The sequence below is a fragment of the Bombus vancouverensis genome, unplaced genomic scaffold, assembly GCF_051014615.1.
Source record: "Bombus vancouverensis nearcticus unplaced genomic scaffold, iyBomVanc1_principal scaffold0071, whole genome shotgun sequence".
Taxonomy (NCBI): Eukaryota; Metazoa; Arthropoda; class Insecta; order Hymenoptera; family Apidae; genus Bombus; species Bombus vancouverensis.
This window is the reverse complement of record NW_027468962.1, coordinates 187,137-259,225: the sequence shown is the minus strand read 5'-3', so window position 1 is coordinate 259,225 and position 72,089 is coordinate 187,137. Positions and strand designations below refer to the sequence as shown.

General features: G+C 36.5%; 3 protein-coding genes and 2 long non-coding RNA genes across 8 annotated transcripts; 2 read left to right on the top strand and 3 right to left on the bottom strand.

Moving 5' to 3' along the window:
- Positions 1-22,505: 22,505 nt before the first annotated feature.
- Positions 22,506-26,096, bottom strand: LOC143304995 (uncharacterized). 4 transcript variants are annotated; one of them, XR_013061668.1, is made up of 6 exons: positions 25,396-25,520; positions 25,088-25,183; positions 24,733-25,011; positions 24,389-24,657; positions 24,209-24,305; positions 22,507-24,046 (listed from the first exon to the last, which is right to left on the bottom strand). It is a non-coding gene; the product is annotated as an uncharacterized LOC143304995 (long non-coding RNA). The 4 variants fall into 4 exon arrangements; XR_013061669.1 differs by adding an exon at positions 26,016-26,096 and having other exon boundaries at positions 22,517-24,046; positions 25,088-25,939; XR_013061670.1 differs by having other exon boundaries at positions 22,506-24,046; positions 24,209-24,299; positions 25,088-25,966.
- On the top strand, positions 26,054-31,803 carry LOC143304994 (omega-amidase NIT2-A-like). Its single transcript, XM_076627547.1, has 4 exons — positions 26,054-26,142; positions 29,716-29,900; positions 30,293-30,461; positions 31,506-31,803. The coding sequence occupies exons 2-4, from the start codon at positions 29,817-29,819 to the stop codon at positions 31,517-31,519; spliced, it is 267 nt and encodes an 88-aa protein (XP_076483662.1). The 5' UTR covers positions 26,054-26,142; positions 29,716-29,816; the 3' UTR covers positions 31,520-31,803.
- On the bottom strand, positions 27,198-27,694 carry LOC143304993 (venom protease-like). The gene is made up of 3 exons (XM_076627546.1): positions 27,637-27,694; positions 27,447-27,542; positions 27,198-27,375 (listed from the first exon to the last, which is right to left on the bottom strand). Exons 1-3 carry the CDS (start codon positions 27,680-27,682, stop codon positions 27,206-27,208), a joined length of 312 nt encoding a protein of 103 aa, XP_076483661.1. The 5' UTR covers positions 27,683-27,694; the 3' UTR covers positions 27,198-27,205.
- Positions 31,804-41,784: 9,981 nt separating the features above from the next.
- On the bottom strand, positions 41,785-65,041 carry LOC143304999 (uncharacterized). The gene is made up of 3 exons (XR_013061675.1): positions 64,912-65,041; positions 42,535-42,755; positions 41,785-42,434 (listed from the first exon to the last, which is right to left on the bottom strand). It is a non-coding gene; the product is annotated as an uncharacterized LOC143304999 (long non-coding RNA).
- Positions 51,431-56,009, top strand: LOC143304992 (uncharacterized). Its single transcript, XM_076627545.1, has 2 exons — positions 51,431-51,809; positions 55,525-56,009. The coding sequence occupies exons 1-2, from the start codon at positions 51,431-51,433 to the stop codon at positions 55,542-55,544; spliced, it is 399 nt and encodes a 132-aa protein (XP_076483660.1). The 3' UTR covers positions 55,545-56,009.
- Positions 65,042-72,089: the final 7,048 nt, after the last annotated feature.

Below are 72,089 nucleotides of genomic sequence, written 5' to 3'. Positions count from 1 at the left end.
AATATTAAAGTATCCGAGGAACAATTTCTTTTGCCTGCAAAAGTCACTTTGAGCAGGTGAAATCGAATCCTCAAGATTTTGATTAACTTGTGATGATCCGAGATACAGTAAAACTTTGCATCGCTCTATTGAAAAATATTCGTGCGCTAGGAATAAATCTCGAGTAAATAATGAGTTTGCTATTTTAAAGATAAAACGTGTAACAGGCATTACATGTAAGAAATACGATGCGGGCAAAATAACAGCTCACTTAACACTTCTGTTAATTTCTAAATACATAGGATTTTTCACCAGATATTAGCGCTTTTATTGGAACAAACAAATGAAAATGAACAATTCCGTGTAACATATTTCGGAGCCATATTGATCTGATATGTCAAACATATACATTGATATTTCGAAAATTAAAAATTATTTTCTAGAGTTGACATGTTGTTTTTCAGGTAAGTAAAATGTTTTTTAATGTATACTATATCTAATTTATTAAGTGTAATTACTAGTTATTTGCCCCACTTTTATAATTTCCTTTGTATATTATATACATTATAATCTAAAACGTATTTGTTCAACGTATTTGTCGTCCAATACCGATGATTTAGTCATAGACCGAATTTCTTTTACCTGTAAGTTCAATATTTTGGCAACTGAGACTAAATTAGAAGGTGTCCGTTTAATTTTTCTTCTACCTTTTCCCATAGAAAAATGTTTGAAAGTCCAAAACAGAAAAGAGAGAAATGGTCAGAGGAGAACATGAATGGGGCTTCGAAGCTACTCTTCAAAAATAAAATGGCCCAAAGACAGGTCACTGAAGCTTTCAATGTTTCAAAAACGACGAATGTGAAGTCTGGGCACACGTCGAATGCGCAGATCAAGAAAATATTAAGTATTTTCCATACGATATACATAATAATCAAATTTGAATAAGAATATGTATACTGACATCTAGAGGACTTTTAAAAACATTATTAACCATTTAGAGCAAAAGATCAAATAATTAAATAATTGATCGGTACTGGACGACAATTTTTCGTTTCCTACAAATTCCGACATTACTATTCTTGCACATTGTTAATTCGTCAATTCGTATTATTGAATTTCATAAAATTAATTTTCCTACTTTTATCAAGTTCCATTTGTGCTATAAAGTCACTTTGTAAATTCTCACTTTTATCAACTCTAGCACAAGGTACCGTGCGACTCTCCCCTGCATCTTAATTTGTATGTGATTCGAAATCCAAATTATTCGATATTTTTCATACCAAACTACGATAAAGATTCTTAACAACTTCTGCAAGATTACCTATACTAGCATTTATGACGTTCCTGTCTCACAAGATCAATAACCAAGCCTTTTCCTCGATTCTTTTTCTCTGATGAAACGTTAAATAGTTTTCTTCCTTCTTTCTGTCCGGATGAATTTTATCTTTTTCGTAGGTCATTGATATCTGGTCGCTTTTTTAAATTACTTTTTCCGTAGTTTTCATGTCACAATAAAGAGATTAAAAAATGCTGGATCAAAATTCTTAATGCTTTTCTCACCCACTCCGTACTGTTATCTTTCTGTTCATGTTCAAAATAGCGAATAGAGGTACATATAGAGGCGAATACTTCTGTGTTTAGTCTATTGACACCCCCTCCCTCTCGCCCCTTGATGAGGTTGACTCGTGTTAGATTACAATATCAGTTTGCCTAACAATCAGAACTACATGGAATTTTGGGGATATACAGGCTGAGTCTTCAACAGCAAACCACCTGAATAATTCTTTCAATTTTTTGAGACGCAGGGAAATGTTTGAAACAAAAGTTGTTTGGTTTCGAGGAGGCTATTACGCGATGGAAAAAGTTTTTCTCAGATGGACGCGTTTACGAGTTTTAAAGAACACTTTAATAGGCTTCGTTTTTTTTTAAGTGTAGCCGTGTAGTTTTGAATACCTATTTGTCCCATTGTTGCTCTTTTGAAGACGGATTTAAATATCGCGGTCATTTAAGGTCACTCAAGGTCATAAAACGTAGTAAAATAGTCCAATCGAACGTAATGTTTCAATATTCCGAAACAAAGGAAAATGGATTTACCATTTTCAAGATAAGCGGCCCGTTTATAAAACACCATTAAACTAGGAGACGCAATCAATTGGAGAAAAGATAAATTTTCTGTGACTACTTATCGTACTCGAATTCGACTCTACATCTTCGTTACTTTGTCGAAATTGCTATGTATAATAATTATTAATTATGAATAACGAAAGAAATCCTTAACCGAAAAATACTTCGTTATTCAGTATTCGTTGTTTAATATAATTATAAAACACCAATCAATAATAACACAGGTACTTCACAGTGAGATATTTGAATTATTCATCTAATATAAAGAATAAGAATTTTGGAACAAAAAATTAAACGGTTAGTACAAACATTCGATAATTGCACGAAAAAGTCCTCTACGTAGTTACACAGCCGTCGTGTCCACTTTGAGAAGGACAGATTTCCCTGAGGTATCGCGGAAATTTGGCGGTCCATTGCGATCGAGCAGTGTAACATGATCCAATATTATCAGTTATCGTTGAGACAATGTATCCGAGTAATCATTCAAAACTGAAAATTGCCTTATTTTAGGCTTTTTAAAATTAAATTTCCACTAACGCATTTGTAGGATTTCCCCGACTAAAATAAGATCAAACATGATATAATATGAATAATATTTAATTATCAATTATCAAGTAAGCAAATATGTTCCAAATTTTATCGTGTTTGGTGTCATTTTAACCAGTAAAACGCGAGAAACATATTAGCAAAAATTTCATTGATCAAAAATCGCAAATAAGAATCTTTCAACTTATCGCCAGTCTTTAACGAGGCTCTCTTTCTCTTTCATTCGCGTTGTCAATTTTGAGGAATAGAGTCGTTCCTACGTCTCCATAATTGTAACGTTTCAGTCCCGATTTTTGTGCAATTATCGAATGTAATTATTAAAATTGTATACACGACATATTACAAACATTGAATCGAATCTTCTTCTGCAAAACGTTATCGAACACGAAAAAACGAACACGAATAATCGAATCGAAAATTACTAAACGATCGGCTGTTGGATAAGTGTTTACTAAGAATCTGACTAAGTACACTCTCTTAAATGCAAATGACTCATTGAACTTTTTTGATATTAACTTTTTAATGAACGGCAATCCTCGAATAAAATCTTACTCAAACTGATAACATTAACAAAATATTTAAAAAATGTCAAAATCGGCGGTATCTCCTTTTTTTGTAAATATTTACCGGCTATTGAATCCATTGATTCTCGATTGCCTTATCTGTTTGCTTGTGTATATCTTTTATATATACATAGATGGATACACAAATAAGTTTCGTCTATGGCGAGATCAATTTAGCCACCTGAGTAACCAGCTATCTTTCGAATCAACAGATACAATACCGATACAATGATACGACATGCGATGTACATACTCGAAACGTTACAGATTGAATCAATGAATTAATGAATTAATGAAGAGTAACTGCTAATCATTGGTAGGATACACGCTTGTTAAAGATCGAAGATGTCCGTGAATTAATTAGCTTTGAAATTAAAAGGTTAGGTACGTGGGAGATTTTGCGTTTGAGGAAAATTATTCGAAGATAGCAATATGGTTGATGATACGGAAGTGTAGGGGTAATAGGGTGAATGCAACGAGCAATGTATAATAAACAACTGATAATTGGTAATAATGTATAAATAATTCGTAACGATTAAGAATAGAAGCAGATAGTAATATTTAATTAGAACCCATGTTTTTTGTTTCAACTTCCAATTTATGTTCCTTTGATAGCAAAAACTAAAATAGAATTGATTATAATAAATTTTGAATATAGGAGATTGAAAATTGAAATGGTTTATCAATTGGGCTGATTTCAAACTAATCTCGTAAAAAAGTTGTAAAGAGGAGAAATATAGCTTTAAGAAATACGCAATTAGTCGAGTGTTTACGGTACGTGCCAATAACAAGACAAGCTTTTGACTTTTGGAGAAGTCGACTGTAACAAAAATATATTATATTATATTATATTATATATTATATTATATATTATAGCTATAATTTTAGCAGATACTGTTTATCTATTTCGTTTTGCGTGTATTAACTTCCTCATGGTGTATCGTATAGTAATTAATGCATCAGATTATATACATATCGGTGTTTGTAGGTAACACGTTATACAGAGTTACACAGAGAAGCAGCATCAAATTGTCACGATTGCAAAATAAAATGAGTGAACGGCTGGTGAACGAGCAAAATACTCGTACAATAACAAGTGAATGTAAAGGGAGCTCTAAATTCCAAGAAATTCCATTTTATCAGCCGAACAAAATGTATAATCTGATAACGTTTTGAGGATAGTAAGTTAGACAGGCGAAAAAAATAGGTGTTAACGATCAAGTATAACAGATACAGTAGTAAATATTCAACAATTTTTCAACCGTAATGTATTTATACACAAATCTGCGTACTTTGTATCAAAGTTTCTGTTGAAAATGACAACGTGAGTTCGTGCTCGCCATCCATATGCAGATGCGTTAGTGATAAGAAATAGTAACTAGAGGATGATGCTAGTTACAATCGATAGATTTAATCGATAGGCTTAAGATGCTTTTTTGTTTTTATCCCTAGTTTTTGTAAGCGTGTGCAATAAAGGCTTTTTTTGGCTCAGAACGGTGTAATAGATTTATCCATTCAATAAAATAATAACTACTCTGATCTTACCTCTGAGTATAGAAATAACAACAGTTTCGATACATATATTTTTATGTACAGCATTGTTACGACCGATCGCGGAGAGACGCGGTCGCTAGGAAAACGCGTCAGCGAGAGGCGTAAATTCTCGCTACGATTCGGTGAATCGACGCCGCGAAGTAGTCGTTCCCCTGTTTCGGGTAGGATAACAGAGGTGGTTGATTGAATATTACACAGTAGTAAGTTAGGTCACCGTTTATTCCACAACTTATAACGAGGATAGTTACACTGGTGCGTATGTACGAGATGAGTGAGTGACTGATCTGCGGGTGTGTATACCCGCTCGAAGGATGTTGACCGTTCGAAGGATGTGAAATCAGTGTTTTTGGGAGACGATGCTGTCTCGGTGGAAGGCGAAGGATCGGTCCCTCCAGCGCACGGGACCATCGGATTTGTTGGAGCCGATGTTATTTAGGAGAGTGAGGGAATAGGCTTCGTTTTTAATTGGTTAAACGAAGGGTCTTAACTGCCCTCTAGAGAAAGTGATTAACGGGGGAAAAGTTGCCGCGTACGTGACAAAAACCAACTTTCCCTTGTCCTGCCGAGGTAGACAATAGTGTTTAGCAACTCCTCGGGACCAGATGTTTGTTTTGTTTAAAGGACCTTTTCTAGTAAATCTATGATTTATGGACGGTGCTTAAGGATAATGAGGGTACGCCGTGCGGACGAGCGGACCTCTGGTGTCCTTCTGGCCCGCGGTGTGTGACCTGGGCCAGGCAGAGAGTCGCGCGGCGTAACAAGCATGTATAAAAAGTGTCAGGGCGTATAAGTGTCCACTAGCGTGATTTCGGAGGATCGGAGCCTCTGGATCGATTGATTCATGCAAAATTTTGTAAAAATTGACGTTTGCTGGCACCGTATGCTACTTAGCACGAGGATCAAATGGAACTTTACTGGGAAAGTATATTTGGATACCATGACGTGCAAGATATTATTCTTGTATATGTAGGATTTCTATACATTTTAATCAATTTACTTTTTTTAATCAATTTAATCCTCATTTTATCAATAAATCCAATTATTTTGCCATCTATCTCTATTACCGACTATCGAATTGTTCGTTGTTCCAAAAATGTGTTGCGCGCAATACTGGGCACTATTAAATAAATTTTCATTTAAATAATTGTTTAAATGTTAAAAGACAGAAATAAATTATTTGCAATTTCAACAAGTTTAGATATATTATTTAAAATAATGAGATTAATTGTTATTTACAAATTTTATTTTCTATTTATTCTAAAAGAAAGCTAATAAAATCAGAATCTTTGTTTGAAAGTCTTTTTTCACGCAGTAGATAATTCTGTAATAATGTGAAATCACGCTGATTGCTCCATTCTGTTTATCACGGGCTATCCCACCTGCTAACGAAAACTTGTTGTTTTCTCGTTGATGTCACATTGCTTACTTTCTACCTGACTGCGAAATATAAACTTGTTGCGAATAATCTCGATATAAGACCCAATGAAATTTCAACGTCATTTCTCCAGAAAACGGTTCAATTGCGACTCATAGCTTATTTTGAAAAGTTGGCAAGTTGGTCCTCGCGATGAGTAGACGTTTGTAAAACTGTATCATCCAGAGTTGTAGAATTAGGATGGTCCGGTCAAATAAGTGTATTTTTTATATACTCTGTACATATACAGGCTTTTCCAGAATAATTCCATACCGCCAGACAGGATAAGACGTCAAACAAGAAAAAAAACATTTTTCTTTTCTTCAGCTTATTTTTGCGCGTAAACTTTTTGTATTTAAAGCTAAAGTTTGAAATAGTTGTCGATACTCTGTCACACTGAATGTATTTGATTGTAAGCTAGCTCAAGCAGAAACAAAGCCTTATACAAGAAAACTTCATCCTCTTCCTTTGACTTACTTTTGCATACAGAAAAATCTGCAGTCTAAGTGTGCTATCCTGAGGTTCCTTGATTATACATATCTTTTCTAAATTTTTCGTTTCTGTTAACAAAACTTCCATAAATGATAAAGTGCAGGTATTCCTAAAGGAAAAAAATGTAAAGAAACTAAAATTAACGCCCAAACACCCAAAATTTCAACATTAACCCGCCATATATATATTGTTAAATATGTAAATTCGCACGTTCGTGGGGAGACGCGATCTCGAGGAAGTGCGCCAACGGGAATCGTAAATTCCCGTTACGATTGACTAATCGACGCCACGAATCGTTCAATCCCTTATTTCTTTTGGGATAATGAGGGTAGTTAACATGAAGAGAACGCTGCTATTAACAGATTATTATATATGTCGGAGATGAAAGGAAAACCGGAGCCTTCCCTTTGCAATTTTGAGGAAGCCTTCTAATGCTTTAGCCTAGATTTTATCATAACTGTAATTAAGCAATTGTCATTTGTAATTGTTTGACATTTGTGAAAGCGAAAGTGGGTTCGAGGTGACAACTGGTCGCCGAACGTAGCCACGGTCACGGGATAAACGTTTTGCCTGACGAAGGTGTGGATCGGTTGTATTGTTCTCCCTAGAAATCACATAGAATTGTACTTTGGAGATGCTGATATAATGGGACACACGTTGTATTAGGAATCAATCTCCAGACAGAAACAGGTCGTCCCATATAACGTAATACGTTATAACGTCATCCCATATAACGTAATAAGTTATAACGTCATACCATATAACATAATACGTTATACCGTCATACCATATAACGTATTACGTTATAACGTTATAACGTTATAACATATAACGTAATACGTTATAAAGTTATATCATGTAAAGTAATACGTTATAACGTTATACCATATATCGTTACATATGTCACGACCGGCATACTTCAAATCCGACGGACTGACGATAGAGATAAAGCACTCGGCGACAATGTATATCGCGGAAGTGCCTAATGAACCATCAACATCCCAACGGTCCTTCCACCGAAGGTTCTAGAAGAAAGAGCACGTGGCAACGATCGCGGACGCCTAGCAAATGCATGGACGGTGGGGATGTTGAGGGATGACAAAAGAAAGTAATCGGATCCGATCGAAAGTAAAATCATAAAAGTCAGTCTTAGAAAGTCACGCCTAGAGTTCGGAAGTAGATTGTAAAGTGTATTGATGTTAGAAAAAAAATAAAGTTTTCTTTTTTTATTTTTTACCTCAAATTCCTTTTTTATTTTGTTATTTTACGTGACACATACATCGACACTCTGTGTTACCACAGATTTTATACGAAATAGTGAAATTGGAAATTGAATACTGTATTCAGAGTTAAAATATAATGCTATATGGAAATGAAATAGCACTTCAAAGACTTGATAGATTTCGTTAATAAAATAAAGCAAAATAAATCTTTAATTCACTCACTACGAATTTATGGTATTGATTAAAATCAATGAATGTAGAGTTACTTCCGATTAAGGGTACAACTGTTATAAATTAAGAGCATAATTACATTGAATTAATGGGAAAATGTTGTTATAAATTATTGGTATAACTGTTAAGAATTAATGATGTAATTGTTTTAGATTAATGGCTTAAATGTTATAAATTAATGGCTTAGAAGGTATAAATGAATAGCTTAAATGTTATAAATTAATAGTTTAAATGTATAAAATAACAGTTTAAATGTTGTACATTATTGGCTTAGATGTTGAAAATTAATAGCTTAAATGTTATAAATTAATGGCTTAAATGTTATAAATGAATAGTTCAAATGTTATAAATTAATGGCTTAAATGTATAAAATAATAGTTCAAATATTGTAAATTAATGGCTAAGATGTTGTAAATTAATAGCCTAAATGTTATAAATTAATAACTTAAATGTATAAAATAACAGTTCAAATGTTGTAAATTAATGGCTTAGATGTTGTAAATTAATAACTTAAATGTTATAAATTAATAGCACAAATGTTGTTGAGAATTGTGGATCTTTGAAGTCGAAATAATGTTATAAGAACACTAAATTTATACTGAGGATTAATTTTAAAATAGTAATATATTTATTTCATGGACGATTTCTTATATATTCATCGATACACACTTGCACGCGTCTCAGCACTTTCTTCTATACCCGACTGTTAACCGACTGAACAGTTTACATTCATCTGTTTTCAAGACGCCGCGCACACACATACATCCACACGCTGATATTCACATACAAGTATCTCTACTACACATTTAACCCAGTCCAACACAGAAAATTATATATATCTCAACAAATGTTATAAATTAATAGTTTAGACGTTATAAATTAATTGCTTATATGTTATATATTAATGGCTTAAATGTTATAAATTAATAGCTTAAATATTATAAATTAATTTCTCAAGTATTGTAAATTAATGGCTTAGACGTTATAAATTACTAGTTACAATGTTGTTATTTGATATTTTTTTTTATTTACCTTATATTTAAATTCTTCTTGGATGTTCACTGTCCGGAATTTCAGGCACGAAAGAGCTCGCGCGCGACTTCCGCGTTCCTTATATATCTTGACAAGGTGTCGAGATGTCAATCAAACGTTAACGATCTCTTGACATAGCAAAGGACGGGTTTTCCATTATAACAAAATCAAATTGAACAATTTCTTAATTTTTATCGTAAATTGGCGCCTTCGACGATTTAATACGGTTTCTACAAACTAAGACTAAATTCACACCTCCTTGATACTAGTTTTCGACTATCAATTAGTTTGAACAAAAAGGGAAAAGAGCCTAACGGCAGTCGATGACGTTACTGTGAAATATGTTATGGTATTTAAATAATCAGCCAGATAAAATTCATATTAATCATTATATTATATTATCGATATTCGTTCATTTACTCGTGCTAATTACAAAATAAAATGTTCTCTTTTCTTGAATAACACCTACATCACCGTCTGCGATATTTAAATTTCTTATTTAATGCTTATTTAAAAGTCAGGTACCTTTTTAATTCCTCTCAAGTTAAACGAGTAAATTTACTTGTTATAGTTGTAACATAAAATGGCTATTTTCTTCAATACCACTTGCATCGCTGTACGTGATACAAATATTAATTATGTATCGAATAATATGTACCAATTGGCTGTAATCGCGGTTAGGTATTTCTTCGTTTAATCTATCAAGAGATCTATTAGGCTATTAGCGAAAGACTTATTGATTCCTCAATGATGTATCTTAACTTAAATCTTAAAGATTAACTAAATGATTATATTTGATTAGTATTCGACAGTGTCTATCATATTCAGCCATCTTCTTTTATAATTGATACTGCTCGGATCAATTATTTTATAATAAATTGCAGATTATGCCACGGTATATTATAAGATATTTGTCTATAGCTCTTTTTTTCTAATTCATTGATTTTATTATTAGTCTCGTTGGTTTTTCCTGTGAGTATCTGCTGTACGTTCATTGGAAATACATAATGGATACGTACATTATATATATATTTTAAAATATAAAAATAAAAAATTAACAATACTATTATAAATATTGCTATTATAATTAATTAATAATAATTTAATTAGATAATTAAATTAAAATAATTTATAAATATTAAACGTAATAAAATAAAATTTTTTAATAAAATTGATAAAAATTGAATTATCTTGTATATAAGTATATATTAATATATAATTATTAATTTTAAAATCTTTATACATATATTTAATTTTATAAAAAAATTAAAATATAAATATAAATATTTTAACTTTAAATTGAAAAAAATGCATTATATATAATTAAATATTTATATATAAAAATTAATATAAATTATAAATATTTTATTATCTTGAGATATATAATTAAATTATTATTAATAATAGGTAATATTAATTTATCATTATTTATTTATTTATATATATATATACGTCGCGTTTACATTAGAATTAGGGTTAGGGGCGTGAAACGAATCTTCGTTTGGGTTACACGTTGTCGTTATGCAATAGAGAAGACATTGACTAGTGCAAATACGATTACCATAGAACCGGACAAATAACCGTGGTAATTAGATACTCGAGAGACTAATGACAATGATCCTAGGTTCAATAACGAATCCGCGGGCAACGGGACGGTAGTCCTACGCACTCGCAAAAAATCTAAGTCGGATTCTGTGTTAATATTCGCTGACCGTTAGGAGTTAATCCTTTTTTGTCGATGAGACTGCAAGAGAGAGAGACTTTCCGACCCGGTGATACCCCAGAGGAAAAATATGACGGGGTGCGTCTAAGGACACGAGATCATCGGATTCGTCGGGGACATCCTACGTTCGGAAAGTAAGGGAAATTGACGTTGCTGCTAATTGGCCAATCTCCATATCGGTAGTTAAAAAGGATGCTAGCCGCCCTTGAGGGAGGGTTGCTAGTGGGAGACGTCGTTCGTGGAAAAATAGGTCTCTCCTGTCTTCCCGTAACTGGGACAAAGACTGTGTATCTGTTGAAGGATTTTAGGTAACTAGATATTAGTGTTTATGACGGTCCTCGGGCTAGCCGATCACGTACTGTGGAGACGCGTCGACATCTGGTAAACATCCTGCCCGGAGAATAGGATCTGCGTGTGGCGAGTTACGGGACAGAAACCGTTAGAATGTTTACTGCCATGTGCCGCTACAAATCTTTCTTTTAAGGAGAGCTATAGGATTACTTAATGCCTTTGTTAGATGGAGAGTTCGTCCCGTTGACCGTGTGACACCAATTACCTCTCAGAGAAAAGACATCGACTCCCGACTGTCGGACGCCAACGCCGCGACGCATCTTAGTCCCCATCAGAGATAAGGCCCCAACCCCGACTTTCGGACTCCTTGGAATCCACACCAAACCCCCCAACATCCCCAAGCCACGGTGTATATAAGCCGAGACTTCACCCAGCCCGGGGAGTTCTCGTTCTAGTTGCTGTTCTTGTACAACACCCCTTTCTCTGTTCAACGTTATTCTACTGTAAGTGCCAAAGTCATAATAAAGTTCGATAAAAGAGAATTAATAGTTGGGCTACGACTCAGCTTTCTTTTCTCTCGCAACCCAAGTATCCATTTTACGTGACATTTTGGCGATCCGTGCCAGGATCCATCAACTTCAAGAAAACAAAATTACGCATTTCGGATGCGATCGACTGCAGATCAGCTCACTTTGCGTGAAAACGACTTCTACGGAAAGCGGACTACGGTCATCACCAAAACTGAAACTGGTCACGAAAAGAAGAATATTCAGGTAAAGGACTGGATTCTTTTAAATATTATCGTACTCGTCACAATAGCTTCGCTAGTACAGACTCCAACAACAGTACAATAACCACTATGAGCAAAAAATCAGAAGACACATCTTCTGTTAGCCCTATGGCTACTGGTGTGGATCCAAGTATTCGGGCCATACTAGACGCTATGCAGAAGCAGAACGAAATCAAGTTAAGAAAACTGTTAAAGGAGACTATTAAAGCAGCGACTAGTCGGAGTTATCAGGGTAGTTTAGTTTCTAATAATTTGAACAAAAGCTTGGAGAAAACAGACGTTACTGTAGGAAATGAAGAAATGGTTTTGAAAGAATTTACAAAAGAATTGCAGTCTAATGTAGAAAATTCTTATGAAAAGAAAGTATCAATTGACACCGCTCCACAGGATTATATTTTCATTAAAACAGACTTAATGTTTGATGTCAATAGCTCGACAGAATACCAGAAAGAGTCTGTGAAACGAAGGAAAGAAGATATTGCAGTATTGTATAATGATTTGTCACCATCTTCGTCACAAGATACTCAAAATTTACAAGAATGGTTTGACAAAAAAAGTAAAAGTTTAGGAGAAGCAGAAAAAGATCATAACAAGAAGGATAATATTTCAATGAGAAATATTTTGGACGGCGATACAAATAAAGAAAACCAAATTGAAACGAAGGAATTAGAAGCAGTTAGTAAATCAACTGCTGAAAATGATACAAAATCAATAGACAACGTTGAACAAAATATATCATTAGAATCCATACAAAAAGCAAGAGATAATGCTTACAATAATGAACATTTGCTTATAGAAGAAGACCAAATGATGACAGCGAAAAATGCGTGTGACACTACAGAATCAAAAACTTCAGCAGATCTTATGTCGAGAAATTTAGATGCTAATACACAAGAGAAGTCTTTAGAGAATAAAGATGACAAGAATCCATCTCCATCTATGTTAGATAGTAGTAAACGGAACAGTCGTTATAATGTTGCTGCAAAGACTGCTACTTCGCCAAAATTTGAAGAAATTGTTTATAATCAAACCAGACAATCAAACACAAATAAAATTTTGCGAAGCGCTTTAAAGACGAAATTAATCGAAGACAAGTCTGAAATAATTAATAAACAAAAGGCATCGGAAAATGTAGAAAATAAATTTGCCAAAGAAGAAAAAAGAGGTGTTAAACAAAAATCAATTTCAGATAGTGAAAACGAAACAACTGATACTCGTCAACGAAGGGAAGTTCTTTTAACGAACACAGCTAGTGATAGCGATAGGTATAAATCTGTAGAAAATGATAATGCAGTAACGGGTGTAATAGCAACTGATGAAGCGAAACATAGAGGCAGACCTAGGAGATCGGATAAAGTCGAAGTTAAAAAAGATGAAGATACAAGGAAGATCCTACAAAATGAGAAGGGTGGATTAGAAGAACAAAGAAAACTCGAAGAAGATACAAAAGAAGAAACTGCAGAGACAGAAGTCAATTCAAAAGGTATATTAAATAATAAGTGCGATTTACTTGATACCGAAAGAGCTATTGAAATTAATGATACGGTTCAAGATATTAAATTTACTGAAGGTAGAAGCCGCACTCAAAATGATATGGAAGATGTAGTAGAAGATTCACAAGAATTATCTAATAAAACTAAGTTATCAGAAATAAGGATTGCACTTAACAAAATTGAATATACAAAAACTATTTTACGGAATAAAAAGAATTCATTAGAGAGAGAAAGAGGAGTAAGGAAAAAGAAGAAAATGTACAGACAGAAATTATTTCAAAAAATATATCAGATGATAAATGTGATTTGCTTTAGAAAAAAAAAATATTATCCACAAACTACATTAGGAATTTATCTATTTTAGTGAGGAGAAAGAGAAAGGATAGAGGAGTTGATCAATAGACTGTGGATTTTGAAGCGTTTATGAAAAACTTACAATTTTAATAAAATATTCAATGTAAAGTCTTTGTTATAATATTCAGATAGATAGATGAAAAAAAACTGAATTTGCATAATTACTCATGGCTTATTGATCAATCATGCGACTCGTTCAGAGGTAACTCGAGTTGTAAAGGCGACAATTTATTAAAAATGGTATATCCGACGTACGATGCATTTGCTCGTGTTAAACTATTTAAATAAGTATAAAAATCACGCGAAAAAAAATCTACTGAGAATAATGTTGAACTAGTTAATAATAATAAATCATATAGTGAAACACAAACCTTAAATCAAGATTTTAAGTTCAAAAAAAAAAAAGAAAAAAAAAAGAAGAAAGAAGTTGATAAAATGACAGCAACATGTAGCAGCAGGCGAGAGAAAATAAGCCAAATTTCTAAAAGAAGAAACGATGCTCAAGAACTCGAAATTTCTCGAGTGGATATGCTAAACAACGAATTTAATGAACAGTTGAAAGAACGTGAAACAGCAATAGAAGACTTACATCAAATGTTAAAGCATCAATCGGAGATTCATAAAGTTACCTTAAATGAAGCAAGTTTGAAAATAGGAGAACTCTCTGATAAAATTAAATGTTTTAAAGGAAAAGATAGCCAGATACCGAAACGTAATGAATTACTCGAAGAAGAACAGAATAAATGGAGAAATTTAGAAAAAATGATTACAGAAAAACTTGAAGAAGAAAAATCCCGTTAGGAAACAGCTGAAGACGAAGTGAGAAAGCTTTCCAAATATAACGAGCAACTTCTAAAAGATTATCAAGAAATCCATAAAAAAAAAAAAAAAAAGAGAGAAAGGAAATACGCTGAGGTTGTTCATCATAATCACAGGTAAAGAATTAAACATGTACCTCAACTGAAAGATAAAATCAATCGACAGGATTTATATGCGAAGAACATAAGAACACAATATATAGAACAGCACAAGATGATCGAAAAATTGAGAGCAAAAGGAAAACGTGTGCATAATGAAGGTAAAGAGAACACATAATGTATCTTCACCAGGGGCGCATGATCCAAAAATAAATAATAAAATAAAAGGTTTTGTTACTGAAAAGTTAGAGAGATTTCATGACAACAAAAGCATTGCCTGTGCAGAGTGCAGTGTATCAATGTGCACTAAAAATGCAAGCAACGTGACGATTACTTTTAGAACACCACAAGCACCACGAAAACACAATCAAGACCAAACAAGATCAAGTTCAAAAGTGAAGTTACGTGAGCTTATTACTGCTAACGACCAAAAATTGAATTACGATCCCGAGCATCAACTCGCTGATCTTGAAGTAGAATGTTCCGACAAAGACAGGACGACACAAGATTTCGAGAAGCACATAGAGGACATGAAGGAGGAAGTGCAAAAATTAGAATTGCAACTCGACGAGTTACAAAAAAAAAACACACACACACGCACGTAAAAAGAGTTCAATCTTTTGGAATACAAATTGAAGAACTAACAATAAAATTAGAAGAAATAACATAAGTCACAAATATGAAGTTGACTTGCTGGAACAAAAAAAAAAGGGCCAAACTTAATTCATGTGTTAGTAATTCAATGGAGGAACGTGAAGCTGGAGCTAAAGATGCAAAAGAGATAAAATGTAGTTCTTGAACCACAAGGACAAATAATCTGCCCTTCAATGTGAACTAGACGAACTAAAGGGTGAATATGAAAAAATGGGTGACTTTGGATATAAATATGAAGAAGAAACTAATAAATTGAAACTGGATTTTAGTAAAGTAAAAGATATGAACGAACAAAATAATTTTCTTAGAAAAGAACTGGAAAACGTCCAAAAACTTTCCAAAGATGTTAATAATCGCTTACTCGAGGCGAACCAAGAATTAAAAGATTCACATAGAAAACACACTCTTATTTGAAAATTGAAAAAAAAGAAAAAAAAACATCAGGAAGAATTAGGTGATATAATAAAACTTCATGATGAAGAAAAATATAAACTGATACAGCATTGGTGTTCTGTAGAATGTCAAACTGCCATAAAGGGTTACATTGATGGAAAAGTGCAGTAAATATTTAAATAACAATCCATGACTTCTTAAGTAATTGTAACAATCTTGATGTTTTACTATGGAACAACTAGATGAAGTGCACAGTGACGTTAATAAAGTAGAATCATCGATAAAAGTAGATGTATCTTCTTCATTAATATCAGAATCAACGACTGATACTATAAAGAATGCGCATGATATTCCAGATGATCAAAAAAAAAAAAAAAAAAAGTCACAGGAATGTACAGATAATACAATTCAAGATGGTTTAGTAGTAAATAAATGTGATGTAACAGATTTAAATAAAAACAAAAAAAAATTTTTTAAATAAGGAAAGTAGTGAGACAGAGAGCATAAAGAACGCTGCGATTAATGAAGTAGAACAAAAAATAATAAATAAGGACCCACAAATTGATGATCAATATAAAAAAGAAAAAAGATGAGAAATTTCAAGAAGAGCAAGCAGAGAATACAACTGAGATTGGAGATCATTCAAGATATGCAGGTGACACATCTTTAGATAAAGAAAGTACGAACGATGTTGAAATATTTAATACAAATGAGGGTGAACAAAACATTGAGAAACACAACGTTTGTACAGTGTTAAATATAGATACAGTTAGTGTTACTAATGCTCAGTGTCAAGCATTAATTAAAACACTTGGTGAAACTTTTGATGATAAAGCCCAAACATTGCATCTCACGGATACAGACACAGATTTGTCTAAACTAGTTGATAGTAGTTCAGAAGTAATGGTACTGACTGTAGAAACTATTATATATTAATGATATGAATGAAAGTACAGAAGAAAATATTGTTTTAACTGTACATGAAAAGGATGCTGTTGTAAATTCCAATGAAGAAAAAAAAATGTTTCTGCAGAACAAAGACGAATGAAGAACGCTGAAATTGTAAATGAAGAATTTAATTCGATAGGTTAAGCACGAGAAAGTGATGGAACAATTATAGAAGTAATTTCAACAGAAATTGTGGCTCAAGAAGTTTCTGAAAATTGTAGCCAGAAATACAATTATGACATATTAAATCATACAAAGACAAGAAACGATTCTATAACTCCTATTACCTCAGGAGTAATTAGTGATCTAGAAACTGCAGATGACATTGATATTAAAGAAAAGAATAACAAGAAACAACAAATGGAAATGGCAAGATTGATCTTTTGATAGTTCACATAAAATTAATGTAGAAAAGAAAATTATTCATAATAAAATTGTCGTACTTATACATGTTGCTAATACAGAAGGAAGGAATAAATCTATAAGTGAAGCAGATAAAGTGCGCATAACTAACAAAAGAAGTGTCATTCAGGATATCTTTGATGATTGGGGCATTGAAAATGCAGAAGATGACAGTCAGTCGGTATCCAAAGCTCCAGATACTGTGGAAATTGAATTGAAAAGTTTACTAAATGACACAAAAACACGAACTATAGAGGAAAGCACAGTTGTACTGGTTGAAGAAGAAATTACATGCATGGAAAAAGAACCAGTTGTAGATGCTGAAAAGGCTTTAGAAGTTGCTAAACAAAACAAAGAAATGCAAGTATCAAAGGAACAACTGGATAACAATCAAACTATAAAGAAACAACAAGATAGTATAAAACCATTACTCAAAGACCACTAACTCATTCTATATCACAGGCTGTTAGAAAGTCTACAAAAGATTCAACACGTGATACTGCGGCATTTCGTCAAACTTAGCAAATTATCCCTATTAATCGTAGTCGAAATTTAACCAGCCAACAACCTTCACAGGTTGAAATAGCAAAAGCATATACCACGACGAAGAAGAACAAGTACAAGTCGAGCCAGTCAGAGTCCAATTCCATCGCTCCATACTGAGGAAACACTAAGATTTTGGAGGACCAAAATCAATCTAAAGAGGGGGGTATGTGACATCAATCACATCTCAACCTACATCAGTGATAATACATCGACGGTCGACTTTCGAACACTTTTGGACACATCACCACCTTATCATCATAGCATACACCAAGACTGTGAGGCACCTTAGTCCACATCAGAGATAGGATATGGACCCCCGACCTTTGGACACATTTGGATACATCACCACCTTATCATCATAGCATACACCAAGGCTGTGATGCACCAAAGTCCACATCAGAGATAGGATATGGACCCCCGACCTTCGGACACTTTTCTACATCATAACCTACACCTATCCCCTCAACATCCTAAAACCAAAACGTATATAAACCGAGACTTCACCCAGCTCGGGCAGTTCTTGTTCCTCTTCTAGTTGCTGTACTCATACAACCCCTATTCTCCGGTTCGGTGTTATTTTGTAAGTGTTTATAATAAAGTTTTATAAAGGAAAATAAGTAGTTGGGTTACGACTCAGCCTTCTTACTACCACCCAAGTACCAACTTTACGTGACAGGAGCCGCCTCGGACCTAAGACTGATAATATAGGACTTGGGTTAAGTAGTAGAAAGGTAGTCGCGATACACTGTGTGGTTTTTAATAGTTCTTACACACGGTGTGTGCGCGAACCTTTCCCACCAAACTAGATTAAGAGTGGGGCCGCTCCACTGGGATACGTCGCAAGAGAGGGTAGGAGATCCGACCGGCCTTGGATACAGTGTCCGGCCGTGGGAGGGAGGAATCCGTCTTCAATGTCTCTGCCATGTACATAGCTTTGTTTCCCCCTCCTTCCATTGTGTCTAAGGCATGAGCCTGCTAGGTAAGCCTTACTGATGAGTCCACTAGCAGGCTCTGGACGAAACACACTTTTTTTCTTCTTTTTCTCCGTCTTCCTTCATATATCCGTGATAATTGTAGCCTGCTGGCTGTAGATGTCGCTTGCCGGGGTGTAGTACTGCTGTATTTCCTTCTTATTTAGATGTCGCGGAAGAAAAATCGGACTTCGGAAAAGTACGAGGCGCCGGGATTTGAATCCGGGATCCGAACGTTTGTACTCTATGGCGCTAACCACTGCGCTGCCGTCGTCCGACACTAGTTGGTTTCGAGTGGTGAGATTTGCGTTCTCGTGTGCCGCCACGAGAGGAAATCTCAGTGTGGGTGTGCTTTCTGAACGAAGAACGCGGATTCGTTGTTCACACTTTTCGTTAGGAAAGTGAGGGTGCCCATTGATTATAGCCAACGTTAATGAATGAAGATAGGAGGAGGAAGCCTCCTACCAACGTGGCTCGTGGGTGACATTGTTTATTGGAAAAATAACTACCCGCTTTCTCCGTTATTTGTAAGAGTGCGCAATAAACCTAAGCATTGTTCTAAGGACCATCCATAAACCGAAAACACTTACAGGGTTAGAGATTCCTTCAAGCTATTAAGATTACGTCAAAGGATTCAGTTTATAGGATATAGTATGTAGTAGATCAGTATATAGTATAAAGTTTCAGACGGCGCACGGACCATCGTACGCGCCGTAACAGAGAGAGTTATAAGAATATACATAAAATGTAATTAAACATCGCAAAAGTAACTTAATTAGAAATGACTAGAATTGTATAATATAATGAATTCAAATTGTCTAAAAAATATTACAAATTTATAGAGATTTTACTATAAAATGTTTTTAACAGAAGCTGATACAGTTATATAGCATTTTCAAGCATTTACGAACATTAATGTACGAATTTGAAATTAGCAATATTGAAGCGCGGTACTCGGAAAGACGAATGTACATGGATAATTGTATGCACTAATCAACGATACGGTTATAATTGCATGCTTGATAGAAAAATATCATCGTAAAATTGATATGATTTCATGGAAACGCGTCTAACTTGGTATCTCGAAAGTATCTTAAGCAAACTAATTAGCGTGCCTGTTATGTCTTTTAAAATGTAAATTAACATGTAACAAAGAAACCTTCATCAATTTGATTCGCTTCAAACTGCGCAAATAAGTAGTATAAATAATATTTGTGATAGATTTGGCATCAATTCCATGTTTCCTTTAATATTTGCCTTTAGAAAGTTCAATTCGTTTCACGATTATACAAATTACTAAAAAAATGTCTATATTAGTAATTTATTTATTTTGCATTAATCGTGACATGTTAGTTGCATTATGTTATATGTAAACTACCACAGAGGAAAAATGATAATCTTTTAGTTATTAGTTTTCTGATTTTAATGTCATTTTATGAGTACTTTAACACGAGGTACTTGTAAATGAAAACAACCAATTAGGTCTAAAAACATAAGCCTGTTACCAAGACTCTTATTAAATTGAACAAGCTTTTCAAAAATCGAACGTGTATATTAACGCGAACTTATTATTTGACTGATTTGACTGACATCCGAAATTGGTGAGATCATATGAAATTTTGCTTTTCGCGGTTCGGTGTATAAGAACGCGTCACCGATTGCTCAACTTTCGATATAAAAAGCGGATCAAGTCTACCGGATTATCCTACAGACACGCATTAATTCGTAAGAGTTAGTCATCATCTGGATAATAATTATCTGAAGAAACTTTCACCGTGAAAATATAAAATTTTCATTGATTACATATTGCGTTCGCCATAATTGAAAAAATGGTAAACCTTCGATCTCATCTTTCTAATACACATTTTCTTTACCTCGTGATAAATAAATTCTTGGAAATTTAGGAAAATTTTCAGTGATCATTTTAAGGAATTTGACAAATTTCCAACGAGACTATGTGACACCGTTAGGTAAAAGTGATTCAAATGTAGTAGCGATATTAAACGAGAAATCTATAAAGGTGTCATTAGAAATTCTAAGAATGTCTCTGCATCTTTCTCTTAGGTATCACGCCAATAGTTTTCATTACCGTGATGTAATATTTATCATGCTTATTTTGTACGTAAAACGAATCGTTGGAATATTCCCGAAGCTAACGAAGCATTTCCCAAAAGTTAAACCGAAGAAATTAACGCGAATAGTTAAGTGAAATTTTTCCATTAACTTGCTGACCAACCGGCAAATAAAAAATCATAAAAATTGTTTCAATGTGTTGAGGTCACGCATAACTTCTTTTTTCATTGACGATTACCAAACAGGTAAAATTTCGAAATTGTACGAAGGCCACGTGACCAGATCGTATTGGAATTTGAAGTGCATGGAAAAAGACAACTCGAAGTACAAACCTTGAGCTGTACTACTCGAAGTACAAACGTGAACTAATGGATGCAGAAAAGCAATTAACGCCAAACATCCGAACAGCATCTTGGAGCCCGTCATTGTTCTGAAATAAAAGAAGTGACGAATTAAAAAGACGCAGGACTAATAATAATAAAGGAAACTTAGTTCGTATTATAAATTGAATTTACATCAGAAAAGAAGCACGATCAAGCGAAACAGATCGTAGAAATGACAAATATCATCGATATACGTTTCAGTGTAATTTCACTTTTGAAAATTATTTAGTTTAATACGATCGTATTCATCGCTCTGAAACTTTCATTGTGCTGCAATTTGTGCTGCGTCTTTTTAATTTCTCTATCTTTCTGTGTTTTCGGAAAAATTACTTGAAAGATTAAGAATTGCTTGCCTTATTTTATTTTCGATTAGTTAGGATTTGATTATTCCAGGTAAGCTTTATTATTTATAACAGGTTTTATCACTTGTTTATTATTTAGGAGTTTGTTATTTTAGGATTAGTACCTTTTAGGATTTCTTATCCTTCGAGTTTCTGTTTCAGATATCTAGGTCTATTTCAAGATGTTTTATTACATCAGGATTATTTATTCGATTAAGATAATTTAAGAGTTTCACAATGTACAATGTGTTCAATACACATTGATACATGTGTACAAATACACAATGTGTTCTGATTAGTTGTGTCATTGTCTGTGACATTGAAATCACAAAAATCCATTGCAAGTGTGCTGTCATGCAATGTGGATGTAATTGGGTTTTTTGGGTATTTCCTGTATCATCTGATTTGTACAGTACTATTTTAACGCAAGGACAGGAAACTTATTATATATTTCCTGCCCATTATTTGAATCGTTGTGAAGTGTAACGAATTATATTCGATTCGAGGAGATGTTAATGAATTACCCATTTCATATGTAATTACATGGAAATAAAAATCATTGCAAAAATAATTGATCTAATGACAACGGAATTTCTAATATTTTTTTGTTTCGTCACGTCTTTTTCATAATATATCTTTTATAGGTACGTGATTTATTAATCGTTCGAATGGAAATAATTATTCGTATAATATTCAAATGATTCTAGCCATAAAATAAATTAAAACGATACCTGTCAATGATATGCAATCTGCGTATGACGTCAACCTCGATCTCTGCTTATACAAGAAATTTTATCAATCAATGACTAGATATACAATAATCAAATATTATAAAATTTCCTGAAAACCTTTAGGTGTTAATATTAAGGTGTTAATATCTTTAATATTTGCAAGTTATTGTTTAGCGCTAATTAGTTAGAATGTAACAAGTGGTGTACCAGAATTGAGATAATTAAGCCACACGAACAATCTTATTTAGATCTTTTTAATTTTTTAATTCTCTTTTGCTCTAATACTTCGTAAAATTAATCTTCATTAGCTACTACACTTCATAGAATAACAAGAGATAATTTTTCTTATATAACGTTTCATTCATAAAATCTATCATTAAAGTATATCTTCATAAAAATATCATTCCATACTAACGGTATATTTGGTGTCATACGAGATAACAGTTACCAGTGATGACATATGTAACTTTATAAAGATATCTCGTTTTATTATATATTAAAAGAATGTACTCATTGCTGCCATATTTCAAATGAAAAAAAGGAGGCAATGATTTTACAGTAAAATCGTTCGTTTACAACTGATTCATTTACATTTCATGATAATACTGTGCATTCTGAATATGCTATGATTTGGTTTAAAATAATAAATAGTCCATTCTTGCATACTATTGCTCCAGCTTTACTTGTATTTTCGATATTGGTATAAATAGAAAGACAATTAATGTCGTTCGAGTCTATTTTCGGATCATTTATATTACGTTTAATCCATATAGTTATTATATGAGACATAGTATCGTAAAATTTTAAAGAATAAAACGTTCGTACAGGAAGTACATTTTTTAAGAACTCCAACAAATCTGCGTGTGCACCTAAAATACAAACTGATAGTGATTGTTCATAAGTTTATATACATTATCTAATGTCAATCGAAGGTATCAATTCTTTCTCTCCATAAGAGTACTTTTTCATTTATGTGTGTTCAAAAATACATGTGTTCAACCGTGAAGCATATGTCACCTACAACGAAAAAGAGTTTTCCTATACTTAATATTTCCTTTATATACCTATGAAAGTCTATTCTTCGCGTAGTATGAAATTATGAATAAATCTGGAATATTGTTCAATCTGAAAAGAAAAATAACTTATTGACATCATTCATTGATACGAGATTCAGAATGTTTGTTTTGTCTTGCAGAGAAAGAAGGCAGCCCTTTCTTTTAATGTGAAATAGAAAGCGAAAATTTGAAAACAGATTTTTTGGAAATTTACTTGCAAATATCGTTTTCAATATCGTGATTTTCTTCCCAATGGTACTGTACTTTCAAATTTTCCAGTATCCCTCTAAAAACAAAAAGTCGAACCTCGTTATCATTAACATAGGCATTACAAGGAAGAGAAGTATTAGAAAGCAGCTCCTTCTTATTATGGATTTCTTTATAATCGTGTAAATAAGAAATTCCGGAAATTTTTTCCTCAAGAATTTAATTCTTGTGTTTTGATTGATAATTATTACACTGCATACTAACTTTTCGCATACTGTTCGCGTCTAACAATTTCCTAATAATAACTACTTCAAAATTACATATTTTCTTGCACGAATTCAAAAGTACGTATGATACAATTACAATTGATTCTAAAATAATAATTATTTGAAGATATTAAGATACTAATTAAACGTTTCACTATATTTCAAAATCTGGAACAACAAATTTTTATTTATAAAAAATGAAACTGTGGTTATATATTCTTTGTCATGATGCTATTTCTTATTACCATGTCGGCATTTTTTAAAATTCATTTTGTTATCTCGACGCAATATGAAAATTCATATACTGCTTAATATTTTTTACATATTATCCATCCACCGCATGATATCTCCTGAAAAATCAAAATATTAATGTTATATTATTACAATGCTTCTTAAATTTCAATTTTTGACAAATTTGAAATCCAATATATTTTGCACAATTATTATTTATCAAAAAATTCTAAGTTAGTAACTTTCTTTTCAAATGGCAAATAACATATACTTTGACTTACCTGTAACTTTTTGCTCCTAATCATCATTTCCTCTTATAGAACATCATTATTGTTCTTATAATTACTACCAGTGTCATAGATATTGTAGTGGCTACAACTGAATTAATAGAAAATGATAAATAACTGTGTATAACACTAACACATAACTGTGTATAACAATGACACATAACTTTTACTTACATATCAGTCGATAAGGGATTACTGTGATATCCTGTTGATGTTTCTTAAGGCACTTGATTAGGTGTGATACGGTATCATTCCTTATGGTATACTGTAGATAAGTATTTTAGAAAATGACAAGAATAAATCTAAATTATTCAGAGGTTCCAGTTTCGGCTTAGACATAAATACAGGACCATTTGCAAAGAAGAAAGGGTGCGTTTCTACAGCCTCGTTATAGTAACCATGAATACCAATCTCTGAATTACTGGTTAGTAAACATAAATATCCTATAAAATTTAATATATTTCTTTAATTTTTAATACATACATGAGTTAGTAGTTCTAAATTATGAATCATCCTACCTGTGATATTACACTTTTCCTTATAATATCATCACTCAAGTGAACAACATTAAGATCATGTAAACCATGTCATCCTATCTTACTGTGAAGATACTTAGTTATGTTATCTAACATTATAAAAATATCATCAAATTCAAGTCCTTTTATTCACATCACATGGCCACGACGATCTGGTTCTTCGTTATATAATGTTCTAAAATTTGTCGTACATATAGGATGTACAAACCGTGATATCAAGGTATCAGTTCTTCCTTCCCAAGGGACAGTTTCATTAAAATTCTGATAGAATTAAAAATTAATTATTAATATTCTAACAATCATATATGTTAAATACATTATAGTCAACGATATATACCTGAGCGAATGTAGGGGTGATTCCTTGATAATTATAAATGTCATCAGCCCACATCATTGTGCCACTTCTTTGTACTCCAGCCTCTAGATTAACAGCCTAAACAAACATACAAAATTTTATAGAAGCTGTACAAAATATAGTATATACGCGCAATATTGAAGCGTTCAAGGGGATATAAAGGTAATGTACATCACATACACGTGTACTCTCATGCAACAAAATACAATTAGATTTAATAGTATAAGCTCTTTTATTCATCATAATAGATTGGAAATTTAAGTGTCTTACGAGGGTGAGTAAAAAGTTACCCGCTCTGTCGGTGTAGAATTTATTTTAAGCAATTGTCAAAAAAGACATACATCATTTTTTGACATAATCACTCAATTTCTGTATACACTTTGTCCATTTGCTGAAAGACCTTCGTATTTTCTCATTAAAAAATGTTTTGGGCTGAGCTGCGAACCACGAATGCATCGTCGTCTTCACCTTTTCATCAGCTTTTTCGGCATCCATCTCGCACAAACTTTTTAAAACCCAAATCTGTCGTGCACTATTGCATAAGCAGAGCCGTGGCTGATTTGCAAATGATTTGCCACATTATCCAGCTTCACTCGTCTATTCCATAGAGCATAAGTTCATGAGCACGTTCAATGTTGTCATCATGGATGTGGACGGGTTTCCAGCTGTTTTTTCATAACACTTCTGCGATCTTCTTTGAACTTTTGTGCCCATTCAAACACACTTCGTGACAAAACACTTTCTCCATAATGTGCATTAAATCTTTGATAAATATAGGCATCAAACATAACCTCCGACCACAAGAAACGAATCACAGCATCCTGCACTGTTTTCCTGCAAATCACCATTGCAAAGCGCCATTACTCGCGCAACGGTCACAAACGAATTGACGTGACACAATGAAACCTACGCAGCAGCAATGAACAGATATTGACGTCATACGAAGAGTGCAGATGTATCAATACGGTGGATAGAAGTTTTAACTATCTGGAGTGCGGATAAATTTTTACCGAGAGTCGTATAGGAATCTATAATCTGTAAGTACACCTTTGGCTGAATGGAAATTTCTCTTACATATAGTCAAAAATGCAGAAACAGTGTATTGAATTGGAAAGTGATAAAAAATAAGTGAAGTTTCGAGGTTGCATGTGATTGCATGAGTACACAGGACGTTTTTAGCGAATAAAAAATAATTTTGAAAGACACGAGACTTATCTTGTATTTCATGTACTCTCTGTGTCCGAATTTCCAGAAGCTCTCTATCTTATGACGTGTTTTAGATTAGCCGGAAAATTTTGTATGTACATACAAGAAGTATACGATCTAAGTGGAATATTCCATTATTCTCTTGATACAACAGAAACGAAATTTACAGAACTTCTCAGAAAGTTGGTTTATTATTACCAAATTAATAGAATTAATATACGTTTATCATCTTTACATACCTAAGTCGTGGAGGTTTATCGTGCGTAAAAAATTAGTGTCGTTTCAAAGTTACATTTCGTACATTTTAAGCCTATAATTTGTAACGTACAAAACAATGTAAATTTGAGCTGTTTCTTATCTCCACAATAAGAAAATCCAACTTTACGTTTTTTACACAATGATGTTTATGGAACAGTAATATCATATTATTGCATCGCTTGGAGAATGAAGTCAAGGTACGATGTGACCCTAGTGTAAACGCTGGGATACCCAGCTGTGTCGCACTTATAAGCATAAGACACAATACCTATTAAATACGAGGTTCATTCATGTTGTATCAGCAGTGGTCCGCCGCGGTCAGCCTGAAAGGATCGTTAAATTTTTAATCAAAGATATTGAAATATATCGATCGAATTGTATTGAAATTATACTTATATACAGTAATAATCTTCTATTGATTTGTGTATTGAAATACTCCAATTTATAATGTACATGTTATATGTATTTTGAGCAAAACTAAGATTAGAAGGAAATTAGATTAAATACCATAATGAGGTGTGAGAAGTGGGCAAGACTATTAAATTGTGTTTATCTATTATTTCTAATGTTTAAGACGTCGATTTGATGTTAATTCGAATTGACGTGCCTTCAGATACCGTATAGTTTGTAGTAACTCTATAACTTAATTACCGTACAAGAATCCTCTCCACCCTGAGCATGTTCGGCGCATATTATACCATCAGTGATATCAGGTGCATTAGGAAATTTGGAATAAGCTATTTTGCATTCGGCGTTCTTAATCACTGGCATTTGTACTTCCATTAATGCATTACGTCGTGGTCGTCCTACGAAGAAAATAAGAAAGATATTTAAGACTGGAACTGTTTAATTTTATTATAAAATTGATATCACTTACTATATCTTAACGCTCTCCATCCAGCAACAAGGAGGTTATAGCCGACGAAGTTGCTCTTTCGTAGGGGCTCTTTCGTACAAATGGGATATACGTACCCTGAAAAATAAAAAAATAAATGAAAATGCAGGAAACGAATGACGAAAAGTATGAGAAAGAATTGTACACGCTTTATGACACAATATATATGTACAGTAAGAAATTTCAGGATATGATACTTCAGTAATACTCAATAGCATATATATATATATATATATATATATATATATATATATATATATATATATATATATATATATATTTGAGGAGTTACTCGAAAATGGCACCTCCTCCACCAATCTAAGAATGGCAATATTATGATTGTGTATGTTTTCTATTCCATCCATATGTGCACAATGTGCTGCGGTCAAAACATGCCTAGCCGATATCAGGGAACCTCCGCACTTCCATAGTGGTTTGTCTGGGTTTCGGGGATTACGAAAACCTAATGCAGCGATCCATGGCCAAGCGCCTAAAATGCAATAGTCATAGTTGTGAATATACATAATTTTTTCTCACATAACGAGTAACAACGATTATTATCTATTCGATATTCGATCATACAGCAGACGATAAGTACATACGTACAAATACTCTGAAATAGAGATTTGATAAAGACAGAAATTAAATTTTTATTCCAGTGGAATACAAATTATTAAATAATTCTATATAATTTCTATTTGAACTATACTGAACTATAAAGTTCAAACGTGTAATTTCTGCCCTAACAGTTTTTGATCTCTATCCATATTATTACTCCTATATCAATTTTTTATTTCAAGCAAAAAGATACTCTTCCTAACATGAAGTAAAAGAAAGAAATAATTCAAGTTAATAAGTAAAGTTACTACTGATAGAATCATAGCATTATTATTTAGTCTAATTGAAATGTACATTGATGTGCTGTTTAATGCCTTTAAAGTTCATTCTTTGCAGTAAATGGCTTATTATTAATCGGAAAGAAAGACATAAAACGTACCAAGTTCAGCTGGTTTACCATCGACCACCCTGGTATGAGAGACGTTGCTAAAACCACAGTATGGTGGTCGCCAAGCCTTATACTTATGCACAGTTTTTATTAAAATTTCTCTCTTCTCTTTGTTTCGATCGTTCGGACAGCAAACGATCGTAACATTGCCCTGGTATCTGCACACTGATCGTCTATAAAAATCGGTGGCTGTACGGTACTGTATCTGCCATATTTCTTGCAGAGGTTTACATTTTCTGTAGTCAAGGCACCTGCCTTCTTGATTGTCCGGTGTGGTACATTCTGGATCAAACAATTTTAAAACATTTATACAGTTCAAAGATGCGTAAGAAAGCGACACCGATTACTCAACTTTCGAAGTAAAAAGCCGATCAAGTCCACCGGATTGCCCTACAGACACGTATTAATCCGTAAGAGTTAGTCATCATGTTGATAATAATTATCTAAAGAAACTCACGTGAAAATATAAAATTTTAATTGTTATATTAATAATTTAATTATAATTTAATAATAATAATTTAATTTAAAATGAGTGAGGGCTAGGAGATCATCTGGATCGGTGGAGATAGGAGTTAGCGGGCGGGAATTGAGGACTGCTTCTATTTCTATGATAAGAATATTACGGTGTTAAGCTCATATGTTTCTGTTTCTCCACTCGCGCTGCGCCATAATATCCTCTGATATTTCCGATCCTCTGGTCGTACGAGGAATTGCCGATACATTTTCTCGATGTCGCCAGTGAGTACGTACTGATGAGCGCGGAATCTAATTAATATACAAAATAAATTGTGAATTGATTCGAGAATATAGGATTTCCCCATTTTCATGATTATCGTGATTTTTGTATAAATATATTTTTTAACATACTAATAATTAGGTACTTATAAATTAGTATTATCAATTATTTTGCATTTATAATTCCGCCTCTAGTATAAGTGTTAATTGAAAACTAACTTTATGTTTCAAAAAGTACTAGCAAAGTCGTTGAGTAACAAGCCACTGATGCTAACACAAATAGCATTGTCGTAATTAAATATTTCTAAATATTCATTTTTCATTTTGAACCTGTGGAAACAATTTATTATATATACTATTAGCTAAGTAATTGCATATTTAATTAAGTCGAAATATAAAACTTAGTTATTTTAATAATTTAGAAAATAAAAAACTGACAAACATTTCAATTTAATTTATGGTTGGAACAAAAGACAGTTATTTTTCATTAATTGAAATATTGCAATGCAGAGTACTTTCCAAAATACGCCGAGAGTATTCCTGATGGTGAAACGAGCGTTGCTTCATCGAACGCAGCTAAAGAAAACAACATCTATGTAGTTGGTGGTACGATGCCTGAAATAGAGGGCGATAAATTGTACAATACCTGTACTATTTGGGGTCCCGATGGAACTTTGATAGCAAAACACCGAAAGGTAAGTAATATATTCCTTTATGGCTTTGAATTTGAAAATATTGGGGTGAAGAAAGTGACTCTATCTAGGAATAATTTAGGAATATACATATGTACATACGTATACTATAACCAATTCTATAATTTACGGTTTATAAAATACGTTATGATACGGGAAACGCCCATTTTTGTTGTAATGTGTTTGTTGTTGTATAAATTTTTCACATACGAAAATACTTATTTTTTCTCCTTTTTAAACATTATTAAATGATAAGATTCTTTAATAAAAGAAAGTGATAAAAACGCTGTCAGTTATTAAATAAAAAATAATTAAAGTTTAGGAGTTGGTAACTTTGATATTAAATTACAAAAGTTGCAGCAATAGAATTAGCGACCACATTTTTATGTCATTAGGTACATCTATTCGACATCGACATTCCTAATAAGATTACTGTTCGAGAGAGTGATTCACTCAGTCCTGGTAACTCCCTAACGACGTTCGATGTGAAGGGCTGCAAAGTAGGTATTGGCATTTGCTATGATATTAGATTCGAGGAAATGGCACGCATTTATCGGAACAAAGGTACAGTAACTTAATCGATCAATACTTAACTAGCAAAAAATTAAATATCTTTCTTAAATATATTCTATATAAAATTAATATAATCTGTAACTCTGTATAAAAAGAAGCTTAATTTAAAAAACCAGTATATTTGCTGAAAATGAAACAAATAAAAGAATTAAAAGCACAATAAGAGGACTGTCCTCGCATATTCAGAAATGATGGAATGTGAACCGTGCAACTACGAAGTTAATTGGTATTCGGTGGCTTCATATTTCCTGCTTCTCTGGGTTAGGTTGCCAAATGCTGATATATCCAGCGGCATTCAAAATGACCACTGGACCATTGCACTGGTCATTACTTCAGCGTTCCAGAGCGAATGATACTCAATTATACGTTGCCTGCATATCACCGGCTCGTGTTCCTTAAGCAAGTTACGTCGCATGGGGACATACACAGTTGACCAATCCCTGGGGAAAGAATCTTTACGATTTGGAAACTCAAGAGAATATGGCAGTCACCGATATAAAAAAAAAAAAAAAAAACTGGCGAACCGTGTGTTACCACAACGAGACACGCGATACTATTTGTCGCTTTAAATTGTGCCGCAACTCGTTTTTGAGATCTTTGCCAGGGGCGCGTTAAAACATGCTGAAAATATATTTCTGGCTTTTCTAGGGTTTAACTGAAATATGACAAATAACGTTGTAAAACATATGTACTTATGACTTACAGAGTAATTGAGTGTACAAAATATATAGTATACAAAATAGCCAGCGATTTAGGGCTTTAAAAGATCAAAAGGAAAGAAAAGAAAAGAAAAGAAGAAAGATAATATGTTGTGGCAGTCTAAGTCGATCTAAGAAAATAGATAAAGGGAGGGAGGGGCAAAGCTAGTTAATCTGGAAAGAATCCAAGCGTCAATTTCAAGCATTTACAGAGAATCAAGCGAGCTGGTTAAAGTCGTGAGTTGAGCAATTATCCCGCGTTAGGTTCAATCAGGTTAGTCCCACGCGAAATTGATCCAACTATGCGAAAACGAGTGTATTCTGATTTCTGTCGCAGATACTTCTGGCTAGTGCAGTACCTACACGGTGGTTGTTGAAACAGCCGCTTCTCATCTATTTTCCGCAGCGCGGACATCATCCTTTGATCCCTTACGACTAACGAAGTTTTCGAAGATGTACGGCAGTTTGAGATTCTACTTGAAAATGATCATGATTGCGGTCTGTGTGCCGTCTGCTCTTCTTTTTGTCCTTCCGTTAAAGACTGGTAAGTTGATACTGATTAATTATGCGATCGAAACCATATATAATGGCTACAAAAATGCCGCTAATATAATATTCCTTCTTTCTTGTATCTGTCTGCCACTCAGGTCGTTTTACTAATTACAATAAGTAATTTCGACTTCTTTGCGCTCTCTTTTAACGCATTCGAGACCGAAAGAAATTCATATCAGTCAGTAGGCAAGGGTATAATATACATATTTTATATATAACTTATGTAGTAATGTATGTATCATGTTAATTTCATATTTTTTTCAATATAGAATTATTATATATGTCGGGTTTACATTAGAATTAGGGTTAGGGGCGTGAAACGAATCTTCGTTTGGGTTACACGTTGTCGTTATGCAATAGAGAAGACATTGACTAGTGCAAATACGATTATTACAGAACCGGACAAGTAACCGTGGTAGTTAGGTACTCGAGAAACTAATGACAATGATCCTAGGTTCAATAACGAATCCGCGGTCGACGGGATGATAGATGAACGTACTCACAAAATCAAAGTCGGACGCGTAATATTCACTGATCGTAAAGAGTTACTCCTTTCATCAATGAGATCGCGAGCGAGAATGCCTTTCCCGTCCCGATGATGACACAGAAGAAAACTATAATGGGGTGTGTCTAAGGATACGAGATCATCGGGTTCGTCGAGAAAAGCCTTCGTTCAGAAAGTAAGGGAAATTGCCGTTGCTGCTAATTGGTCAATCTCCATATCGGTGGTTAGAAAAAGATGCTAGCCGCCCTCGAGGGAAAGTTGCTAGTGGGAGACGCCGCTCGTTGAAAAACATGTCTCCCCTATCTTCCCGTAGTTGGGACAAAGACTGTTTGTCTGTTTGAAGGACTTTAGTTAACTAAACCTTAAGATTTATAACGGGCCCTCGGGCTAGCCGAACATGTACTGCGGAGACGCATCGACATCTGGCAATCATCTTACTCGAAGAATAGGGTCTGCGTGTGGCGAGCCACGGGACAGAAACCGTTGGAATGTTTACTGTCGCGTGTCGCCACGAATATTTCTTTTAAGGAGAGCTATAGAATTACTCCATACCTTTGTTAAACAAAGCGTTCAACCCGTAACCGCGGCTACGTTCGGCGACTGACTGTCGCCTCGAGCCCAAGCTCATTATCACAACTCTCGAACAATTACAATCGGATTGAATAACTACAATTGTTCAATTACAGACTCCGGTGTTCTTTCATCTCCGACATATATATATTTTTTACATTTGTAGTTGCGCACAGATTTTATTAAAGAAAAGTGTTAACAATGTGTTTTCATGATTTATTTCTCGCGACTGACTTCCATTAATCCCTAATATTCCTGTCGCCATACGCGTGTAAATCTAACATGGCTGCTCATAAATGTCATCAGTAAAGTTATAGTGACGGGTCTTTAGTTTTGCTTGATATCGAAGTAATTTTCCGTCTGCCGCTCGTTTTTCCTTATTCTACCGCAATTAGAACATTTATTTATTAATATTGCTTTAAAGTGACAAAAGTATTGTTCGTGTGAATATACGTATATATATATATATATATATATATATATATATATATATATATATATATATATATATATATTTATGTTGTGTGTCATTTTAATATGGCTAATGTTTTGTAATTCTTCGATTGCGTTATTTATTGTTTTGAGTAGTTTATTTTATAGAGTATTCGATAATATAAAACATACGCGCACACATACATATATATATATATATATATATATATATATATACGTATTCATATGCATATTTCTCCTGGCAGAGTAGTATTCATACGAAATGAAATGTCAACTATTTATTTATCCTTTACCGGAATGTAGGCTAGTTTTAAGTATGTATCTTAGATTATCGATTTGAATCAATAATGTAGAATGCGCATACATTAATAGTAGTTTAGTTTAGAATATAATTTATATATTTATATATAGACATGCATGTTCCGTAATATAGTTCTTATTTTATAATTCTTTACCGGAATGTAGGCTAGTTTCAAGTATGTATCTTAGATTATCGGTTTGATAGAATTCGCACACATATATATATTTCTGACAATGTAACCTTCATTTCTTTAATAATACAATATTGTATGTTTTATGTATTCGTTAAACTATTAGTTTTTGACTTCATGTATACTTATATTTCATAAATTGATAATATTGTATTTATTGCATAGTATTGGAAGCACTGTCTCTAATATTTACTAGGTTATTACATGTTCGGCATATATGTTTATACTTATATGTAACTCTCCAAATTGATTGATTGAAATATATTTATATATATATATATATATATTCCTGGCGTTTCAATTATTTTCCCCTTTTGTAGTTATTCTTATTTCCTGGTTTATTTAGAATTGTGTGTATATGTATTTTGTTTATTGGTTGGATCCGTTAATCGCCCTCGTTTTGTTAATCCTTCCTTTCGTTTCGTAGTGCCGTGTGTTCGTTTGTGCATTCAAATCCTTATTCGCGTGTTTTGTATAGAATGGTTTTCTTGTTCTTGTTACGGCGCGTGCGGAGCGCGGGACGTGACATCCCCGCCCTTGGAGTTCAAATTTCCAAAGGAAATTTGACTGATGGTATCTCTGAGTTCGCTCAAGGCGGACGTAGATGTCGTTGGTAGTTGAGTGACTACCGGTGTTATCGATATCCCTTGAGGTTGTGCTGTTTGATCATCGATATTTCGTCTTCTTTTGTGGTATAGTAGCGGGTGGGTGACTGAGCCGCATATTGCTCCTAATAGGGCGATTCCGCATTCGTAAGTTTCACGTAACTGGTATCCGTGTGCGGCTATATATATTATTGTCTTGATTAGTTTAAATATTGCGAGTATTCCAAATATTGCTGCACTGACAGTTCCAAATTCCATAAAACCAGTCCATAAGCTTGATACGGTATTTTTCGCTATTGTCGTTAATGTGTTTTGTCCATCATTCCCAGGATGTTTACTGTTCCAGGGACGATTGTTTTTCCTGTTGCTCCTCTGGCCAATGCGTTCAAGACTGCAGATTTTCTGCCGGGAACATGACGTGGTCCCGTAGTGCATCGAGGTCTTTTGGGTATACATTCCGCTCGTGGCCAACGACGATGGTGCTGAATATCGCCACGTTTGGCGCACGTCCGGGCGGAGTTCCTGTGGTGCGATTCCTTTGCCAAACGGGTAGTTCCGAGTAGCATTTTGTTGTATGTCGTACCTTTACTTGTACCGGAATGCATTTGACTATATGGACCGCTTCTCCTGCGATCAAAGCCATGTGTCCTGGGTTTTGGTTATGGTGTATGCAAATTCGTCGGGCGGTAAGTTTGCCAAGCTTAAAGCGTTCTCTATTAGTTTCTTCTGTGTGGTGTATCTTTGTGTCAGTGTATCATGGTATAATGTTTTCATTTCTCGAGTTTATCAGAAATAGGAATAACCTTTTATAGAAAAAGAAAATTTTATATTTATATATATTTGTTAAGGAAATTCGAGGATATGGGAATACAAATTATTGCCTACATTTCCCACACAACAGTTATACATCTATATTACTCTCTGAAGAACGTCTTGCACGCACGCTGGTCGCCAACCGACTATCCTAGATTCTTCTAACATCTGGCAACAGTCTTTTGTCACCACTAAGACCTTGACGCCCTCTGGCCCTTACACACACACTCAGTAAATGTACACTTACAGTAAATGTATCACTTCCCTAACAATGTTATATTTTTTTTCTTTCCTTTTCTCTTCTTCCCCTTTTTCTTTTTTTTTTGTTTTTTTTTTATTGTTAAAACCTTTGTTTTATTTTAGGTTTTACGTACTTGTTATCAGTGAAAATAAATATTATGAATACTACTTGGATTGTAATTATATACATATATGCGTACGTATTGGTAAGTAGTATAAATGAGATTTGTTTTATTGTTATAAATATATAAGTATATATCATCAATAGAAATAAATATCACAAATGTACCTTGTTTTCGAGTATATATATATATATATATATATATATATATATATATATATATATATATATATATATATATATATGTGCGTGCAATGGTAAATATGACGGCTTATTTTTATGAGTCACTTGCATTATCAATGGAAGTGAATGTTATAAATATCGCCTACTTTACAACATGCGTGTATATATATATAGTGGTGAACATAAGTGAACATTATATGCATAGTTATAAATGCTGTTTGTTTACAGGTGGATAGCATCAGTGTTTGGTTTCGTGAGTGGCGTACAAATACTTTACAGTTCCACTGTGTGGATTGCTATTCATGTTCTTCCATCCGTCGTTCAGAAAATGGTTGATGAGTTCGCCATCAGTTCTGTACACACATATAAAAATAGTTAATGTATATATGTAGTATCGTGAGTGAGAGGCCTGGGAGTTGGCGGGTGAACAACAGAGTGAACAACAGCGGGTGAACAACAAATCAACAAACAGAGTTTGCGAGTGGCGTTGCCGAGAGAGTGTTGATTGCATTTTGTGAAAGTCGAGTCGTTATCTAATTATTTAGTTGTGCTGTTTTCTGTACGTTTGGTGTGAATAGTTCAGGTTGAACAACAATCGTCTTTTTCTGTCCGATTAACATCTGTATCATCCATTCCTTGTAAATATATTATATCACGATATTACATATATATATTATTTATTTTTTTTTATATATATAATTTTCGTTTGGATCTGTTCCTTTGTACGAATACTGTATCCCTGTATATAATATAATATATATAATATGTTATAATTATGTTAGTTGTTATTTATTATATATATTTTCCTTAACTCTCTCCCCCTATTTCTGTTTTTTTTTTTTATTAGTACCTAACATTGCTATTATGATGCTGTATTGTATTGCATTGGCTGTTATTTGTATGTGCGCGCGACGAATTTTTCAACATGGTCGCTCGCGTGTCTCTTTGGTATGGCGTTGGTTTAATGTCAACAGTAACGTGTTGTTGAAATAACTAATTAATTGTTAATCACCATAATTTTATTTAGTAGTGTTTTGTAATATTGTTTTGTGTTTCATGATATTGTGTGTGTCAATACCGTGTGCTACTTTAATGCGATAGCATGGATTGTATTGTTACCGAATTTCAATAGTCATTGTTTCGATTATACGTGACTTGCATTTATGTAAGTCTCGTTTAATTTAGTTAATGTTTTGTGTATTGTGTTACCAGTTATTTCGTGTAGCATAACTTTATTCCTTTGCACCGAGTTCAGTCATGTCTTGTCGTTAATATTTAGTTAGTCTATCTTGATTAATATATATATTTAACAAATATTTAAGAAACAATGGCTAGTGTAGTGGAATCGTTGGACGAAGAAATGGTTTTGACATTGTCGGAAAAGCTTAAAGCATGGGATGCGAACTTTCGCGATATGAGTGCAAAACTCGCCGAATTACAAAGCGGCTTATTCGAACTTAAAACAGAACAAGAACCTAAAACACCCGTATCGCCGCCGACAACGCAACAAGAGACGGTCCAGCCGTGTGGACATACCCAGCCAATTAAGCTAAAAGATGCGATCGAATCGGTGCCAGTGTTTGACGGATATCGACCATCGGTATTCCACTTTTTAAGAGCTTGTGAGCGCGCGCGAAATATGATTCCCAGATATCAAGAACCTCAATTGGTAAAATTGTTAGTAAATAAGCTCCGTGGACACGCGCTCCTCGCCATCGAAGACACAGAATTAATGAGTCTAAACGATTTCGGAAACAAATTAAAGGATCTAATCGGCCCAAAGAAATCTCTTAACGAATATAAAGGGGAATTAGGAACGATATTTCAACGACCCGGGGAAGACATATTACATTATATGGATCGCGTTAGAAATCTTAGATTGGCAATAATGGACGGAGAAAGAGGCGACTACGGCATCATATCCCCCGATATCCAAGATACTATAGATTGGGAAACGAAAGAAGCTTTCGTTAAAGGACTTCCGAACGAGGTATATGTGCGAGTAAAAATAGCAGGGTAGCATACTTTAGAAGATGCGTATCGTCAAGCCGTCAAAGCAACACACGAATTGAAACAAATAACCGATAGAACGCGACCCCAACGACCGACACCCTCGAACTATTACAGACGCGACAACGCACATCCTTCGAGCACTAACAACAATATCAGGAACAACCGCCAAGATCGAAGATCGCTACCTCCATCGCAGAATTTTTTGAATTCTACAAGACAAAATATCACGTGTAACTATTGCAAAAAACCCGGGCATCTAGTGAAAGACTGTTACAAATTTAAAGCCCTAGTAGATGCCGGATTAATCGTACCCTATGCTTCGAGACCATCGGGAAACCAAACACGTCCTTCGGGAGAATGGGGCGAGCCACGAAGGAACGATACGCCGAATCGCCCAAGAGTACAGGCAACCAGGCGACCGGCGCCGACGGCAACAAACACAACAAGGACAGCCACCCCCGCGAGATCGACTCCACCACCCATAACGAGAGACAGAGCGAACGCAATGCCGACCATAAGATCGAACGAACAACCACTAAATATTGTGGGGGAGTCATCCCACAACCAAACGAGGTCACAGACAGAGAATCCAGAATCTCAAGGCAAAAGGAAAAGAGTGAAGCACAAGCAACCGGCGAAGGAAAATCATCAGGAGTTGAATTCAGATTCGGAAGGCGACCTCTCCGAATTATTTCAATAAAATTTAACGATTCCCCAACGACCCCAACTGCACGAATAGTTTCCCCAGATCTAAAGACTAAGACGAGTTTATTATTAGACTCTGGATCGGAAATCAACATTATCAAGAAACCTGCTATACTCGATTCAGCCATCATCGACGAAAAGGAATCAATCGAAGTGCGAGGAATTACGGCAACGAGCCTGGTCTTCTTAGGGCAGACGGTAATACAGGTTGCGGGCCATCCGGTTGTTTTTCATGTAGTCGATGATTCATTGCTAATCGATCAAGACGGAATCCTAGGATCCGAATTTTTTGCAGGTTGTAAGGCTCGTTTAGATTATGAGGGAAAACATATCAGATGGGGAAATATTTATATTCCCTTCGATACTAAAGAAAAAATAATTATACCGAAGCGAAGTACAATAACGTGTTCGATTAATATCGCTAATCCAGAGATAAAAGAGGGATTTATTCCAAGAATCGAGCCGAACAAGGGAATCTATTTTGGTAATGCAGTTGTGAGGAATCATAAAGGAAAAGGTTACATAAGAGTAATAAATACTACTTCGAGAGATTACGTATTTACAACACCAACGATGGTAATTAAAGAATTTGAAAATCCCCCCCCCCCCCGCCCCCACTTCCTAGGACAGCGTGCAATACAGTTCTAAGATCGGAGGAAAGTAGATACGATAAAATAAATGAGTTACTACGACTCGAACATTTGAACGAAGAAGAAAAGGAAAATGCTAAAAAATTGATTCGTAATAATCAAGATAGGTTTCATATTCCAGGAGATACATTGGAAGCAACCGAAGTTCTGGAACATAGGATAATTACAACGGATAATATACCCATCAATACTAAACAGTATCGATATCCACCAATACATCGAGAAGAAATAAATCGACAGGTCCAAGAACTACTAGATACGGACGTAGTGGAACCATCAATATCTCCATATAACTCCCCGTTATGGATTGTGCCCAAAAACCCGATTCGCAAGGAAATAAGCGCTGGAGATTAGTCATCGATTATAGAAAATTGAACGATAAAACGATTGGCGATGCCTTCCCACTACCCAACATTACAGAAATATTGGATCAATTAGGAAGTGCAAAATATTTTTCCACGTTTGACTTGGCATCGGGCTTTCGCCAGATCCGTATGTCACAGGAAGATGCCCACAAAACTGCATTTTCGACACCATACGGGCATTTTCAATTCAAAAGAATGCCCTTTGGATTAGAAGATGCCCCAGCAACATTTCAACGTTTGATGAATTCAATATTATCTGGTCTGTAAGGAATAGAACTATTCGTCTATCTGGATGACATAGTGATTTATTCCACGTCTCTCCAAGAACACGAAATTAAATTTAATAAATTAATGGGAAGACTGAGGAAAGCTAAATTACGATTACAACCTGATAAGTGCGAATTTTTACGACACGAGGTGAATTATTTAAGACATATAATTAGTGAGGATGGCGTGAAACCCGACCCAAAGAAAGTCGAAGCCGTATCAAAATTTCCACGACCAAAGAGGGCGAAAAATATCAAACAATTTCTGGGACTAGCAGGATATTACAGAAGATTTATACCCCGATTTCCCCAAGGTCGCGAAACCATTGACACAACTATTAAAGAAAGACACTCCCTTTAAATGGACAGAAAATCAAGAAAACGCATTCAATAATTTAAAGACAGCGTTAGTGACGAAACCCATCCTGCAATATCCAGACTTTTCTAAACCCTTTAACCTTACTACAGACGCATCAGGATATGCAATAAGCGGTGTACTGAGTCAAGGGCCAATCGGAAAGGATTTGCCGATTGCGTATGCCTCAAGGCTATTAAATCCCGCCGAACAAAACTACTCTACCATAGAAAAGGAGTGTCTGGCAATTGTTTACAGCGCAATGCACTTCCGACCGTATCTTTACGGAAGAAAATTTACCATCGTAACCGATCATAAACCTTTAGTGTGGATGCATTCTATCAAAGATCCTACTTCAAGAATTTGGAAATGGAAATTAAAGTTATCGGACTTCGAATTTGATATTGTATACAAAGAAGGCAGGGCGAACGCAAACGCAGACGCATTATCTAGGAACCCTCCGGAAGTTTGTTTACCAATCAGAAAGAGAGAGGAAGTCTCACCGATTCGCTATCCTGTCTCAAAAAGATTCGGAATAGATACGTCAACCGAAGACTCTCCCATATTCGAAGCTAAACCACACGTCTTGCCTCAATCCAGTGATTCTAAAAATCAAGGAAAGGGTTTTACCCGAAAACATTTTACAATAGAAGAAACCCCCATAAAATATTTAGACCAAGCATTAGCAGAAATCGATGTAAGTACAGATAGAGAAATAACCAATCGAGAAAAAGAAGGCACGGATACAACAAGCGAAAAAGAGACCTCCACTGTAATTCCAGAACTAATTCAACAACGAGAAAAGGACACGAGACCTACGATAATTGCGGAACTAAGAATTTCAGAAACCCGAGACTCAATTGCGAGAGTAAATGACCATAAAGTAGTATTTATAGATATACATGGCAATCCGATAGATAAAGGAGCCTTAGAAATGAAGGAAACGGGAAAATTAACTCGTTATGAAGATTTAATGTTAGAAAAATCAAGATTGAATTACGATTCTGGAAAATACATTGTATTCCTACCGATAAAGGAAAATAGAAATATTCCAATAACACCAGAAAATTTATTAAACTCGCTAAGATCTCTATTAGACGCAGTAAATGAAAAACAGTTAACTTCGTTCAGCATTAGCAAAGGAAACTTGGAGGAAATACCCTGGCGATATACAATCAGAAAATTAAAGGAAATATTTATGGAAAAAACCTTAACCATCACCATTTGCACTGGGGAAGTAATTACCCCATCTGTGGAAGCGCGGAACAACATAATACGAGAAAAACATGAATCAAGCGTAGCAGGACACAAAGGAATAACAAAAACTTATCAAAGAATACGACAACATTACTATTGGGAAAGTATGAAAAAGGAAATTCAAGATTACGTAAGAACATGTAAGGAATGTCAATTGAAGAAACTCACAAGAATAAAAGCAAAGCAACCAATGGTACTTACAGACACACCAGGTAAAGCGTTCGATAAGGTTAGTATGGATATTATAGGTCCATTACCAAAAACCCAAAAGGGAAACGAATATATATTAACTATCCAAGACTTATTAACAAAATACTCAATTGGGATTCCACTAGGAGGAATCTCTTCGTTTTTGTACGTTTTTGTAAAGCGATTTATTTGTCGTTTCGGGTCACCGAGAGCTATTCTCACTGATCAAGGAACGAACTTTACATCCTCACTAATGAAGAAAGTAGCAAAGAGATTCCGCATCAAACAATATACCACGACGGCATATCATCCACAAAGTAACGGTTCAATCGAAAGATCTCACCACGTGCTGATAGAATATCTCAAATTATACATTGAAAATTCCAAAAATTGGGACGAATGGGTAGAATTAGCTACGTTTTCCTATAATACCACTGTACACGAAGGAACGAAATTCTCCCCGCACGAATTAGTTTTTGGACATCTAGCCAGAGAACCTACTGGTGAAGTAATAATCGAAGAGAACATGGAACCAACTTACGCAGAATATCTCGAAGATCTGTTCGATAAAATTAACACCGTACAACGAATGGCAAGAGAAAATTTGATAAAATCCAAACTAAGATCAAAAGAATATTACGACCGACGAATCAACCCCCAAGATTTTAAAATAGGAGATTCGATATATTTACTAAAAGAACCCAGTAAAGGAAAATTCTCCGATCAATATACTGGACCATACAAAGTGCTAGAAATCTTGCAGAACCAAAACGTCAAGATCGAAGTAAAAGGGATTCCGCGAACGGTGCATTTAAACAAGTTAAAACTAGCGCATAATCGAAATAAGCAACGAATAAAGCGGTTTCAGTGGGCAACGTAGTGCGGTAGTATATGTTATAGTGCTGTTCGTCGAATAATACAGATATCGAACACCTAAAAGGAAAAAGGAAAATTATTATACGTGTTTCAATTATTGCTTAAATATAAAACGTGTTAACTCAATGAACAATTAACTAGTGAAAGTGAAAGTTACCTTGTGAACAAGTGATCAACATACAAGAAAGTGTACGTGCAAGTATAGGTTATGGATCGTTGTTCGTGGAACACAATGTATGACAGCTACCTAAAATAAGTAATAAATTAGTTTCAATTGTTTCAGTGCAAAATACAAGGTTACTAAGTGTTATAACTATATTATGGATAAATCAAAAGGAGGTGTAACACTGTTCGTCGAATAATACAGATAGCGAAAACCTAAAAAGAAAAAGGGAAAATTATTATGTGTTCTCCAATTATTGTTTGAATATACAACATGTCGATTCAATAAATAATTAAAAGAGGGGATGTGAAAGTTACCTTGTAAACAAGTAATCATCATACAAGAAGGTCTACATGCAAAATAGGTTATGGCTCCCTGCTTGCGGAACACCATGTACCAGCTGAAAATAAACAAATGAATTAACTTCAATTGCCTTAATGCAAAGAGCAGCATAGCTAAATGTTATAACGGTGCTGTGGAGGCGTGGCACTGTTCGTCGAATGACACAGATAGCGGAAACTTGGAAAAAGAAAAGAAGTTTATTACGAGTGTTCCAATTACTGTTTGAATGTAAAACGTGTTAGTTCAACGAATAACGAAAACAGTGAAAGTGCAACTTACCTCGTGAACAATCAATCACCATACAAGGAAGTGTACATGCATGGATTTCGCAGATTAACAAGAAGAAATAAAATAGCTGATAAATATAGAAAGTGGTTAGAAAATAATTAAGATAGATTAATTGAGAGTTAGTAATAAATATAACCGGAGTAAAAGGATATTTTATTATGTATTAATCTACGTAGTATTGTTATATTATTATATCTAACATGTAGAAATGGATTTTGTACGCATATATGTATATAATTCCAATCCAAGTAGTATTCATAATATTTATTTTCACTGATAACAAGTACGTAAAACCTAAAATAAAACAAAGGTTTTAACAATAAAAAAAAAACAAAAAAAAAAGAAAAAGGGGAAGAAGAAAAAAAAAGAAGAAAAAAAAGGAAAGAAAAAAAATATAATATATATAAATATAAAATTTTCTTTTTCTATAAAAGGATATTCCTATTTCTGATAAACTCGAGAAATGAAAACATTATACCATGATACACTGACGCAAAGATACACCACACAGAAGAAACTAATAGAGAACGCTTTAAGCTTGGCAAACTTACCGCCTGACGAATTTGCATACACCATAACCAAAACCCAGGACACATGGCTTTGATTGTTATTTAATAAGGTTTTGGGTTTATAAAATAACGATTCACTTATATTCGTTTTCTCCAATATATTTCAGTCTTATAACACGTCTCACCACACAGGAATCTCCAAGTCAATACAACAACGTGGTCGACTTCTAAGACAAAAGAGCGTCGTTAGAAGTCGTACCAACTTAGCTTGTAGTAAGCAGCGATCGTACCAACTTAACATTTCTCAACACTCCCCTTTGATCGCTAGTTTCTACAAGCCCCATAGCTTTGGTAAATTGCTGAGTCTTAATCTTATTTAGGCCTTTGGTGAGAATGTCAGCCACATTCTCAGGACTAGGTACATAAGTATAATCTTGTATCCCCCTCGATACGCAGTTCTTAACGTAAAAGTAACGCACTTGGACGTGCTTAGAACTCTCAGCAACTATTTCGTCCTTTGACCATGAAATAGCTCCGATATTATCGCAGAATATCTTGCAGGGGCGAGGGCAATATGACAGTTGACCCAATTCCTTTAACAGTAAAGAAATCCACACTGTTTCCCTTGCTGCTTCCTGCATTGCCACAAATTCCGCTTCGCACGTCGATTGAGCTATAATCGGTTGTTTTTTGGATAGCCAGGATATCGCACCACCAGCGAGTATGAACACATACCCGCTCCTGGATTTCCTGTCTACCGTACAACCCGCAAAATCCGAGTCGCAAAACACCTTCAGAGGTTGCCCGGTCCTTTGGTATACTAACTTCAAGTCTTTGGTCTTTAGTAAATATCTGAATACCCGCTTCACTGCTTTCCAATCGGATACAGTCGGATTCGCGCATCTTTGGCTTAGTTTCCCTATTGCACACGCAACATCAGGACGACTTACAGTAGCTACATACATTATGTGCCCCACAGCTTGTTCATATAATTTACTGTCGAAAGGCTCATCACGTTCAATATCAAAACCAGCCTCACATTCTCTAGCTAGCGGTGTCGACACTCCCACCACCCCAACCTCACGAGTAATGTCAAACAGATCCAGCATTTGACCTATCTGTACAGATTGATCGAATACTACAGTGGTGCTGTTTGGCTTACTCAGGTGGATGGAAAGAAATTGAGTGTCTACACCTAGCATTCTAACATCTAATTTGTCCTTAATCCTAGTTTTGAATATCTCAATCCACTCATTCGTCCCAAACACAAGGATGTCGTCCACATACACAGCTACAATAAATTTTTTAGACGCATCCACATACACACATGGACCACTCACGCATGGGTTCAGACTCATACCTCTTAAAATGCTATTGATGTGTCTAAACCACATTCTTCCAGCTTGCTTCAGTCCATACAGGCTCTTTTTGAGCTTACACACAAATTTAGTTCTGTCTTTACCTGGAACTCTAAAGAGTTCTGGTTGCTCCATGTATATATCCTCGTCCAGAGGGCTGTTGAGATACGCACATTCCACATCGATGTGCTCGTAAACCCACTCATTTTCCGCACATAGAGCAAGCAGAATTCTTAGAGTTCTGCGTTTTACTATTGGACTAAAGGTTTCTGAATAATCTACTCCAGGCCTCTGCCAGAATCCCCGAGCTACTAGCCTAGCCTTATACCTATCAGGGTCTCTCTTTATCACAAGCACCCACTTACAGTCTATAACGTTTTTATTTAAGGGTCTTTGCACAATGTCCCACACATCTTTACTTTTTAGATTGTCTAGTTCCTTCCTTATTGCATCAGTCCATTTTTGAGCGTCTGGCCCCCTCAGGGCTTCATACACATTCACAGGTACACACACGTTTTGAACTTTGCAAACAGTCGCAGTGTGAGCACAACAATCACATATTCTTGGTTTGTGTAGTCTTGCCGACCTCCTCGGCACAAACGGTACACTCACAGTATTCACTGGATTGTCCTCACACGTTAAACTGTCCATAAAGTAGTCGGTTTCCCCTTCGTCGTTTTCTCCGTCACTCTGTGTCTCGACGTCAGTTTGACCGGCTTCTCCCCTATGTTCAAAGGTTTCTACATCCCATATCCATTCCGAGGACTTATCCTTTATATGGTTCGTTTCCGCCTTAGCGCTCTTGTAGGGAAACGTGTTCTCCTCGAACCTGACATGACAGGATATTATCACCTTTTGGATCTTCGGTAGGTAAATTCTATAACCTTTGACCTGTCTGTCATATCCCACAAATATCCCCTCATCCGCTCTGCTCTCGAATTTTCCTCCGCTTGGACTCTTTAGATACCAGACTCTGCATCCAAACACTCTCAGTCTGTTTATCTCCCCTTGGAGGTCACATCCCTTACCCTTCCATAATTCCAGTGGGATCTTGTCTCCGATGGCAGCGGATGGGCATAGGTTTCTTATGTGGCATGCCGTGTTCACAGCCTCCCCCCACAGATAGTCAGGGAGTCCAGATTGGATGAGTAAACATCTGGACATCTCGACCAGGGTTCTGTTCGCTCGTTCGGAGACCCCATTTTGTTCAGGGTTTCTAGGAACAGTTTTCCTGTGTAAGATGCCTTTCTCCTTCAGGTAGTTCTCGAAGTTTTCTCCTGTGTACTCACCCCCGTTATCTGTTTGAAGGGCACTTATCTTGGATTGGTGTAAAGCCTCCACCTCCGCCTGGTACTCCTTGAAGCACTTGAGTACTTCATTCTTCCTACTGATGATTCTGACGTGCATGAAACGAGAAAAATCATCTATGAACGTTACGAAATAATTACCTCCGCCCAGCGACTTGCATTGCGTTCTGCAACTAATATCACTGTGAACTATTTCTAAAGGACGTTGACACATGTGGTGGGCTGTCTTCGGAAATGGTACTTTTGTCATTTTCCCTTTCACGCAGACCCCGCATGGTTCCTCATGTATCCTAGAGCCCTCCTTCACGTTCCTCACAGGGATCTTTCTCATCGCGTCCCCATGTAGATGACCTAACCTCTCATGCCATGACACGATACCTTTGTACGCCTTAGCTTCAATAACCTCGGCGTGGTCGTCATCATTTCCAGGTTCTTCTTGATCGTTCTCCATGGAAACGTTTGCTACATGCCTCTCAGGTGGTATTGTCTCTAGCTAGTACACGTTGTCTCCTACCTTTGAGTTAAATACCACATCCCCATCATCATGTGTGCCGACGGCCTCATCCTTCGTACACACTGTGGTGACGCCTTTCACTGCCAATTGCCTGATCGAGATTAGATTTACATCTAATTCAGGCACCCACAGGGCGTTCGACAAGGATAGACTCCACCCGCCACAGGCTTTGGTCATCTTCACGACGATCGTGCCTTTTCCCTTGACTTCCAGGTACCCCTTACCAATCCGGATCTGTCCAGTCGCAGGCACGAAGTCCACGAACCGATACCTATCCGGGGTCATATGGTTTGAGGCTCCCGAGTCAAGATAGCTGATCCTGTCCCTTTCCACGTGGTTGATAGATGATAAAGCCAGTGTGGAGATAAGTCCCTTGGATCTCGGTTTATCTTCCGATCCTTTCTCCACTTTGTTTTCTGGGTCTTTCTCTTCCTTGTCTTCTTTTCCCTCATGGCAGTTGTACGATATGTGGCCTCGTTTTCCACATTTATAGCATTTTTTATCCTTTGGGTTTTTGTGCTTTTTCTTAGCGCCATCTTGATTTTGTTGGGGCTTGGTCTTCGATTGTTTGCAAGCCGCCATTGCACTGTTCTTCTCGGAGGGACCCATGGCCGCTTCCATTCTCCTTTCCTCAAGTAGGAGATCGGATTTCACGACCCTCGAGGTTAGATTCTTATCGAGTCTTACCGTCCTAAGATATGTCATGTAGTTTGGGTCCGCCACGAGGCCGGCTAAGATGAAACACGCCATCATGTGGTCTTCGATTCTTAAACCTGCGTTTAATCCTAACTGGATTAATACCGCAATTACAATGCGCGTTCAAAGATAAAATTTTCTTTTTACTTAGTCGCGGCTCTCTTTTCTTGACCGAAAAACTAAAGACACCGAAGCGCAAAATACTATACAAAATTTCTAAAGATGAGCGCAATAACGAACGTAGTAACAATGAACACAAAGAGTGAACAAAATAATTATGAACCGTAATAACGAAGATCGCAATAATAATGAACAAAGAATAATGAACGGTAATAACAATGATCACTATAATAATGAGCGAAGAATAATGAGCGTAATAAGAATGTTTACCAGAATAATAATGAGCAAAGAATAATGAACGAAGAATAATGTAATAAGAATGTTCACCAGAATAATAATGAGCAAAGAATAATGAACGAAGAATAATGAACGTAATAAGAATGTTCACCGGAATAATAATGAGCAATGAACGTAATAAGAATGTTCACCAGTGTTACGACCGATCGCGGAGAGACGCGGTCGCTAGGAAAACGCGTCAGCGAGAGGCGTAAATTCTCGCTACGATTCGGTGAATCGACGCCGCGAAGTAGTCGTTCCCCTGTTTCGGGTAGGATAACAGAGGTGGTTGATTGAATATTACACAGTAGTAAGTTAGGTCACCGTTTATTCCACAACTTATAACGAGGATAGTTACACTGGTGCGTATGTACGAGATGAGTGAGTGACTGATCTGCGGGTGTGTATACCCGCTCGAAGGATGTTGACCGTTCGAAGGATGTGAAATCAGTGCCTCTTGGGAGACGATGCTGTCTCGGAGGAAGGCTAAGGATCGGTGTGTCTAGCGCACGGGACCATCGGATTTGTTGGAGCCGATGTTATTTAGGAGAGTGAGGGAATAGGCTTCGTTTTTAATTGGTTAAACAAAGGGTCTTAACTGCCCTCGAGAGAAAGTGGTTAGTGGGAGGAAAGTTGCAGCGTGCGTGAGAAAAACCAACTTTCCCTTGTCCTGCCGTGGTAGACAATAGTGTTTACAAACTCCTCGGGACCAGATGTTTGTTTTGTTTAAAGGACCTTTTCTCGTAAATCTATGATTTATGGACGGTGCTTAAGGCTAATGAGGGTACGCCGTGCGGAAGAGCGGACCTCTGGTGTCCGTCTGGCCCGCGGTGTGTGACCTGGGCCAGGCAGAGAGTCGCGCGGCGTAACAACCAGAATAATAATGAGCAATGGACGTAATAAGAATGTTCACCGGAATAATAATGAGCCCTGCTCTACGTTGCTTTGCTTATTTATGCCATTCCCCACGGGGTGGTGGTCCGCTGGGGGTACGCTTATGATTGTTTTTGCGATTTTGATGTTTTTCCCTTTCTTGTTGTTTCCCTAGGTTTCGGTGATCGACGTTCGAACAATGTTTGCGGAGGCATTTCCATCAGAGGTTCCTTATTATTATTATTTTTTTCCTTTTAAATGTCTTTTGTTTTTATGTATGATATATATATATATATTTTAAATGTGATATCTATTTTATGTTTGTTAAATATATGTATTTTTAATTTTATATTTCCCCCTTTTTAATTAATTATATATATATATATATATATATATATATATATATATATATATATATGTCGGGTTTACATTAGAATTAGGGTTAGGGGCGTGAATCATCTTACTCGAAGAATAGGGTCTGCGTGAGGCGAGCCACGGGACAGAAACCGTTGGAATGTTTACTGTAGCGTGTCGCCACGAATATTTCTTTTAAGGAGAGCTATAGAATTACTCCATACCTTTGTTAAACAAAGCGTTCATCCCGTAATCGCGGCTGCGTTCGGCGACTGACTGTCGCCTCGTGCCCAAGCTCATTATCACAACTCTCGAACAATTACAATCGGATTGAATAACTACAATTGTTCAATTACAGACTCCGGTGTTCTTTCATCTCCGACATATATATATTTTTTACATTTGTAGTTGCGCACAGATTTTATTAAAGAAAAGTGTTAACAATGTGTTTTCATGATTTATTTCTCGCGACTGACTTCCATTAATCCCTAATATTCCCGTCGCCATACGCGTGTAAATCTAAGATGGCTGCTCATAAATGTCATCAGTAAAGTTATAGTGACGGGTCTTTAGTTTTGCTTGATATCGAAGTAATTTTCCGTCTGCCGCTCGTTTTTCCTTATTCTACCGCAATTAGAACATTTATTTATTAATATTGTTTTAAAGTGACAAAAGTATTGTTCGTGTGAATATACGTATATATATATATATATATATATATATATATATATATATATATATATATATATATATATGTCGGAGATGAAATGAAAACCGGAGCCTTCCCTATGCAATTTTGAGGAAGCCTTTTAATGCTTTAGCCCAGATCTTATCATAACTGTAATTAAGTAATTGTCATCTGTAATTGTTTGACAATTGTGAAAAGCGAAAGTGGGTTCGAGGTGACAACTGGTCGCTGAACGTAGCCACGGTCACGGGATAAACGTTTTGCCTGACGAAGGTGTGGATCGGTTGTATTGTTCTCCCTAGAAATCACATAGAATTGTACTTTAGAGATGTCGATATAATGGGACACACGTTGTATGAGGAATCAATCTCCAGACAGAAACTGCCTAGCAACGGCGTTTGGATCTTTCTCGATGTTTCCAAGGAGTATATAACAAACTTCTGACAGATATTGCCTAGCAACAACGATTGGAACCTTCTCGATGTTTCCAGCGAGAATATAACAAACAAATGCAGTCGGATTACGAAAAAGATTTGAATCAGAGAGGCATTCGTGTGATCGCCTTGGAAAGTGATACATCGAGTAATTTTTTTTCTGAGTGATTCAGCAAACGTATTTTTTTTGTGTTATAAAAATTGTTTAAAGTTTTCCCGTTGACCGTGGATTCGTTTGAACCCCGGATCATTGTTTATAGCGTAAATTAAATTCAATATTTGTAAATTTATCAATCGTTAATTTTCATTATTCGTTAAAATTAGTAAATCGTAAGATATATTATTCGTTTCTTTTATTGTTCGATAAAACTTATTATTCTTTAATCTAATTAATAATTTAATTTATCATTTGTTAATCAATCATATCATTTACAAAATTCATTATTCATAATATTTGTAAAACCTTGTTTATTCGTGTAAATATATTCTCTGTTTTGTAAAACAATGGCTAATTCAAACGAAGAATCGTTACGCGCCTTAAATCCTAATGTTAACCCGACATCAGAAGTGGGATCAAGCCCAAGTGTCACTTTGGAACAACTCATGAAAGTCATGAACCAGATGACTCAGCCTAGGGAGCAAAAGTCGAGTATGGAACCTAAGGATGTAACGTTGTCACGTTTTGATCCTGAAGGCACGGGCGCTGATCCATTCGCGTGGTGCTCATACACAGATGTGATTTTGAAAGACTATCCGATGCAAGATAGTGTGTTACTTTCTGCTTTAAATCGTGCCCTAAAGGGATCTGCTGCACATTGGCTTTCACAAATAGTGCGCGGTGGAAAACTTTCCTGGCCAACGTTTAAGGAACAATTCCTTTCGCGTTTTGGTGGCAGAGAGACAGCCGCCACGGCAGTAATAAGGATGTCCAGAGAACGACCGACGGAGACCGAAACTCTAGGAGCTTACGGTAGTCGCCTCCGTTCCATGCTGCAGATCAAGATGCAAGATCTAACGATGCCCGAAGTACTCAATGCCTTAACTCTTTATATGCTAAACTCACAAGATCAACGCTTTCATCGATTAACGCTCGCAAATAATATCAGGTCGGAGGAACAATTTTATGATGAAATGAGAGCTTATCCTTACAACGATCTGCCGGCAACCTTGTTAGGAAATACATCGGAGGAACCTGAAGTTAAACGACGCAAGTTATCGCATTACCGGGTGAAGTGTCATTATTGTGGTACTCTTGGACACAAAATAACGGAGTGTCGCAAGAGGATGCGTAGTGAACAGCGGAAGGATACAAAGGATACAAAGGATACACAACACCAGGAAAGAAACCGTCCAGCTTCATCGTCCAAGGTGGTTTGCTTCAAGTGTCGTGCGGAGGGTCATATCGCACCTGATTGTCCACAACTGCAGAACAGAAAATCCGGCTTCAAGAATGAACGTCGAGTCGACTCCTGTGTGGTAGAGCCTCCAGCTGGTAAATTAAGTCATCTGGGTGAGTCGTACCCATTTTATTTCGATTCCAGAGCCGAATGCTCATTAATCAAAGAATCCGTAGCTTCGAAATTTTCTGGCAAACGAACGACTGATGTAGTAATAATGCGAGGCATAGGGAATACTTGTGTTAACAGTACATCTCAGATTTTATCCACTGTATGTATTAACGGTTTTACATTGGAGATAACTTTTCATGCCCTTTCTGATAATTACTTAAAATACGATATCATGATTGGTCGTGAAATTTTGAGCCAAGGTTTTGACGTGAATGTTACACGAAACAGTGTCGATATTTGTAAGACAAAAATAGTTAACGCTTGTAGCAGAGTCGCGGAAGATGTGATCAACATTAATGAGGTCGACACTGATGTAGTTGGTAACGATAAAGATCGATTGATTTCTGTTCTCGAGAAATACAGAGAGTCATTTATTACGGGTTTTCCGCGGAATCGTGTAAATACGGGTCAATTAGAAATTCGTTTAATTGATCCCAACGTTACCGTGCAACGAAGTCCTTATAGACTCAGTGAGGAGGAGCGGGGAATAGTTCGAGAGAGGATAGGTGAACTGATCCGAGCAAAAATCATAAGACCGAGTAATTCACCATTCGCAAGCCCTTTATTACTTGTTAAAAAAAAGAACGGTTCAGATAGATTATGTGTAGATTACCGAGCATTAAATAAAAACACCGTCGCGGATCGGTACCCTCTTCCTCTCATAGCTGATCAGATCGCGAGACTGAGAGGGGCGAAATACTTTATAAGCCTGGATATGGCCAGCGGGTTTCATCAAATTCCTATTCACCCGAATTCGACTGAATATACCGCGTTCGTTACTCCTGATGGTCAATATGAATACATGACGATGCCGTTTGGATTGAAGAATGCACCGTCTGTTTTTCAGAGGGCCATTTTCAATGCCTTAGGTGATCTTGCTTATTCATATGTTGTCGTTTATTTGGATGATGTTTTAATTATTGCCGATACGATAGATCAGGCGTTAGAAAGATTAAACACCGTCCTAGATACCCTCGTAAACGCCGGATTCTCTTTCAACTTTTCTAAATGTTCTTTCTTGAAGACGTCAGTACTTTATCTGGGTTATGTGATTCATAACGGAGAAGTCCGACCAAACCCAGGTAAAGTACAAGCCTTGAGCTCTTTGCCCGCACCAACGACTGTTACACAGCTCCGGCAATTCATTGGTTTAGCTTCTTACTTTCGAAAATTTGTTCCTAAATTCTCACAGGTAATGAAATCTTTGTATGCTCTCACTTCCGGTAGCAAGAACATAAATTGGACGGATAAACATGAAAAAATTAGGCAAAAAGTAATTTCTATTCTGACCAATGAGCCGGTGCTAATGATTTTTGACCCCAAATATCCAATAGAACTACATACGGATGCTAGTTCCGAAGGATTTGGGGCTATCCTAATGCATAGGGTCGAAGGTAAAAATAGAGTAGTTGAGTATTATAGCAAGCGGACTAGCCCTGCGGAATCTAGATATCATTCTTATGAGTTAGAAACGCTGGCAGTGGTAAACGCCATCAAGCATTTTCGTCACTATCTGCACGGTCGGGAATTTCTTGTTGTCACTGATTGTAATTCTCTGAAGGCATCCAGTGACAAGGTACATTTAAATGACAGGGTTTACAGATGGTGGGCTTACCTGCAAACTTTTACCTTTGACATTATGTATCGGGAAGGCAAACGAATGGCTCATGTAGATTTCTTTTCGAGAAATCCCGTAGATCTGGATCACCGTACGATCAACAAAATTGTAGAGAAAGAAATCAATCTATCTGAAATCTCCGATGATTGGTTGTTAGCAGAACAACGTCGCGACCCACAAATCTCTGAGATCGTCCGTAAGTTGCAAAATGAGGAGCTCGCGGAAGATATTGCGAATACGTATGAATTACGGTCTGGTACACTCCATCGGAAAATACAGAGAAAAGGTAGAACTCTTTGCTTGCCCATTGTCCCAAGTGGTTTCAGGTGGTCCGTCATTAATCATGTGCATCAGTCCATTATGCACTTAGGTTGGGATAAAACGCTTGAGAAACTATACGAGTATTACTGGTTTGAAGGAATTGCGAAATATGTTCGCAAATTCGTTGAGAACTGTCATGCTTGTCGAGTTTCGAAGGCTAGTTCAGGTAAAGTACAAGCTGAACTACATCCCATACCTAAGACCAGCATACCCTGGCATACGGTACACATGGATATAACGGGTAAATTAAAAAAAAATTGGTAAGAGTGACTCGAAAGAGTATATCATTGTTTTAGTTGATGCTTTCACGAAATTTGTATACCTGTATCATACTCGTAAATTAGATTCCTTTAATACCATTATAGCACTTAAGTCCGCTATATTTTTATTCGGCAATCCCTGTCGGGTAATAGCAGACCAAGGAAGGTGTTTTACGGGTAAAGATTTCCAAAATTTCTGCCAGAATAGACATATTAGACTTCACTTAATAGCAACTGGTGCGAGTAGGGCCAATGGACAGGTAGAGCGTGTTATGAGTACGCTGAAAAATATGTTAACGACGGTGGAAACGACCGGGCGATCTTGGCAAGACGCGATTGGGGAGATACAACTGGCCTTGAATTGCACTACCAATCGTGTAACCAAATCAAGTCCTCTGGAATTATTAATTGGGAAGGCAGCTAGGCCCTACGGTTTATTGTTGCCTGATAATATTGAGGAAAAGGAAGTAGACATCTTCAATGTAAGGCAACAAGCGATACGGAACATAGAGACTTGCGCCAGTTATGATAAAGACCGGTTTGACAAAATGAAAGCGAAGATAGTTAGGTTTAATCTCGGTGACTTTGTGTTACGTAAGAACGAGGAGAGAAACCAAACGAAGCTAGATCTGAAATTCAAGGGTCCCTTCGTGATAACGGAAGTTTTAGAAGGGGATAGATATATTTTAAAAACTCTAGATGGCAAACGGTCATATAAGGATAGACACGACAAGTTGAGAAAGATGCCAGATGGTTGTATTCCTGCTGAGTTGGATGTCTGCGGTGATGACAGCGACGGTGATAATAACGATGCGAGCACATTGATATCTGGGAATCATTAACGCCGCATTGTGGTCATAGTAATATACCCAGTGTAGTGTATGTGCCTTTTATAATACTCCCAGTGTAGTGTATGCGCCTTTTATAATTCTCCCAGTGTAGTGTGTGCGCCTTTTATAATTCTGCCAGTGTAGTGTATGCGCCTTTTATAACACTCCCAGTGTAGTGCTTGTATTTTTATAATATCCTCACTGGTGCCCTGCGCTTCTATAATATCCTCACTGGTGCCCTGCGCTTTCTATAATATCCTCACTGGTGCCCTGCGCTTATTATAATATCCTCACTGGTGCCCTGTGCTTTCTATAATATCCTCACTGGTGTCTTGTGCTTATTGTTATGCATCCAACGTGGTTATGTGATTCAACAAACTGAGATCTTTGTGTGGAGTCGAAAATGATCTGTCGTGTCATTGCGGTCTGACTGGTGATTTACGGAGTGCAACTGGTACTTTGAATACAAACTATAACACTAATTTGAGTTCTTTTTCATTTCCTTGCTTGTCAAATTTTTGAACAGAGCTTTGTTGCTGAATTGGACCCTTGACTTATTTGGAACATCTAATCGAATGGTAAATAATATCAGTTACACCGAGTCTAATGTTAAAACTCTGTATTTTAGCTGCACACGAGGACGTGTGATAGTCAGTATGGCCGTGTCGGAGATGAAATGAAAACCGGAGCCTTCCCTATGCAATTTTGAGGAAGCCTTTTAATGCTTTAGCCCAGATCTTATCATAACTGTAATTAAGTAATTGTCATCTGTAATTGTTTGACATTTGTGAAAAGCGAAAGTGGGTTCGAGGTGACAACTGGTCGCTGAACGTAGCCACGGTCACGGGATAAACGTTTTGCCTGACGAAGGTGTGGATCGGTTGTATTGTTCTCCCTAGAAATCACATAGAATTGTACTTTAGAGATGTCGATATAATGGGACACACGTTGTATGAGGAATCAATCTCCAGACAGAAACTGCCTAGCAACGGCGTTTGGATCTTTCTCGATGTTTCCAAGGAGTATATAACAAACTTCTGACAGATATTGCCTAGCAACAACGATTGGAACCTTCTCGATGTTTCCAGCGAGAATATAACAAACAAATGCAGTCGGATTACGAAAAAGATTTGAATCAGAGAGGCATTCGTGTGATCGCCTTGGAAAGTGATACATCGAGTAATTTTTTTTCTGAGTGATTCAGCAAACGTATTTTTTTTGTGTTATAAAAATTGTTTAAAGTTTTCCCGTTGACCGTGGATTCGTTTGAACCCCGGATCATTGTTTATAGCGTAAATTAAATTCAATATTTGTAAATTTATCAATCGTTAATTTTCATTATTCGTTAAAATTAGTAAATCGTAAGATATATTATTCGTTTCTTTTATTGTTCGATAAAACTTATTATTCTTTAATCTAATTAATAGTTTAATTTATCATTTGTTAATCAATCATATCATTTACAAAATTCATTATTCATAATATTTGTAAAATCTTGTTTATTCGTGTAAATATATTCTCTGTTTTGTAAAACAATGGCTAATTCAAACGAAGAATCGTTACGCGCCTTAAATCCTAATGTTAACCCGACATATATATATATACGTATTCATATGCATATTTCTCCTGGCAGAGTAGTATTCATACGAAATGAAATGTCAACTATTTATTTATCCTTTACCGGAATGTAGGCTAGTTTTAAGTATGTATCTTAGATTATCGATTTGAATCAATAATGTAGAATGCGCATACATTAATAGTAGTTTAGTTTAGAATATAATTTATATATTTATATATAGACATGCATGTTCCGTAATATAGTTCTTATTTTATAATTCTTTACCGGAATGTAGGCTAGTTTTAAGTATGTATCTTAGATTATCGGTTTGATAGAATTCGCACACATATATATATTTCTGACAATGTAACCTTCATTTCTTTAATAATACAATATTGTATGTTTTATGTATTCGTTAAACTATTAGTTTTTGACTTCATGTATACTTATATTTCATAAATTGATAATATTGTATTTATTGCATAGTATTGGAAGCACTGTCTCTAATATTTACTAGGTTATTACATGTTCGGCATATATGTTTATACTTATATGTAACTCTCCAAATTGATTGATTGAAATATATTTATATATATATATATTCCTGGCGTTTCAATTATTTTCCCCTTTTGTAGTTATTCTTATTTCCTGGTTTATTTAGAATTGTGTGTATATGTATTTTGTTTATTGGTTGGATCCGTTAATCGCCCTCGTTTTGTTAATCCTTCCTTTCGTTTCGTAGTGCCGTGTGTTCGTTTGTGCATTCAAATCCTTATTCGCGTGTTTTGTATAGAATGGTTTTCTTGTCCTTGTTACGGCGCGTGCGGAGCGCGGGACGTGACATCCCCGCCCTTGGAGTTCAAATTTCCAAAGGAAATTTGACTGATGGTATCTCTGAGTTCGCTCAAGGCGGACGTAGATGTCGTTGGTAGTTGAGTGACTACCGGTGTTATCGATATCCCTTGAGGTTGTGCTGTTTGATCATCGATATTTCGTCTTCTTTTGTGGTATAGTAGCGGGTGGGTGACTGAGCCGCATATTGCTCCTAATAGGGCGATTCCGCATTCGTAAGTTTCACGTAACTGGTATCCGTGTGCGGCTATATATATTATTGTCTTGATTAGTTTAAATATTGCGAGTATTCCAAATATTGCTGCACTGACAGTTCCAAATTCCATAAAACCAGTCCATAAGCTTGATACGGTATTTTTCGCTATTGTCGTTAATGTGTTTTGTCCATCATTCCCAGGATGTTTACTGTTCCAGGGACGATTGTTTTTCCTGTTGCTCCTCTGGCCAATGCGTTCAAGACTGCAGATTTTCTGCCGGGAACATGACGTGGTCCCGTAGTGCATCGAGGTCTTTTGGGTATACATTCCGCTCGTGGCCAACGACGATGGTGCTGAATATCGCCACGTTTGGCGCACGTCCGGGCGGAGTTCCTGTGGTGCGATTCCTTTGCCAAACGGGTAGTTCCGAGTAGCATTTTGTTGTATGTCGTACCTTTACTTGTACCGGAATGCATTTGACTATATGGACCGCTTCTCCTGCGATCAAAGCCATGTGTCCTGGGTTTTGGTTATGGTGTATGCAAATTCGTCGGGCGGTAAGTTTGCCAAGCTTAAAGCGTTCTCTATTAGTTTCTTCTGTGTGGTGTATCTTTGTGTCAGTGTATCATGGTATAATGTTTTCATTTCTCGAGTTTATCAGAAATAGGAATAACCTTTTATAGAAAAAGAAAATTTTATATTTATATATATTTGTTAAGGAAATTCGAGGATATGGGAATACAAATTATTGCCTACATTTCCCACACAACAGTTATACATCTATATTACTCTCTGAAGAACGTCTTGCACGCACGCTGGTCGCCAACCGACTATCCTAGATTCTTCTAACATCTGGCAACAGTCTTTTGTCACCACTAAGACCTTGACGCCCTCTGGCCCTTACACACACACTCAGTAAATGTACACTTACAGTAAATGTATCACTTCCCTAACAATGTTATATTTTTTTTCTTTCCTTTTTTCTTCTTCCCCTTTTTCTTTTTTTTTTGTTTTTTTTTATTGTTAAAACCTTTGTTTTATTTTAGGTTTTACGTACTTGTTATCAGTGAAAATAAATATTATAAATACTACTTGGATTGTAATTATATACATATATGCGTACGTATTGGTAAGTAGTATAAATGAGATTTGTTTTATTGTTATAAATATATAAGTATATATCATCAATAGGAATAAATATCACAAATGTACCTTGTTTTCGAGTATATATACATATATGCGCGTGCAATGGTAAATATGACGGCTTATTTTTATGAGTCACTTGCATTATCAATGGAACTGAATGTTACAAATATCGCCTACTTTACAACATGCGTGTATATATATATAGTGGTGAACATAAGTGAAAATTATATGCATAGTTATAAATGTTGTTTGTTTACAGGTAGATATCATCAGTGTTTGGTTTCGTGAGTGGCGTACAAATACTTTACAGTTCCACTGTGTGGATTGCTATTCATGTTCTTCCATCCGTCGTTCAAAAAGTGGTTGATGAGTTCGCCATCAGTTCTGTACACACATATAAAAATAGTTAATGTATATATGTAGTATCGTGAGTGAGAGGCCTGGGAGTTGGCGGGTGAACCGCGTGGAATGTCGCGAGAGCCGAGGCGTTAGTTTTTGATCGCGTAGTTTTGGAAAGAGGAGACCTACGTGATCTTGGCCACGAGCGGTTGCCAAGGGACGGGAAAAAAGGAATCAACAAACAGAGTTTGCGAGTGGCGTTGCCGAGAGAGTGTTGATTGCATTTTGTGAAAGTCGAGTCGTTATCTAATTATTTAGTTGTGCTGTATTCTGTACGTTTGGTGTGAATAGTTCAGGTTGAACAACAATCGTCTTTTTCTGTCCGATTAACATCTGTATCATCCATTCCTTGTAAATATATTATATCACGATATTACATATATATATTATTTATTTTTTTTATATATATAATTTTCGTTTGGATCTGTTCCTTTGTACGAATACTGTATCCCTGTATATAATATAATATATATAATATGTTATAATTATGTTAGTTGTTATTTATTATATATATCTTCCTTAACTCTCTCCCCCTTTTTCTGTTTTTTTTTTTATTAGTACCTAACATTGCTATTATGATGCTGTATTGTATTGCATTGGCTGTTATTTGTATGTGCGCGCGACGAATTTTTCAACATGGTCGCTCGCGTGTCTCTTTGGTATGGCGTTGGTTTAATGTCAACAGTAACGTGTTGTTGAAATAACTAATTAATTGTTAATCACCATAATTTTATTTAGTAGTGTTTTGTAATATTGTTTTATGTTTCATGATATTGTGTGTGTCAATACCGTGTGCTACTTTAATGCGATAGCATGGATTGTATTGTTACCGAATTTCAATAGTCATTGTTTCGATTATACGTGACTTGCATTTATGTAAGTCTCGTTTAATTTAGTTAATGTTTTGTGTATTGTGTTACCAGTTATTTCGTGTAGCATAACTTTATTCCTTTGCACCGAGTTCAGTCATGTCTTGTCGTTAATATTTAGTTAGTCTATCTTGATTAATATATATATTTAACAAATATTTAAGAAACAATGGCGAGTGTAGTGGAATCGTTGGACGAAGAAATGGTTTTGACATTGTCGGAAAAGCTTAAAGCATGGGATGCGAACTTTCGCGATATGAGTGCAAAACTCGCCGAATTACAAAGCGGCTTATTCGAACTTAAAACAGAACAAGAACCTAAAACACCCGTATCGCCGCCGACAACGCAACAAGAGACGGTCCAGCCGTGTGGACATACCCAGCCAATTAAGCTAAAAGATGCGATCGAATCGGTGCCAGTGTTTGACGGATATCGACCATCGGTATTCCACTTTTTAAGAGCTTGTGAGCGCGCGCGAAATATGATTCCCAGATATCAAGAACCTCAATTGGTAAAATTGTTAGTAAATAAGCTCCGTGGACACGCGCTCCTCGCCATCGAAGACACAGAATTAATGAGTCTAAACGATTTCGGAAACAAATTAAAGGATCTATTCGGCCCAAAGAAATCTCTTAACGAATATAAAGGGGAATTAGGAACGATATTTCAACGACCCGGGGAAGACATATTACATTATATGGATCGCGTTAGAAATCTTAGATTGGCAATAATGGACGGAGAAAGAGGCGACTACGGCATCATATCCCCCGATATCCAAGATACTATAGATTGGGAAACGAAAGAAGCTTTCGTTAAAGGACTTCCGAACGAGGTATATGTGCGAGTAAAAATAGCAGGGTACCATACTTTAGAAGATGCGTATCGTCAAGCCGTCAAAGCAACACACGAATTGAAACAAATAACCGATAGAACGCGACCCCAGCGACCGACACCCTCGAACTATTACAGACGCGACAACGCACATCCTTCGAGCACTAACAACAATATCAGGAACAACCGCCAAGATCGAAGATCGCTACCTCCATCGCAGAATTTTTTGAATTCTACAAGACAAAATATCACGTGTAACTATTGCAAAAAACCCGGGCATCTAGTGAAAGACTGTTACAAATTTAAAGCCCGAGTAGATGCCGGATTAATCGTACCCTATGCTTCGAGACCATCGGGAAACCAAACACGTCCTTCGGGAGAATGGGGCGAGCCACGAAGGAACGATACGCCGAATCGCCCAAGAGTATACAGGCGGCAACCAGGCGACCGGCGCCGACGGCAACAAACACAACAAGGACAGCGACCCCCGCGAGATCGACTCCACCACCCATAACGAGAGACAGAGCGAACGCAATGCCGACCATAAGATCGAACGAACAACCACTAAATATTGTGGGGGAGTCATCCCACAACCAAACGAGGTCACAGACAGAGAATCCAGAATCTCAAGGCAAAAGGAAACGAGTGAAGCACAAGCAACCGGCGAAGGAAAATCATCAGGAGTTGAATTCAGATTCGGAAGGCGACCTCTCCGAATTATTTCAATAAAATTTAACGATTCCCCAACGACCCCAACTGCACGAATAGTTTCCCCAGATCTAAAGACTAAGACGAGTTTATTATTAGACTCTGGATCGGAAATCAACATTATCAAGAAACCTGCTATACTCGATTCAGCCATCATCGACGAAAAGGAATCAATCGAAGTGCGAGGAATTACGGCAACGAGCCTGGTCTTCTTAGGGCAGACGGTAATACAGGTTGCGGGCCATCCGGTTGTTTTTCATGTAGTCGATGATTCATTGCTAATCGATCAAGACGGAATCCTAGGATCCGAATTTTTTGCAGGTTGTAAGGCTCGTTTAGATTATGAGGGAAAACATATCAGATGGGGAAATATTTATATTCCCTTCGATACTAAAGAAAAAATAATTATACCGAAGCGAAGTACAATAACGTGTTCGATTAATATCGCTAATCCAGAGATAAAAGAGGGATTTATTCCAAGAATCGAGCCGAACAAGGGAATCTATTTTGGTAATGCAGTTGTGAGGAATCATAAAGGAAAAGGTTACATAAGAGTAATAAATACTACTTCGAGAGATTACGTATTTACAACACCAACGATGGTAATTAAAGAATTTGAAAATCCCCCCCCCCCCCGCCCCCCGCTTCCTAGGACAGCGTGCAATACAGTTCTAAGATCGGAGGAAAGTAGATACGATAAAATAAATGAGTTACTACGACTCGAACATTTGAACGAAGAAGAAAAGGAAAATGCTAAAAAATTGATTCGTAATAATCAAGATAGGTTTCATATTCCAGGAGATACATTGGAAGCAACCGAAGTTCTGGAACATAGGATAATTACAACGGATAATATACCCATCAATACTAAACAGTATCGATATCCACCAATACATCGAGAAGAAATAAATCGACAGGTCCAAGAACTACTAGATACGGACGTAGTGGAACCATCAATATCTCCATATAACTCCCCGTTATGGATTGTGCCCAAAAACCCGATTCGCAAGGAAATAAGCGCTGGAGATTAGTCATCGATTATAGAAAATTGAACGATAAAACGATTGGCGATGCCTTCCCACTACCCAACATTACAGAAATATTGGATCAATTAGGAAGTGCAAAATATTTTTCCACGTTTGACTTGGCATCGGGCTTTCGCCAGATCCGTATGTCACAGGAAGATGCCCACAAAACTGCATTTTCGACACCATACGGGCATTTTCAATTCAAAAGAATGCCCTTTGGATTAGAAGATGCCCCAGCAACATTTCAACGTTTGATGAATTGAATATTATCTGGTCTGCAAGGAATAGAACTATTCGTCTATCTGGATGACATAGTGATTTATTCCACGTCTCTCCAAGAACACGAAATTAAATTTAATAAATTAATGGAAAGACTGAGGAAAGCTAAATTACGATTACAACCTGATAAGTGCGAATTTACCATCGTAACCGATCATAAACCTTTAGTGTGGATGCATTCTATCAAAGATCCTACTTCAAGAATTTGGAAATGGAAATTAAAGTTATCGGACTTCGAATTTGATATTGTATACAAAGAAGGCAGGGCGAACGCAAACGCAGACGCATTATCTAGGAACCCTCCGGAAGTTTGTTTACCAATCAGAAAGAGAGAGGAAGTCTCACCGATTCGCTATCCTGTCTCAAAAAGATTCGAAATAGATACGTCAACCGAAGACTCTCCCATATTCGAAGCTAAACCACACGTCTTGCCTCAATCCAGTGATTCTAAAAATCAAGGAAAGGGTTTTACCCGAAAACATTTTACAATAGAAGAAACCTCCATAAAATATTTAGACCAAGCATTAGCAGAAATCGATGTAAGTACAGATAGAGAAATAACCAATCGAGAAAAAGAAGGCACGGATACAACAAGCGAAAAAGAGACCTCCACTGTAATTCCAGAACTAATTCAACAACGAGAAAAGGACACGAGACCTACGATAATTGCGGAACTAAGAATTTCAGAAACCCGAGACTCAATTGCGAGAGTAAATGACCATAAAGTAGTATTTATAGATATACATGGCAATCCGATAGATAAAGGAGCCTTAGAAATGAAGGAAACGGGAAAATTACCTCGTTATGAAGATTTAATGTTAGAAAAAGCAAGATTGAATTACGATTCTGGAAAATACATTGTATTCCTACCGATAAAGGAAAATAGAAATATTCCAATAACACCAGAAAATTTATTAAACTCGCTAAGATCTCTATTAGACGCAGTAAATGAAAAACAGTTAACTTCGTTCAGCATTAGCAAAGGAAACTTGGAGGAAATACCCTGGCGATATACAATCAGAAAATTAAAGGAAATATTTATGGAAAAAACCTTAACCATCACCATTTGCACTGGGGAAGTAATTACCCCATCTGTGGAAGCGCGGAACAACATAATACGAGAAAAACATGAATCAAGCGTAGCAGGACACAAAGGAATAACAAAAACTTATCAAAGAATACGACAACATTACTATTGGGAAAATATGAAAAAGGAAATTCAAGATTACGTAAGAACATGTAAGGAATGTCAATTGAAGAAACTCACAAGAATAAAAGCAAAGCAACCAATGGTACTTACAGACACACCAGGTAAAGCGTTCGAGAGCTATTCTCACTGATCAAGGAACGAACTTTACATCCTCACTAATGAAGAAAGTAGCAAAGAGATTCCGCATCAAACAATATACCACGACGGCATATCATCCACAAAGTAACGGTTCAATCGAAAGATCTCACCACGTGCTGATAGAATATCTCAAATTATACATTGAAAATTCCAAAAATTGGGACGAATGGGTAGAATTAGCTATGTTTTCCTATAATACCTCTGTACACGAAGGAACGAAATTCTCCCCGCACGAATTAGTTTTTGGACATCTAGCCAGAGAACCTACTGGTGAAGTAATAATCGAAGAGAACATGGAACCAACTTACGCAGAATATCTCGAAGATCTGTTCGATAAAATTAACACCGTACAACGAATGGCAAGAGAAAATTTGATAAAATCCAAACTAAGATCAAAAGAATATTACGACCGACGAATCAACCCCCAAGATTTTAAAATAGGAGATTCGATATATTTACTAAAAGAACCCAGTAAAGGAAAATTCTCCGATCAATATACTGGACCATACAAAGTGCTAGAAATCTTGCAGAACCAAAACGTCAAGATCGAAGTAAAAGGGATTCCGCGAACGGTGCATTTAAACAAGTTAAAACTAGCGCATAATCGAAATAAGCAACGAATAAAGCGGTTTCAGTGGGCAACGTAGTGCGGTAGTATATGTTATAGTGCTGTTCGTCGAATAATACAGATATCGAACACCTAAAAGGAAAAAGGAAAATTATTATACGTGTTTCAATTATTGCTTAAATATAAAACGTGTTAACTCAATGAACAATTAACTAGTGAAAGTGAAAGTTACCTTGTGAACAAGTGATCAACATACAAGAAAGTGTACGTGGAAGTATAGGTTATGGATCATTGTTCATGGAACACAATGTATGACAGCTACCTAAAATAAGTGAATAAATTAGTTTCAATTGTCTCGGTGCAAAATACAAGGTTACTAAATGTTATAACTATATTATGGATAAATCAAAAGGAGGTGTAATACTGTTCGTCCAATAATACAGATAGCAAAAACCTAAAAAGAAAAAGGGAAAATTATTATGTGTTCTCCAATTATTGTTTGAATATACAACATGTCGATTCAATAAATAATTAAAAGAGGGGATGTGAAAGTTACCTTGTAAACAAGTAATCATCATACAAGAAGGTCTACATGCAAAATAGGTTATGGCTCCCTGCTTGCGGAACACCATGTACCAGCTGAAAATAAACGAACGAATTAACTTCAATTGCCTTAATGCAAAGAGCAGCATAGCTAAATGTTATAACGGTGCTGTGGAGGCGTGGCACTGTTCGTCGAATGACACAGATAGCGGAAACTTGGAAAAAGAAAAGAAGTTTATTACGAGTGTTCGAATTACTGTTTGAATGTAAAACGTGTTAGTTCATCGAATAACGAAAACAGTGAAAGTGCAACTTACCTCGTGAACAATCAATCACCATACAAGGAAGTGTACATGCATGGATTTCGCAGATTAACAAGAAGAAATAAAATAGCTGATAAATATAGAAAGTGGTTAGAAAATAATTAAGATAGATTAATTGAGAGTTAGTAATAAATATAACCGGAGTAAAAGGATATTTTATTATGTATTAATCTACGTAGTATTGTTATATTATTATATCTAACATGTAGAAATGGATTTTGTACGCATATATGTATATAATTCCAATCCAAGTAGTATTCATAATATTTATTTTCACTGATAACAAGTACGTAAAACCTAAAATAAAACAAAGGTTTTAACAATAAAAAAAACAAAAAAAAAAGAAAAAGGGGAAGAAGAAAAAAAAGAAGAAAAAAAAGGAAAGAAAAAAAATATAATATATATAAATATAAAATTTTCTTTTTCTATAAAAGGATATTCCTATTTCTGATAAACTCGAGAAATGAAAACATTATACCATGATGCATTATACACTGACGCAAAGATACACCACACAGAAGAAACTAATAGAGAAAGCTTTAAGCTTGGCAAACTTACCGCCTGACGAATTTGCATACACCATAACCAAAACCCAGGACACATGGCTTTGATTGTTATTTAATAAGGTTTTGGGTTTATAAAATAACGATTCACTTATATTCGTTTTCTCCAATATATTTCAGTCTTATAACACGTCTCACCACACAGGAATCTCCAAGTCAATACAACAACGTGGTCGACTTCTAAGACAAAAGAGCGTCGTTAGAAGTCGTACCAACTTAGCTTGTAGTAAGCAGCGATCGTACCAACTTAACATTTCTCAACACTCCCCTTTGATCGCTAGTTTCTACAAGCCCCATAGCTTTGGTAAATTGCTGAGTCTTAATTCTATTTAGGCCTTTGGTGAGAATGTCAGCCACATTCTCAGGACTAGGTACATAAGTATAATCTTGTATCCCCCTCGATACGCAGTTCTTAACGTAAAAGTAACGCACTTGGACGTGCTTAGAACTCTCAGCAACTATTTCGTCCTTTGACCATGAAATAGCTCCGATATTATCGCAGAATATCTTGCAGGGGCGAGGGCAATATGACAGTTGACCCAATTCCTTTAACAGTAAAGAAATCCACACTGTTTCCCTTGCTGCTTCCTGCATTGCCACAAATTCCGCTTCGCACGTCGATTGAGCTATAATCGGTTGTTTTTTGGATAGCCAGGATATCGCACCACCAGCGAGTATGAACACATACCCGCTCCTGGATTTCCTGTCTACCGTACAACCCGCAAAATCCGAGTCGCAAAACACCTTCAGAGGTTGCCCGGTCCTTTGGTATACTAACTTCAAGTCTTTGGTCTTTAGTAAATATCTGAATACCCGCTTCACTGCTTTCCAATCGGATACAGTCGGATTCGCGCATCTTTGGCTTAGTTTCCCTATTGCACACGCAACATCAGGACGACTTACAGTAGCTACATACATTATGTGCCCCACAGCTTGTTCATATAATTTACTGTCGAAAGGCTCATCACGTTCAATATCAAAACCAGCCTCACATTCTCTAGCTAGCGGTGTCGACACTCCCACCACCCCAACCTCACGAGTAATGTCAAACAGATCCAGCATTTGACCTATCTGTACAGATTGATCGAATACTACAGTGGTGCTGTTTGGCTTACTCAGGTGGATGGAAAGAAATTGAGTGTCTACACCTAGCATTCTAACATCTAATTTGTCCTTAATCCTAGTTTTGAATATCTCAATCCACTCATTCGTCCCAAACACAAGGATGTCGTCCACATACACAGCTACAATAAATTTTTTAGACGCATCCACATACACACATGGACCACTCACGCATGGGTTCAGACTCATACCTCTTAAAATGCTATTGATGTGTCTAAACCACATTCTTCCAGCTTGCTTCAGTCCATACAGGCTCTTTTTGAGCTTACACACAAATTTAGTTCTGTCTTTACCTGGAACTCTAAAGAGTTCTGGTTGCTCCATGTATATATCCTCGTCCAGAGGGCTGTTGAGATACGCACATTCCACATCGATGTGCTCGTAAACCCACTCATTTTCCGCACATAGAGCAAGCAGAATTCTTAGAGTTCTGCGTTTTACTATTGGACTAAAGGTTTCTGAATAATCTACTCCAGGCCTCTGCCAGAATCCCCGAGCTACTAGCCTAGCCTTATACCTATCAGGGTCTCTCTTTATCACAAGCACCCACTTACAGTCTATAACGTTTTTATTTAAGGGTCTTTGCACAATGTCCCACACATCTTTACTTTTTAGATTGTCTAGTTCCTTCCTTATTGCATCAGTCCATTTTTGAGCGTCTGGCCCCCTCAGGGCTTCATACACATTCACAGGTACACACACGTTTTGAACTTTGCAAACAGTCGCAGTGTGAGCACAACAATCACATATTCTTGGTTTGTGTAGTCTTGCCGACCTCCTCGGCACAAACGGTACACTCACAGTATTCACTGGATTGTCCTCACACGTTAAACTGTCCATAAAGTAGTCGGTTTCCCCTTCGTCGTTTTCTCCGTCACTCTGTGTCTCGACGTCAGTTTGACCGGCTTCTCCCCTATGTTCAAAGGTTTCTACATCCCATATCCATTCCGAGGACTTATCCTTTATATGGTTCGTTTCCGCCTTAGCGCTCTTGTAGGGAAACGTGTTCTCCTCGAACCTGACATGACAGGATATTATCACCTTTTGGATCTTCGGTAGGTAAATTCTATAACCTTTGACCTGTCTGTCATATCCCACAAATATCCCCTCATCCGCTCTGCTCTCGAATTTTCCTCCGCTTGGACTCTTTAGATACCAGACTCTGCATCCAAACACTCTCAGTCTGTTTATCTCCCCTTGGAGGTCACATCCCTTACCCTTCCATAATTCCAGTGGGATCTTGTCTCCGATGACAGCGGATGGGCATAGGTTTCTTATGTGGCATGCCGTGTTCACAGCCTCCCCCCACAGATAGTCAGGGAGTCCAGATTGGATGAGTAAACATCTGGACATCTCGACCAGGGTTCTGTTCGCTCGTTCGGAGACCCCATTTTGTTCAGGGTTTCTAGGAACAGTTTTCCTGTGTAAGATGCCTTTCTCCTTCAGGTAGTTCTCGAAGTTTTCTCCTGTGTACTCACCCCCGTTATCTGTTTGAAGGGCACTTATCTTGGATTGGTGTAAAGCCTCCACCTCCGCCTGGTACTCCTTGAAGCACTTGAGTACTTCATTCTTCCTACTGATGATTCTGACGTGCATGAAACGAGAAAAATCATCTATGAACGTTACGAAATAATTACCTCCGCCCAGCGACTTGCATTGCGTTCTGCCACTAATATCGCTGTGAACTATTTCTAAAGGACGTTGACACATGTGGTGGGCTGTCTTCGGAAATGGTACTTTTGTCATTTTCCCTTTCACGCAGACCCCGCATGGTTCCTCATGTATCCTAGAGCCCTCCTTCACGTTCCTCACAGGGATCTTTCTCATCGCGTCCCCATGTAGATGACCTAACCTCTCATGCCATGACACGATACCTTTGTACGCCTTAGCTTCAATAACCTCGGCGTGGTCGTCATCATTTCCAGGTTCTTCTTGATCGTTCTCCATGGAAACGTTTGCTACATGCCTCTCAGGTGGTATTGTCTCTAGCTAGTACACGTTGTCTCCTACCTTTGAGTTAAATACCACATCCCCATCATCATGTGTGCCGACGGCCTCATCCTTCGTACACACTGTGGTGACGCCTTTCACTGCCAATTGCCTGATCGAGATTAGATTTACATCTAATTCAGGCACCCACAGGGCGTTCGACAAGGATAGACTCCACCCGCCACAGGCTTTGGTCATCTTCACGACGATCGTGCCTTTTCCCTTGACTTCCAGGTACCCCTTACCAATCCGGATCTGTCCAGTCGCAGGCACGAAGTCCACGAACCGATACCTATCCGGGGTCATATGGTTTGAGGCTCCCGAGTCAAGATAGCTGATCCTGTCCCTTTCCACGTGGTTGATAGATGATAAAGCCAGTGTGGAGATAAGTCCCTTGGATCTCGGTTTATCTTCCGATCCTTTCTCCACTTTGTTTTCTGGGTCTTTCTCTTCCTTGTCTTCTTTTCCCTCATGGCAGTTGTACGATATGTGGCCTCGTTTTCCACATTTATAGCATTTTTTATCCTTTGGGTTTTTGTGCTTTTTCTTAGCGCCATCTTGATTTTGTTGGGGCTTGGTCTTCGATTGTTTGCAAGCCGCCATTGCACTGTTCTTCTCGGAGGGACCCATGGCCGCTTCCATTCTCCTTTCCTCAAGTAGGAGATCGGATTTCACGACCCTCGAGGTTAGATTCTTATCGAGTCTTACCGTCCTAAGATATGTCATGTAGTTTGGGTCCGCCACGAGGCCGGCTAAGATGAAACACGCCATCATGTGGTCTTCGATTCTTAAACCTGCGTTTAATCCTAACTGGATTAATACCGCAATTACAATGCGCGTTCAAAGATAAAATTTTCTTTTTACTTAGTCGCGGCTCTCTTTTCTTGACCGAAAAACTAAAGACACCGAAGCGCAAAATACTATACAAAATTTCTAAAGATGAGCGCAATAACGAACGTAGTAACAATGAACACAAAGAGTGAACAAAATAATTATGAACCGTAATAACGAAGATCGCAATAATAATGAACAAAGAATAATGAACGGTAATAACAATGATCACTATAATAATGAGCGAAGAATAATGAGCGTAATAAGAATGTTTACCAGAATAATAATGAGCAAAGAATAATGAACGAAGAATAATGTAATAACAATGTTCACCAGAATAATAATGAGCAAAGAATAATGAACGAAGAATAATGAACGTAATAAGAATGTTCACCGGAATAATAATGAGCAATGAACGTAATAAGAATGTTCACCAGAATAATAATGAGCAATGGACGTAATAAGAATGTTCACCGGAATAATAATGAGCCCTGCTCTACGTTGCTTTGCTTATTTATGCCATTCCCCACGGGGTGGTGGTCCGCTGGGGGTACGCTTATGATTGTTTTTGCGATTTTGATGTTTTTCCCTTTCTTGTTGTTTCCCTAGGTTTCGGTGATCGACGTTCGAACAATGTTTGCGGAGGCATTTCCATCAGAGGTTCCTTATTATTATTATTTTTTTCCTTTTAAATGTCTTTTGTTTTTATGTATGATATATATATATTTTTTTTAAATGTGATATCTATTTTATGTTTGTTAAATATGTGTATTTTTAATTTTATATTTCCCACTTTTTAATTAATTATATATGTCGGAGATGAAAGAACACCAGAGTCTGTAATTGAACAATTGTAGTTATTCAATCCGATTGTAATTGTTCGAGAGTTGTGATAATGAGCTTGGGCTCGAGGCGACAGTCAGTCGCCGAACGTAGCCGCGGTCACGGGATGAACGTTTTGCCTAACAAGGTATGGAGTAATTCTATAGCTCTCCTTAAAAGAAATATTCGGGGCGACACGAGACAATAAACATTCCAACGGTTTCTGTCCCGTGGCTCGCCACGTGCAGACCCTATTCTTCGAGTAAGATGATTGCCAGATGTCGATGCGTCTCCGCAGGACATGTTCGGCTAGCCCGAGAGCCCGTTATAAATCTTAAGGTTTAGTTAACTAAAGTCCTTCAAACAGACAAACAGTCTTTGTCCCAACTACGGGAAGATAGGGGAGACATATTTTTCAACGAGCGGCGTCTCCCACTAGCAACTTTCCCTCGAGGGCGGCTAACATCCTTTTCTAACCACCGATATGGAGATTGACCAATTAGCAGCAACGCCAATTTCCCTTACTTTCTGAACGAAGGCTTTTCTCGACGAATCCGATGATCTCGTGTCCTTAGACACACCCCATTATAGTTTTCCTCTGTGGCATCATCGGGAGAGGAAAGGCATTCTCGTTCGCGGTCTCACTGATGAAAGGAGTAACCCTTTGCGACCAGTGAATATCACGCATCCGACTTAGATTTTGTGAATACGTTCATCTATCATCCCGCCGACCGCGGATTCGTTATTGAACCTAGGATCATTGTCATTAGTTTCTCAAGTGCCTAACTACCACGGTTACTTGTCCGGCTCTATAATAATCGTATTTGCACTAGTCAATGTCTTCTCTATTGCATAACGACAACGTGTAACCCAAACGAAGATTCGTTTCACGCCCCTAACCCTAATTCTAATGTGCGCTCCGACATCAGAAGTGGGATCAGTGCCGATTATAACAGTGCAAGAGCTTACGACCATCGTGCGCGAGTTAATTCCGTCGCTAGTGCAAAAATCGATTGTGGAACCTAACAATTTTTCGACTCCGCTGCCTGGTGCGCAGCTACCAATCTGATTATGGAGAAAGATCCTTTACAAAGCAGTGCCCTGAATATAATTTCAATGCCGAGTGTCGAATTGACTTCTACGTAGTGGAGGCGCTAACTGGTACATCAAGCCATCCGGGTGAGTCGTTTCCATTTTACCCCGATTTCGGAGCCGAG

What these genes read in the sequence shown, in the direction of transcription:
- LOC143304992 (XM_076627545.1), top strand. Translation starts at nt 51,431, where the DNA reads ATGAGAGCTTATCCTTACAACGATCTGCCGGCAACCTTGTTAGGAAAT. An exon ending in TGGTAAATTAAGTCATCTGG is followed by an intron (nt 51,810 to 55,524) that starts GTGAGTCGTACC and finishes TCTGTATTTTAG; the next exon opens with CTGCACACGAGGACGTGTGA.
- LOC143304993 (XM_076627546.1), bottom strand. Translation starts at nt 27,682, where the DNA reads ATGCTATTGAGTATTACTGAAGTATCATATCCTGAAATTTCTTACT. An exon ending in ATATCCTGAAATTTCTTACT is followed by an intron (nt 27,543 to 27,636) that starts GTACATATATAT and finishes TTTATTTTTCAG; the next exon opens with GGTACGTATATCCCATTTGT. An exon ending in ATGGAGAGCGTTAAGATATA is followed by an intron (nt 27,376 to 27,446) that starts GTAAGTGATATC and finishes TTTTCTTCGTAG; the next exon opens with GACGACCACGACGTAATGCA.
- LOC143304994 (XM_076627547.1), top strand. Translation starts at nt 29,817, where the DNA reads ATGCCTGAAATAGAGGGCGATAAATTGTACAATACCTGTACTATTTGG. An exon ending in TGATAGCAAAACACCGAAAG is followed by an intron (nt 29,901 to 30,292) that starts GTAAGTAATATA and finishes TTATGTCATTAG; the next exon opens with GTACATCTATTCGACATCGA.